The sequence below is a fragment of the Bos grunniens genome, chromosome 18, assembly GCF_055505025.1.
Source record: "Bos grunniens cultivar Pamir isolate PY7600 chromosome 18, Bosgru_T2T1.0, whole genome shotgun sequence".
Taxonomy (NCBI): Eukaryota; Metazoa; Chordata; class Mammalia; order Artiodactyla; family Bovidae; genus Bos; species Bos grunniens.
This window is the reverse complement of record NC_141182.1, coordinates 15,376,652-15,432,882: the sequence shown is the minus strand read 5'-3', so window position 1 is coordinate 15,432,882 and position 56,231 is coordinate 15,376,652. Positions and strand designations below refer to the sequence as shown.

Sequence of the window (56,231 nt, the reverse complement as noted above, 5' to 3'; positions counted from 1 at the left end):
AGAGTCTCTATCTACAAAATAAGTTGGATTAACTGACTTGTACAGTCCCTCAGGGGCTTGGAAGTTGTGTTGTAGGTGTTTTCAGGCAGATGAACAGTCCAGAACTCCCTCACCCCAACAAACACCCACTCACATTAGCTTTGTGAAGGGTCGGGGCAGGGGCACTTAAACCCAGCTGTACCGGGGAGAAGGTACTAGAAACTATGGGTTTGAATATAGGTACATGTAGCCACTTATCACTTGGCTGACTGAGCATGTTTCTTAGCCTTTGTAAGCCTAGTTTCCCCATCTGTGAAATGAGATAACACACCTATCTCATGGGACTGTGGGGAAAATTCAGTGAGTTAACTAAAAGTCAAGAGTTTGGAACCTGGTGCTGTGGATCACTCTTATTCCTCTTTGTCAAGAGAATGCCGTATACTTTGATTAAATAAATTGATTACCAGTGGAGGGGAAAGGAGGATGGGGAGAGCAATAGAAACCAAAGGTGGCACTGAGTATTCCTTTGTTAGCAAACTGAGTTGGCCGTGGAGGGCTTTTCATCACTGGTTCCACCCTCAGAACCTGTGTCTACACTAGCTCCTTCCCAGCCTCTGTCTCAACAGGTAGGTGTTCAGCCTCCAGGTAGAAGATTGTCCCCCAGGGAACTTTGCTTCTCTAAGGATGCCACTGCCTTCAATGTCATATTCTTACCTGCTCTGCTCAGCTGGGGAGATAGCACACCCATGCATTCCTCTCCATCTCCAAAACTCACTTAACCTTGACCTGCATAGACTGTAAACACAGTCCCTTCCTGCTGTCTTCACCCTGATCAGGAGGACAGTGGGCTGGGAGGCAGGGTGAGTTTAGGTGAGCATAAATCCATTTGTGCAACTGAGAAAAGCAAACTTCCAGGGCACAGTCCATCTACGTGGGCTCCCATGTCATCACTGCAGAAAACAAAATAGTGTTCCAAAAATGCCTTTTGCCAACCTGCCAAGATTACGTGAGAAGAAAGTTCCCTTGCATTCCTGTAAACAACGCTATAATTTGCAAAGCACTTTCTTGTCTATTACTGCATTTTAACCTGACTTCGATGAAAGAAAAAGGACAAGCATTATCCCCATTTTACAGTTGAGGTTCCGAGAGATTAAGTGACTTCTGGTGGCACAGGTAAGAGTGCAGCAGGAAGTGGGATTCCTAACACAGTGCTGCAGCCTATACATGCGGGAACTGGGCTTACGTAGGTCTCTGGGTTGGGAAATTTGAGCTATCCATTGCAATGCACTGAGCCCTTAAAAGCTTTTGGGTGATAGTTGTGATGATGGTGGTGGTAATAGTGTGAATTCTGCCTTTATTTTGCCTTCTAGACCAGGTCAGGGTGGAACAGGAGACAGGCTCCTAGATATTAAAAATAAAACCTGATTGAAATGGTCATAAATGCCCTCCCTGTGAGCTGAGAGCTACAAATACACAGCAAGCTCTTGATGACACACAGTTAAGAGAATCATACTGTGCAAGACATGGTACTAGTCTTTAATCCTTTCCTCGACAGGTTTCTACTGGGCACCTACAAGGTGCCAGGTACTGGCTGAAGTCTGGGTCTGTAGTCTCACAGACCATCCTTGCCTATACAGAACGTATAGTTTCTTAGGGGAAGCAGATGTTGATTAGATAATTGTACACACAACCATGATTACAAACTGTGATAATTGCTAAGATTTATGAGCACTTCTAAATCTCCGTGGTGACCTCAGAGCACCACGTCCGAGGTCAGGGGCAGCAGCCAAGAGAAGCTACCTCACGCCCGAGGTCAGGGGCCGCGGCCGGGAGGAGCAACCCCACCTCCAAGGAGCGGTGGCTGCGCGGGCGCAGGAGGGCCTAGAGGAGCTATTCCACGTTCAAGGTCAGAAGGGATGGCGGTGAGGAGATACCCCTCGTCCAAGGTAAGGAGCAGCGGCTACACTTTGCTGGAGCAGCCATGAAGAGATACCCCATGTCCAAGGTAAGAGAAACCCAAGTAAGACCGTAGGTGTTGCAAGAGGGCATCAGAGGGCAGACACACTGAAACCATACTCACAGAAAACTAGTCAATCTAATCACACTAGGACCACAGCCTTGTCTAACTCAATGAAACTAAGACATGCCCATGGGGCCACCCAAGACGGGCACGTCATGGTGGAGAGGTCTGACAGAATGTCGTCCACTGGAGAAGGGAATGGCAAACCACTTCAGTATTCTTGCCTTGAGAACCCCATGAACAGTATGAAAAAGCAAAATGATAGCATACTGAAAGAGGAACTCCCCAGGTCAGTACTGGTGCCCAATATGCTACTGGAGATCAGTGGAGAAATAACTCCAGAAAGAATGAAGGGATGGAGCCAAAGCAAAAACAATACCCAGTTGTGGATGTGACTGGTGATAGAAGCAAGGTTCGATGCTGTAAAGAGCAATATTGCATAGGAACCTGAAATGTCAGGTCCATGAATCAAGGCAAATTGGAAGTGGTCAAACAGGAGATGGCAAGAGTGAATGTTGACATTCTAGGAATCAGCGAACTCAAATGGACTGGAATGGGTGAATTTAACTCAGATGACCATTATATCTACTACTGTGGGCAGGAATCCCTCAGAAGAAATGGAGTAGCCATCATGGTCAACAAAAGAGTTTGAAATGCAGTACTTGGATGCAATCTCAAAAACAACAGAATGATCTCTGTTCGTTTCCAAGACAAACCATTCAATATCACAGTAATCCAAGTCTATGCCTCAACCAGTAATGCTGAAGAAGCTGAAGTTGAATGGTTCTATGAAGACCTACAAGACCTTTTAGAACTAACACCCCAAAAAAGATGTCCTTTTCATTATAGGGGACTGGAATGCAAAAGTAGGAAGTCAAGAAACACCTGGAGTAACAGGCAAATTTGGCCTTGGAATACGGAATGAAGCAGGGCAAAGACTAATAGAGTTTTGCCAAGAAAATGCACTGGTCATAGCAAACACCCTCTTCCAACAACACAAGAGAAGACTCTACACATGGACATCACCAGATGGTCAACACCGAAATCAGATTGATTATGTTCTTTGCAGCCAAAGATGGAGAAGCTCTATACAGTCAACAAAAACAAGACCAGGAGCTGACTGTGGCTCAGATCATGAACTCCTTATTGCCAAATTCAGACTTAAATTGAAGAAAGTAGGGAAAACCACTAGACCATTCAGGTATGACCTAAATCAAATCCCTTATGCTTATACAGTGGAAGTGAGAAATAGATTTAAGGGACTAGATCTGATACACAGAGTGCCTGATCAACTATGGAATGAGGTTCGTGACATTGTACAGGAGACAGGGATCAAGACCATCCCCATGGAAAAGAAATGCAAAAAAGCAAAATGGCTTTCTGGGGAGGCCTTACAAATAGCTGTGAAAAGAAGGAAAGTGAAAAGCAAAGGAGAAAAGGAAAGATATAAGCATCTGAATGCAGAGTTCCAAAGAACAGCAAGAAGAGATAAGAAAGCCTTCCTCAGCGATCAATGCAAAGAAATAAAGGAAAACAACAGAATGGGAAAGACTAGAGATCTCTTCAAGAAAATTAGAGATACCAAGGGAACATTTCATGCAAAAATGGGCTCAATAAAGGACAGAAATGGTATGGACCTAACAGAAGCAGAAGATATTAAGAAGAGGTGGCAAGAATACACAGAAGAGCTGTACAAAAAAGATCTTCACGACCCAGATAATCACGGTGGTGTGCTCACTCACCTAGAGCCAGACATCCTGGAATGTGAAGTCAAGTGGGCCTTAGAAAGCATCACTAGGAACAAAGCTAGTGGAGGTGATGGAATTCCAGTTGAGCTATTCCAAATCCTGAAAGATGACTCTGTGAAAGTGCTACACTCAATGTGCCAGCAAATTTGGAAAGCTCAGCAGTGGCCATAGGACTGGAAAAGGTCAGTTTTCATTCCAATCCCAAAGAAAGGCAATGCCAAAGAATGCTCAAACTACCGCACAATTGCACTCATCTCACACACTAGTAAAGTAATGCTCAAAATTCTCCAAGCCAGGCTTCAGCAATATGTGAACCATGAACTTCCAGATGTTCAAGCTTGTTTTAGAAAAGGAAGAGGAACCAGAGACCAAATTGCCAACATCTGCTGAATCATGGGAAAAGCAAGAGGGTTTCAGAAAAACATCTAGTTCTGCTTTATTGACTATGCCAAAGCCTTTGACTGTGTGGATCACAATAAACTGTGGAAAATTCTGAAAGAGATGGGAATACCAGACCACCTGATCTGCCTCTTGAGAAATTGTATGCAGGTCAGGAAGCAACAGTTAGCACTGGACATGGAACAACAGACTGGTTCCGAATAGGAAAAGGAGTATGTAAAGGCTGTATATTGTCACCCTGCTTATTTAACTTCTGTGCAGAGTACATCATGAGAAACACTGGGCTGGAAGAAGCACAAGCTGGAATCAAGATTGTCGGGATAAATACCAATAACCTCAGATATACAGATGACGCCACCCTTATGGCAGAAAGTGAAGAGGAACTAAAAAGCCCCTTGATGAAGGTGAAAGAAGAGAGTGAAAAAGTTGGCTTAAAACTCAACATTCAGAAAACGAAGGTCATGGCATCTGGTCCCATCACTTCATGGGAAATAGATGGGAAAACAGTGGAAACAGTGTCAGACTTTATTTTTCTGGGCTGCCAAATCACTGCAGATGGTGACTGAAGCCATGAAATTAAAAGATGCTTACTCCTTGGAAGAAAAGTTATGACCAACCTAGACAGCATATTGAAAAGCAGAGACATTACTTTGCCAACAAAGGTCTGTCTAGTTAAGGCTATGGTTTTTCCAGTGGTCATGTATGGATGTGAGAGTTGGACTGTGAAGAAAGCTGAGCACCAAAGAGTTGATGCTTTTGAACTGTGGTGTTGGAGAAGACTCTTGAGAGTCCCTTGGACTGCAAGGAGATCCAACCAGTCCATTCTGAAGGAGATCAGCCCTGGGATTTCTTTGGAAGGAATGATGCTAAAGCTGAAACTCCAGTACTTTGGCCACCTCATGTGAATAGTTGACTCATTGGAAAAGACTCTGATGCTGGGAGGGATTGGGGGCAGGAGGAGAAGGGGACGACAGAGGATGAGATGGCTGGATGGCATCACTGACTCGATGGACGTGAGTCTGAGTGAACGCTGGGAGTTGGTGATGGACAGGGAGGCCTGGAGTGCTGCGATTCATTGGGTCTCAATGAGTCGGACACAACTGAGCAACTGAACTGAACTGAACTTATAGCCCAAAGGTCTGAGCAAAGGTTTCCCAAAGGAAGTGGCCTGCCAGCTGGAGCTGCCTGGCAGATGATGAGGGATAGCAGTCCTGGCAGGTGAGGTAGACACAGCAATGTGCCCTGACCTGTCAAGAGAGAACTTGCCTTCAACCAAGGGGTGCAGTCAGCAGACAGCCTTGCATAGCATTTGCACAGAACTGCCTTGCCTGAGGTCACTGCCACACCCTAACTGCAGAAGCCCATGGGAGGTGCTGGAGCAGTATTTGTTCCAGGGCTTCCCCAGGATGTTGGCTGAAGCTTTGGCAGGCCTGCTTATGGGTTTTCTTTCTCTGCCTGATCATGCTTCCTCCTACTTCATCTTACAGCAGTGGATTCTTCATATTCATCTTGCACCTCACATTCCATCTTAGCATTGTTGGGACGTAGACAGCATCACAAGCCAGGGATCGCTGGAGGCTGAGATGTCTGAAGAGCATCAGGAAGTCTAGGGTGATTGCAGTTCAGACGTGAGGGAGGGGCAGGACTGGAAGACAAGGGTCAGAGATGAGCTGTGGTAGGCCAGGTAGGCCAGGTTCTAATTGTAATAATTTTGGTTTCATTTAAAGAACTATTAGAAGCCCCTGGAAGGCTTAAAATAATAAGAGAATTACATGATCATATTTATATTTAAAATTCTGGTGATTGGAAGATGAATTGGAGGAGGGCAACGGAGGGTGCAGGAGGATTACCTATGGCACAATAAGGTCCAGGGTTGGCCTGGACTAGAGTGTGGGTGATGGGAAATGGACGGGCATCCTGAGGACCTGGTATAATACCTGGCACATGGAGGTTTTCAATAAATTTTCATTAAATGAATGTGGAAGTTGATTCTACAAGGCTCTCAAAGTACTTGCAGTCCAGTAGGAGTTGGGCAGTTCATGGTAAGTGTGGTACAGCCAGCTCTTGGAGTAAATGAGGGCCATTCCACTCAGTGAGGATGATGAGAGACGTTCATAAGTAACCACAGAACAGAACAGAAGGTGAGAGGTTCTTCCCAGAAGAGCAGATGGGCACTGTAGTGTTGTAGGGAGAGGTAGATGACCTCTCGGAAGAATGTCAGATTTTGCTTGGGCTGAGTGCTTAGGTAACTCGAGGGTAGCTCTGAGTCCTTTGCTCCCAAGGACTCTTAGGAAGCTGGTAGAAGTTAGCACTCTCAGCAATCAAATACCTTGACTTGCCCCTTGGAAGGAAGGCTATGATAAACCTAGACAGTGTATTAAAATGCAGAGACGTCACTTTGCCAACAAAGTTCCAGATAGTCAAAGCTTTGGTTTCTCACTGTAGTCATATAGTTGTGAGAAGTGGACCATAAAGAAGGCTAAGCGTCAAAGAATTGATGCTTTTGAATTGTGGTGTTGGAGAAGACTCTTTTGAGTCCCTTGGACTGCAAGTTCAAACCAGTCATACCTAAAGGAAATAAACCCTGACTATTCACTGGCAGGACTGATGCTGAAGCTGAAGCTCCAACACTTTGGCCACCTGATGTGAACAGCTGACTCACTGGAAAAGACCCTGATTCTTGGAAAGACTGAAGACAAAAGGAGAAGGGGGAAGCAGAGGATGAGATGGTTAGATAGCATCACCAACTCAGTGAACATAAATCTGAGCAAACTCGGAGAGATAGTGAAAGACAGAGGAGCCTGGTATGTTGTAATCTATGGAGAGGTTGCAAACAGCCAGACATGACTTAGCAACCGAGCAACAAAGGTCTAAGCCAGTAATTCTAAAGTGGTTTCCAGAGTTTTGGCTTAAAATGTAAATTCCAGAGCCTTCGTACAGACTTGCTGGTTCTGAAACTCCAGGGATAGTTTTACCCAGAGATTTTTCTTTGATCAAGATTCTGATGTGCACTAAAATTTGAGAACCACAGGTGCAGGGCAAGGCAGGGTACTATCATGGTGGGAAAAGTCCAGATCAGGAAAGTCTGGATTCTGGTTCCAAATTTGTCACTAATCAGATGTATGACCTTGAACCAATACTATCTCTTCTTGAGCCTTAAACTCTTCATCTGCAGAACTACTTGCATTTGTATGTGATTTCTAAGTTACTGGCTCTTCTGAGAGCTTAAAGACAGTCAAGCTTCCCCCTGCATTGCAACTGACTCCCTCAATCACAGCTGCAGCCTCTGTTCACTATGGTTTCCTTACCTGTCGGCGAGGTGACAACATTATCTGCCTCAGAGAATTACTGAGAGGATTAAAATGACATTTTAAAAATTTATTTTCCTTGTGGATATTTGGGTAGATTAGAAAGTCCGAAAGGATATACACTCTATTGTTAAAGATGCTTATCTTTGAGTGGTGGGATTATTGGTGATTAAGCTTTCTTTTTGCTTAATGTATTATCAATATTTTAATAAATGATAAATTTAAAAAGGAATGTTAAAAATAAAAATTAATTAATTAAAATTAATTAAATTAAATTAAAAATTTTATTATAAACATGGAATTAGCATATAATCCAGCAATTCCTCTTCTGGGTATATACACAAAAGAGTTAAAGGCAAGCAGGGTCTTGAACAGATATTTGTGCACCAGTGTTCAAAACAGCATTATTCACAATAGGCAAAAGGTGGAAACAACCCAAAGCTCAGACGAATGGATATACAAAATGTGGATGATCAAAATAAAATGAAATATTACTCAACCCTTAAAAGGAAGGAAATTTTGACATACCCTATTACATAGATGAAATTTAAAGACATTATGTTAAGTGAAAAGAATATAGGCACATTATACAGACACAAAAGGACAATTATTGTATTACTTTGTGTTTAAAAGAGGCAACTATAATAAGAAAATTATAGAGACAAAAATTAGAATAGATTAGCAAGGGCTGGATGGAAAGTGGAATGGGGAGTTACTTTTTAAGAGGGGACAGTCTCCGCTTGGGAGGATGAGAAAGTTCTAGAGACGGATGGTGGTGATGGTTGCACAACAGTGGAAATGTACTTAAACTGGACACTTACAAATGTTCAGAATGGTAAATTTTACATTATGTATATTTTACCACAAAAACTAATGACCAAGGATTTCCTATGCCATGCAAGAACGTTTAAAGAAGGAAACAATATAAATGCTGATGGTTTCAGACAAGGCTATGGAGCTGCTTCTGGAGGCATTTGTGTACGTTTCTCCCTTTTCCTCCCCACCCCCTCTGTCTTTCTGCCACGTACCAGTCAGCTCCCATCCTTGGTCCTTGTACTTTCCTTTCTAAATAAGAACCTCATTTTTGAGAAGTCGGGCTTCAGTTTTTAGTGGAAATTTAGGGGGAGGGTTTCTTTGAGATCCCACTTGCTCTGAGTGTCTTTGGAACAACTAATTTCCTCTCTAACAAGTAAATATTAGTTGAGGTGAGCTGATAGCCAGGACACATGTACTAGTAAGCTTTCAAAATGACGTGCAAAGTAGGTTAAAGATAAACTTGTGATACACAGCCAAGCTGGACACAGGCAACTGGTGCATTTGACACAGTGGAATTCGTGGAGATTGGGACTGAATAGAGACATTTCACAAAAGCCATATTTGCAGTTCAGTATTGCACTGATAACATTTCAAAACGGAGGCAGACGTGTTGTGGTCTTAGCAGCTGACGCAACAAAACCAGGTATCAGAGAACAGGGGTAGGGCAGGGTAGAGGAGTGGAAGAGAGCAATTGTATAACATTCAGGAGCAAACATAACCCCCGTCAATCAGGGGGTATTTATTGTTCCACATCCTTTGATTTCCTGCTCCCTGGATTTTACTTTTTCCATAGAGGGCATTTGGGAAAAATTTCAGAAATAGCTCTAGGGACTAATATAAAGAGAATTCTTAGCAGGAAACTCAATGACTTCAGCTATTCAGTGCCCCCAAATAGGCACAATATTAAGTAAGCAATGGCTCAAATCAATACTTTGACTGGTTTACTCATTCAGTATCCCAGATATTTTCTTCATGAAGCCACAGAATCTTTCACCTAAAGAAGCTTGCAAAATAGGTTTGGGACCTCAGAAGTTAGGAGAAAAAATACTTATGCAAATACAAACAACATAAGCTGTTGTCATTTGTTGTTCTCATTTACTCCTTTAGTTTTGGGGGGTTTTGGATTCTAATTCTGCGTGCGTATGTTTGGTGAAGGAAAATGCAGCATTTATTGTAAAGGCACCAGTACAAGGAGGGTGGGTGACTAGTGTTCTAAAACCCTGCCCTAGGGAACCTGGACCTAGAGAGGTGGGCTGGGGGAAGTGGGAAGGAGGCTCAAGAGGGAGGGGATATATGTACACTTACAGCTGATTCATTTTGTTGTACAGCAGAAACTAACACCACATTGTAAAGCAATTATACACCAACAAAACAATACAAAAACAAGAAAGGGAATCTGTTTCCTATTTTATGCCTGGAGAAACAAGCATAAATTATCTGTGATTTGGGTTTAGCATCAGAGTGACCTGGGAAAAAGCTGTCTTCATTAGCAATAATATTATTATGATAGGGACAGAGTAAAGGGACAAAGTGGGTGATTAAATTCCACTAGGGGATTGTAAGTATAAAAAATACAGGCTATCCCTGTAAGTCAATGATTACTCAAAAAAGTAGGTTTGCTTAACCACAAAACAGGTTGTTTAGAAACAAAATCTTACAACAGAAGTGTGAGAAACGCTCCAAAACAATATAATAACGGTGGCATGAGACCCACATCCTGCCCAGTGAGCTCAGTAAGTTAATGATCCCTAGGGCATGCTCTTTGCACACATAAAAATAATAATTTGTAGACCTAGCTTGACCATGCCAGGACAAGAAAACTCCTCTGCCCAACCTGGAGGAGGAGCTGATGGTGGAAGCATGATGTCTACTCAAGAAAGACAGATTTTTCTGCCTCCACTTTTATTTTGATTATAAAACTGTGGCCCACAAGTTCTCGGGCATGGCATCCTCTCACCTGCTCACTTGTAAGCCTCACAAGTATCCTGTTCTAGTAAGTTATGTCTTATCTATCACTTTGCCTCTTGCTGAATTCTTTCTGTGCTGAGACATAAAGGACTATGACACCAGAGCTCTTCAGAGCCTCCAAAATGACACCAAATGGTTTCAATTATAGCTAACATTTTTATTAAGCATTTTTAATGTGTCAGATACTGTGCTAAGCACTTTACTGCATCATATCAAACAACCCTCAGAACAACCTTATGACATATTTACTATGATCCCTATTACACAGATAGGAAAATTGATATTCAGAGAGATTGGGCTACTTTTCAAGATCACATAGCTAATGAGTGGCAAGACCTTCGCTAAGACCTGAACTTCAGATCTCAAAGGTTAAAGGCTCAGTCCCACAAGACTGCCCCTACTTTAGATACCAGCTGCGACTCTTCACTCAGATTCAGTAATTCTCTCGGATGACTCACAGAACTCAGGAAGGTTCTATGCTTATTATAATTTTATTATAAAGGATATATCTCAGGAGCAACCAAATGGAAGAGATGCATAGGGTGGGTGTGGGGAGGGGAACAGCAGCACGAGACGCAGAGGAGGGCACACCATCCTGCTAGCAAATGGATATGTTTGCTAACTAACCAGCATCCACCTGCAGACACACAGCAAAGCCAACCTACGGATACCAGGTTGTGGTGGAGGAAAGTATAGCATTTATTATAGGGCACCAAAGCCAAGGAGTGGAGAGAAAAGCCACAGAACCATTCCAACTTGATCTTTGAAGTTTGGGTTTAAAAAAAAATTTTGTTTTAACTTATACGCAAATATTCTTTTCTGATTTTGTATTATTGTTATTTTATTTTTGTTTTTTGTCCATGCCATGCTGCATGTGGGAATCTTAGTTCTCTGACCAGGGATCAAATCAGTGGCCCCTGCATTGGAAGCACAGTCTTAACCTCTGGACTTCCAGGTAAGTCTCTGGGTTTTTTTCTTTTTTTTTTTAAAGGGAAGAATGAAGAGGCTGGGATTAATCATCTTCTGACATTTCTGTGACATTTCGTAATCAGAGTTTTGGGGGTAGGGATGTCTCTGGTTTACAATTCTCTGGCCAGGAGATCCAACAGATAGGAGGGCTCATCTTGCCCTGGAGAAACAATCTGAATTTGTACATTAATGATGATACCTGTAATAGCAATGTTACTACACTGACGATGTTATCTTAATGATGTAGTTGGCTCAGCAGTGAGGAATCTGCTTGAAATGCAAGAGATGCTGAACACTCAGTTTCGATCCCTGAGTTGAGAAGATCCCTTGGAGAAGGAAATGGCAACCCACTCCAGTAGCCTGGCAGGCTACAGTCCATGAGGTTGCAAAGAGTCAAACACAACTGAACACAGCACAGCTTAATGATATTATTGACAACAGCAATTTTAGTCATCTGGCTGTTTGATTAGTGTTCCGTTAGCACAGAATTGAGGTCAGAGGGGATAAGAAAAGAATAAAGTTTTGGATAGACAGATTAATCATAAACTCAGTAATGGGGGGACTTGGTTTCATGTTCACCAACTCATAAGTTCCCCAAGGCTCCTTGTTCAAAAGTTTTGAACTTTTGATTGTTGATTACATCAATCAATGTAAGGTAGGCACGATTGATTACATCATTGACCACTGGTGATTGAACTCAATCTCTAGACTCATTCATCTCTCTGAAGTTTGGGAGGTGGGGCTCAAATTTCTAATCAAGTGTGTGGCTGGCTAACTCCTCTCTTGAAACTATCTAATGGCTCATGTTGAGCCACCTTGTCACCAGAAAATGCTTTTAAGTGTCTCACTCTGCTTTTTAAGGGGCTCTAGTGAGTGTAAAGTTGGCTTAAAGCTCAACATTCAGAAAATGAAGATCATGGCATCCGGTCCCATCACTTCATGGGAAATAGATGGGGAAACAGTGGAAACAGTGTCAGACTTTATTTTTGGGGGCTCCAAAATCACTGCAGATGGTGACTGCAGCCATGAAATTAAAAGACGCTTACTCCTTGGAAGGAAAGTTATGGCCAACCTAGATAGCATATTCAAAAGCAGAGACATTACTTTGCCAACAAAGGTTCATCTAGTCAAGGCTATGGTTTTTCCTGTGGTCATGTATGGATGTGAGAGTTGGACTGTGAAGAAGGCTGAATGCCGAAGAATTGATGCTTTTGAACTGTGGTGCTGGAGAAGACTCTTGAGAGTCCCTTGGATTGCAAGGAGATCTAACCAGTCCATTCTGAAGGAGATCAGCCCTGGGATTTCTTTGGAAGGAATGATGCTAAAGCTGAAACTCCAGTACTTTGGCCACCTCATGCGAAGAGTTGACACACTGGAAAAGACTCTGATGCTGGGAGGGATTGGGGGCAGGAGGAGAAGGGGATGCCAGAGGATGAGATGGCTGGATGGCATCACTGACTCAATGGACGTGAGTCTGGGTGAACTCCGGGAGTTAGTGATGGACAGGGAAACGTGGCGTGCTACAATTCATGGGTCACAGAGTTGGACACGACTGAGTGACTGAACTGAACTGAACTGAACTGAGTGAATGTTAGTTACTCAGTTGTGTCCAGCCCTTTGCAACCCCATGGAGCATAGCCTGCCATGATCCTCTGTCCATGGAATTCTCCAGGCAAGAATACTGGAGTGGGTTGCCATTCCCTTTACCAGGGGATCTTTCTGACCTAGGAACTGAACCCTGGTTTCCTGCACTGCAGGCATATTCTTTAGACTCTGAGCCATGAGGGAAGCCCTAAGGGGATCTACGTGGTCTCTTGAATTTCTCAATCAGTAATCTTCTGCTCCAGGAGTATATGGGTCTGTAGTCCCCTTGTGGCTTTCATGAGCTACGTCCACTACTTTCCACAGCTTTTCCCAACCTGAGATCTGAGCTGTGCCATATTTGGCCATCTGAGCTCCAAGTTAGGCAACACAGGGACCAAGCAGACAGCTCCCACACTGGTTAAAATGTTGAAAATTAGGTCCACTCTTCCTTCTCTAGTTCACAGAAGAAAACTGGGAAATGGGTAGCTACTCCCCTAAACTACTATCTGCCATGATGAGGAAAGGGTGGGGCAGGGACAAGTAAAAGCACCATAAAACTTCTTCTACTTTGCATGTGGCTTTTTTGACTGATTTGTAGAGCTCTTATTAAGCTAGTTTACCCAATCTCTGATTGTTGATTTAATGTTTACATGGGGGAAATGAGGGCCTAGAGCCTACTAATCCACCGTCTTGCTGATGTCAGTCTGACAGAAACAGAGTAAATGGACAAAAACAGGTAATTAAATAGTTAATCCCACTAGAGGATTGTAAGTAAAAAAAATATGGGACACCCCTGTAAGTTAATGATTACTAAAGACAACAGGTTTGCTTAACCATGAAACCAAGCAGGCTTGCTTAGGTATAAAACCATGCAACAGAAGCATGAAACATGTTCCCACACAAAACAATGGTGGCATGAGACCCGCATCCTGCCCAGTGAGCTCAGTAAGTTAATGATCCCTAGGGCATGCTCTTTGCACACATAAAAAACTATAATTTGTGGATCTAGCTTGACCATGTAGGGACAAGAAAACTCCTCTGCCCAACCAGGAGGAGGAACTAATGGTGGAAGCATGATGTCTACTCAAGAGAGACAAAGATTTTTCTGCCCCCAACTTTTCCTTTGATCATAAAACTGTAGCACAGTGAGTTCCTGGGCACAGCATCCTCTTGCCCCTCTGCTTGTTAGCCTCACAAGCATCCTATTCTAATAAATCATTTCTTATCTATCACTTTGCCTCTTGCTGAATTATTTTCTGTGCTGAGACATAAAGGACTATGGTACTGGAGCTCTGTGGAGCCGTGAAATGACACCAAATGGTTTCAAATCAAAAGGTCTTTTAGTATTATGTGACCATAGCAAATTCCCTGTGGTCTCCACCAGGTAGATAACAGGTGAAGTGGGACAAACCAGGGCTCTGGTAAAAACACGGCGAAGCTGGTGTCTATATTTCCTCCATACTGAGAGAAGGCCAGAATGTCAGAATCAAAAGGGCCTGCGATTATCCAGTCCCCACCCCCATGAAGATAGGGGCCAATGAGGGTTATCACCGCACCCCATACCCTGAGCCAATTGAGATCTGAGATGAAGTGTGTGAATGAAAAATGTCATCTGCCAGATCAGTAAGCAAAGCATGCTTCATCCATCAAACTAGTAACCATTGCAGCCACCTCCCACTGTGTGCCCTGAGGGAATTCAGAACAGAGAAAGCAGGACACTGGCACTGGATAGCTAAGATGCACGTGAAAGGAAGGATTTCAATGAGCCCAGATTCTTGCATCCTCCTAAACATAGAAAACCGCTAAATTCACTAACTTGAGGTGTCTTGTTTTCTTTAGTTAGCAGTAAACTTCTAGTCAAGGCTATGGTTTTTCCAGTGGTCATGTATGGATTTGAGAGTTGGACTGTGAAGAAAGCTGAGCACCGAAGAATTGATGCTTTTGACTGTGGTGTTGGATAAGACTCTTGAGAGTCTCTTGGACTGCAAGGAGATCCAACCAGTCCATCCTAAAGGAGATCAGTCCTGGGTGTTCATCAGAAGGACTGATGCTAAAGCTGAAACTCTGGTACTTTGGCCACCTCATGCGAAGAGTTGACTCACTGGAAAAGACTCTGATGCTGGGAGGGATTGGGGGCAGGAGGAAAAGGGGACGACAGAAGATGAGATGGCTGGATGGCATCATCAACTTGATGGACATGAGTTTGGGTAAACTCTGGGAGTTGGTGATGGACAGGGAGGCCTGGCGTGCTGCAATTCATGGGGTCACAAAGAGTTGGACATGACTGAGCGACTGAACTGAACTGAATCTTTTAATGGGCTTCCCTGGTGGCGCAGACGGTAAAAAATCCTCCTTCAGTGCAGGGTACCTGGGTTCAATCCCTGTGTTCGGAAGATCCCCTGGAGAAGGAAATGGCTACCCACTCCAGTATTCTTGCCTGGAAAATCCCATGGACAGTTCCAACTACCTGCTTTTTATTGCGGAAACTCCTATATATCCTGGTTCCTCCCTGACCTCTTCAGAGCAGTCCCTCAGAGCTATCTGAGAGGCTGTTTTCCAGGCTTAAGTCCTCAGTCTTGTCTGCCAAATAAAACATAATTCTTAACTTCTAGATTGTGTTTTTATTTTTCAGTCAACAAGTGTTTTTCTCTCCCTTCTCAGGAAAAAGTTAACTGCTCACGTTGAAAGTAATTTTACAGTCTGCTAAACACTTTCCCTTTTGTTTTCTTACTCAATTTTCAACCACCCTGAGAGATGGGTGCTATTAACCCATTGTACAGATAAGGCAACTGGGTGTGGAAGAGCTGCAGATTTCTTCTCGGCCACATAGTTTATCTAATGACAGTCAGAACTTCCCTTTGAAAACCTATTTCTGTAGGTTTCCCCTTGCTGAATTCTTTTCTGTACTGAGACATAAAGGACTACGGTACTGGGGCTCTTCAGAGCCCTGAAATGACACCAAATGGTTTCAACTCTAAAGATATTTTAATAATATGTGACCATAGCTGTAATTCTGCCAGTGGCTAAAGTGATATATGCAGTGTGGAGTCCCCTTCTCTTCCTCCATGGACAAAGAGCCTGTGGGTTCTTCCTAAAGGTGACAGAACTGGGAAAGCCAGATTCCAGGACAATAAAGGAGTTCTGATATTCAGGGTCATTTCTGATGGATGATACAGCAGTGATGCAAGTCCCACATGATGAGGACAGGGTCTAATGGTCACAGGCTTTGTCCCAGTAAGTGCAAAGAAAAGTGTCAGCTCTCAAGCCAGAGGTACCACTCACAAGGAGCAACTGAAAGTGTTTTTTTACTTAGAAGACCAGCACCTAGGCCTTCCAGCTTCAAGGCTCTGATTCTGGGCTCCCAACTTTCTTCTCTTGCCACAGGCTCAGGCATTCCACTTGCCGGGTTAAATGCTTGATTAGACCCTCTGGTAACAAGTACAGAGCTTCACTTTCTCACTGCCTTAGGACACAGAGGACAGAAACTCTGGGCTTTTGAAAAGTTTGGGAAAATAGAGGGAAGAGAAATAATACATGTGAGAAAAAGGCAAATCTTACAAAGACCTGATAATCACCTGTTACTTTATCTTGAGTGTCCAGGTCCCTGCTATAATCAGGGCCTTGCAGAGGAGAAGGAAGACTCCAGCCCATTCCATTAGCTAAGGGTCACTTTACCTAAGGGGGAAAAAAGGTCAAAACAAGATATCACAATTGTGGTATCATTTGCTTATATATTCAGTAAACTTTTTTATATAAAAATTTTCAGACTCAAAGAAAAGGACACCCATATATACCACCAACAAGCTTCAACAACTGTTAATATTTTTGCCATATTTGCTTCAGTTCAGTTCAGTTCAGATCAGTTGCTCAGTCGTGTCCGACTCTTTGTGACCCCATGAATCGCAGCACACCAGGCCTCCCTGTCCATCACCATCTCCTGGAGTTCACTCAAACTCACGTCCATCGAGTCGGTGATGCCATCCAGCCATCTCATCCTCTGTCGTCCCCTTTTCCTCCTGTCCCCAATCCCTCCCAGCATCAGAGTCTTTTCCAGTGAGTCAACTCTTCACATGAGGTGGCCAAAGTACCGGAGTTTCAGCTTTAGCATCATTCCTTCCTAAGAACACCCAGGGTTGATCTCTTTCAGAATGGACTGGTTGGATCTCCTTGCAGTCCAAGGGACTCTCAAGAGTCTTCTTGAATACCACAGTTCAAAAGCATCAACTCTTTGGCGCTCAGCTTTCTTCACAGTCCAACTCTCACGTCCATACATGACCACTGGAAAAACCATAGCCTTGACTAGACGGACCTTTGTTGGCAAAGAAATGTCTCTGCTTTTGAATATGCTATCTAGGTTGGTCATAACTTTCCTTCCAAGGAGTAAGTGTCTTTTAATTTCATGGCTGCAGTCATCATCTGCAGTAATTTTGGAGCCCCCAAAAATAAAATCTGACACTGTTTCCCCATGTATTTTTCATGAAGTGATGGGACCGGATGCCATGATCTTCGTTTTCTGAATGTTGAGCTTTAAGCCAACTTTTTCACTCTCCACTTTCACTTTCATCAAGAGGCTTTTTAGTTCCTCTTCACTTTCTGCCATAAGGGTGGTGTCATCTGCATATCTGAGGTTATTGATATTTCTCCCGGCAATCTTGATTCCAGCTTGTGCTTCTTCCAGCCCAGCGTTTCTCATGATGTACTCTGCATAGAAGTTAAATAAACAGGGTGACAATGTACAGCCTTGACGTACTTCTCTGTATATAATACACTTCATCAAATTAAAGGTGACATTGACTATAAGACACTCCATTATTTTATTTAAAAAAAAAGAAGAAAACACTGCCATTTAATTGTTAAAACTACCAATTTCTAAGATACATTCCAATTTCAGGATATTAAAAATGTAAAAAAAAAGTGTGTCTAAAGAGTACGTATTGCATGATTCCATTATGTGATGGTCTAGATTAAGTAAAACTAATCTATGGTGAAAGAGATCATCAGAACAGTGGTTCCCTCAGTGGGGCAGGAGAGGGGATTCATTGTGAAGAGCCAGGAGAAAATTTCCTGGGGAAAATATTCTGTATTTTGATAGAGTAATGGCATTTGTCAAAAGTCATGTAACTGTAACACTTAAGGTCTTTATGTAATATATAATATATTTTATACCTCAATTAAAAATTAAAGTAACAAATTGCATATAATCAGTTTTGTTTTACTAGAACATTACAGTAAATTTTTTAGCATGCATCTCCAAAAAATAAGAACATTCTACTACATAACTACAGTACTATTGTAGCATACCTAAAATTTACCAATAGTTCCTTGCTGCTGCTGCTGCTGCTGCTAAGTCGCTTTAGTTGTGTCCAACTCTGTGCGACCCCACAGACGGCAGCCCACCAGGCTCCCCCATCCCTGGGATTCTCCAGGCAAGAACACTGGAGTGGGTTGCCATTGCCTTCTCCTTAGCCCATATTCAAATCTCTTGAACAGTAATTATTTTATTTTCTTTGCTTTTAAACTTAATATAAAATAAAACACATTTGAAAAGTGAAAAGTATGGGCTTTCCTGGTATCTTAGACAGTAAAGAATCTGCCTGCAATGCAGGAGACTCAAGTTGGACCCCTGGGCTGGGAAGATGCCCTGGAGAAGGGAATGTCAATCCACTCCATTATTCTTGCCTGGAGAATTCCATGAACTAAGGACCTGGTGAGCTATAGTCCGTAATGTTGCAAAGAGTAGGACAAAACTGAGCAACTAAAACACATTTACGGAAAGCTATACCAAACATACATATCAGTTCAGTTCAGTTCAGTCACTCAGTCATGTCCGACTCCTTGCGACCCCATGAATTGCAGCACGCCAGGCCTCCCTGTCCATCACCAACTCCCGGAGTTTACCCAAACTCATGTGCATTGAGTTGGTGATGCCATCCAGCCATCTCATCCTCTGTCGTCCCACTAACCTCCCTCCCCTAATCCCTCCCAGCATCAGGGTCTTTTCCAATGAGTCGACTCTTCTCATGAGGTGGCCAGAGTATTGGAGTTTCAGCCTCAGCATCAGTCCTTCATTAGTGATTATTGTAAAGTGAATACTCTTATAGCCACCACTCAGGAAAAGAGATGAAACTTTGCTGGCCTCCATCTGTATGACTCATCTCAATCACAAACACCACTTCTTCAAAGAGACCAAAAATCTAAGCAAGATTCCCTGAGTTTTTGCACGTTGATAACATGTTGTTCGTTTTTTTGCCCCTTTACCCGGTTGGATACTCAGTTCAGTCGGATACAAAGCCTTTGATTTATGTTTCTTTCCTTGATTATCTTATATATATGACTTATCATTTTCTTTTGGCATAAAGCACTATTGTTGAAAGTTTAATGAAAAATCTACTTTTCTTTCCATCAAAGTTCACTTGGCCCTCTTGCCTTGGTGCAAAAAAAAGGGGGGAGGTGCAATTTAATTCTTTTCCTTTAAGGTCTAGAATATTTCTTGGTGTTGGTCATTTTGGGTCAAAGGTGTGCCTCTTCAATATGTAGTTTCAAATCTTATTTCAAGACAATTTTCTTGAATTACAGTTTTTAGTACTTGTCATATTGTTCCCTTGTTTCATTTTCTTTCAGAGTTGTGCTTAGTCACAAGGTGGTGTCTGACTTTTTGCTACCCCATTGACTGTAGCCCTCCAGGCTCCTCTGTCCATGGGGATCCTCCAGGCAAGAATACTGGAGTGGGTTGCCATGCCCTCCTCCAGGGGATCTTCCCAATTCAGGGATCGAACCCAGGTCTCCCACATTGCAGGAGGATTCTTTACCAACTGAGCCACCAGGGAAGCCCTGTTATAATATGTTGGATCTCATTTACATGGCTTCACTATTTGTCAGTTTCTCTTGAATCCTTTTTCTTCCTTTCTTCTTTTAATTTAAAACTTTTTTCACTTTCTACTTCTCATAAGGCAATATCTATGATATGTATTCACTCTTTTTTCTTTTTTATTTAGTTTCATTCCTGAGATAACTTTTATTCTCAATGTTTCCTGAGATTTATTGCTTAACTGCTATAATTGTCTAGTTCTTATGTTAACTTTTGATATCTTGTATCTTTTGAATCGAGACCCTTTGTACTCATTCAATATTGGAGCTGGCAAAAGGCCTGTTTCTTCAACTGCTTTGCTCAAATCAGCCCATTCTGCCTTTCTATGAATACCCTTTTGCTGGCCCATCAGAAGCCCTGTTTCTTCCCTGTGCTTTCTTCTGCATAAATGTAAATATCCCACAGATCTTGTAGTGCTGGTGAAACAGGAGGGAAAGGGACAGGTCATAACTTTTAAAAGAATGACATAGACATAGGACATGACAAAACCTGATTAGAACCAACTGGGTCCAAGATGGTGGAAGATTGGACTTCCATGGGACCTTGTTGATCCTCACTGTAATCTCTCTGTAAAACATTAGCCTGTGCTAAACAACACACCCACCAGTGTCATGACAGTTCCAAGGCTAACCATAAAAGACCAAAAAGTGTGTGGTGGCCCAATTCCTGGAAATCTCTCTGTCTCCTTCCCCAAAACTTGGTATAATACCCCCACTCGTTAGCCTATAAGACTACCCAGCCCGTGCAAAACTAATCGTGCCATATTTTGGCACTCTCTCACCTTGGGAGATGGCCCGCACTCTGTGGAATGCGTTTCTCTCTAAATAAGTCCACCTCTTACCTATCAGTTTGTCTCTCACTTTCTGAAATGAGACGTCAAGCATCTGAGCTTCTTTAAGTCCTGAGGCCAGGTGTGTGATCTCAGTTAAAAAGCCATGGAAATAATAAGCGACCACCTACCGGAAAAATTCAGGGAAGGTCAAAAGGAGAGGCTGCATGTCCTACCACCTCCCAGAATCCTTGCCGGTGTTCATCTTGGCTGAGCAATACGTGCACCACCAGGAAGAACCGAGTCAGAATGATTGGCCAAAGACGACCTGGAAACTAATCCCACCACCATAAAACCCAAGACTGTGAACCATATGGCAAAATAGTTCTTCTGGGTTCCCTCATCCTACTGCTCTCAGCACGGGCGTGCCTTCCCAATAAAATCTGTTGCTTTGTCGGCAGATGTGTCTCCTCAGACACCTCATTTCCAGTGTTAGGCAAGAGCCCATTTTTGAGCCCTGGAAGGGATCCCCCTTCCTGCAACACTGCTGCTTTGTATTTCCAGTATTGTTAGGGAGGGAAAAAGCCAGGAGAGTTCAGGAAGAAAATATTATATTTGCTTCCATGGCCAGACCAGGACCAAGTACCAAGTACCTGACTCACATTTAGGTGTGAAGAGGAGAAGGTGTTTCCCAGAAGACAAGCTACCACGTTTTTAAAATTCTATACCAAAGAAACAGAAACCCAACAGATGCTCACTACAGTGTTCCATGTAATATTTCATTTGACGAGTTCCATTATTAAAAAAAAAAAACGAATCTAAACACTCAGTTCAGTTCAGTCACTCAGTCGTGTCTGACTCTTTGTGACCCCATGAATCGCAGCACGCCAGGCCTCCCTGTCCATCACCAACTCCCGGAGTTCACTCAGACTCACGTCCATCGAGTCAGTGATGCCATCCAGCCATCTCATCCTCTGTTGTCCCCTTCTCCTCCTGCCCCCAATCCCTCCCAGCATCAGAGTCTTTTCCAATGAGTCAGCTCTTCACATGAGGTGGCCAAAGTACTGGAGTTTCAGCTTTAGCATCATTCCTTCCAAAGAAATCCCAGGGCTGATCTCCTTCAGAATGGACTCATCTGAGATCATGCAATTACATGACTTGTCCTTTAAACCTATTTATTGTTTTTTTTTTAATTTTTAATGAAAAAAAATTTTTTGGCCACACAGCACACAGCATGCAGGATCTTCTTTCCCCAACCAGAGAACAAACCTGTGCCCGTTGCAGTGGAAGTGTGGAGTCTTAACTACTGAACTGTCAGGGAAGTCCCTAACCCTATCTGTTTTAAAGTTAATTTTTATTTATGAACAAATAATTTACAAATGCATTCCTTTACAAGAGATCCACACATACATAAGGTTTAAGTCCTGTTTGGACACTCCTCACCAACACAAGTCTCCTGGCTTTTTCTTCTTGATGCTTGGTTGACTTTGCCCCTTCTTCAACAGACTTCTGATCCATGACTCTCTGCCTTGCTGAAGTCATTTTAACATTAACCAGAGTTCAATGTAGTTAGAAAAGTGAATCCATTAACAACTATTTTGGAGAATTATTTGAGCTGCTCTTGTCCTCCATTTGTACAAAAATGTAAAACTTGAGAACGGTTGGGAATGTTAGGAATTTAGCCTTTTCTCTGTTGTCTAGCGGGGTGGGCACCTTGAGGCATGATTCATCTCTGATCAGCAAGACTACTGTTTCATCATAGCATTGGTAACTAATGGACGTTTTGACCTAGCCATCACAAGGTTTATTGAGATTGTTTTAATTAGGGTGCATTCTGACTCAAGTTGCAGAAAATCATCCTCACATTGACTTTTTATTTATTTAAAAAATGTATATTTATTTATGGCTATGCTGGACCTGTGTTGCTGTGTGCAGGCTTTCTTTAGGTGTAGGGGGGGGCTACTCTAGTTGCAGTGCTCAGGTTTTTCATTGTGGTGGCTTCTCTTGCTATGGTGCATAGGCTCAGTAGTTGTGGCCGATGGGCTTAGATGCCCCGTGGCATATGGAATCTTCCCCGGCCAGGAATTGAACCCATGTCCCAAGCATTGGCAGGCAGACTCTTAACCACTGGATCACCAGGGAAGTCCCACATTGACTTTTATTTTTTTAATTAAAAAAAATTTGTGTGTCTGTTATTTATTTATTATTTTTTGTTTCCCTGGGTCTTTGTTGCCACAAGCAGGCTTTCTCTAGTTGTGGCGAGTGGGGCGGGGCTGCTCTTCATTGAAGTGCAGGGGCTTCTCATTGGTGGAAAGCGTCAGCTCTAGGGTGCACAGACTTCAGGAGCTGTGGCTCTCAGGCTCTAAAGTGCAGTCTCGTGTACCTGTGGTGGATTCATTTCGATATTTGGCAAAACCAATACAATATTGTAAAGTTTAAAAAGAAAATAAAATTTTTAAAAAAATTAAAAAAAAAATAAAGTGCAGTCTCAGTAGTAGTGGCACATGGGCTTAGTAGCCCAGTGACTTGTGCTATGTTCCCAGACCAGGGATCAAACCCATGTCCTTTGCATTGGAAAGCAGATTCTTAACCACTGGACCACCAGGAAGGGCTTCCCTGATAACTCAGTTGGTAAAGAGTCTGCCTGCAACGCAGGAGACCCTAGTTCGATTCCTGGGTTGGGAAGATCCTCTGGAGAAGGGATAGGCTACCCACTCCAGTATTCATGGGCTTCCCTTGTGGCTCAGCTGGTAAAGAATCTGCCCACAATGAGGGAGACCTGGGTTTGTTCCCTGGAGAAGGGAAAGGCTACCCACTCCAGTCTTCTGGCCTGGAGGATTCCATGGACTGTGTAGTGCATGGTGTCGCAAAGAGTTGGACAAGACTGAGCGACTTTCACTTTCCACCAGGAAAGTCCGTTACATTGGCTTTTTTAAAAAGGGATATATTGACTCATGGAACTAGAAATTGTAGAGGTACTTGGCACTTCAGGAGTCACTAGATTCAGGGCTCAAATCAGGTCTTGGCAATATGCTTTGCCAACTCCGGAGGGCCTCATTATATTGTGTGGCATGAGTCCAACACTGTGTACTTTTGGCAGTGCCCCTGGAGTCCTGTGCTTTGGGTCCCTCTCTTTGTTCTGTTTTCTCTGTTTGTCGACTCCCCCTTAAAGACCTCCCTTCCAGGCCTCAGGAAAGTCTGGTCAAGACTCACTGACTGATCCGGTCACAGGACCAGCCCTGAGCCAGTCACTGAGGCAGGAAGGTGGGTGATCGGCTGGTGCCTGGTCAAGGTCAGCATCTTCTGCAGAACCCCTTGAATGAAGAGGGAAGGAGGAGGGAATCAGGTGTGGTTAACAGAGTGGGTTATGACAAGGCTAGCTCAGCTCTGCTTATTTTGCACCCCTTCTTATGAGGCATCATAGTGGTTGAGAATGTGGGCTATGGAGCCAGATGACTTTGGTTCTAATATTGGCTTTGCCATTTAAGGGCTGTATGACCTTGGGCGAGTTAACAAACCTCTGGCCTCAGCTTTCTTATCTGAAAAGTAGGGGATGATAGCATATCCCCCACAAGATTGTTGTGACATCAAATTAATTAACTATGCATACAGCACTTAGAGGCTTCCCTGATAGCTCAGATGGTAAAGAATCTACCTTCAATGCAGGATACCTGGGTTTGATCCCTGCAAAGAGTTGGGCACAACTGAGCAACTAACTTACAACAAAACAACAGCAACACTTAGAAGAGTGACTGGCTTGGGACAAGATCCAGAGAAGCCTTTGCTCTTACTGAGAGAGATTTAATTATCTGGAGGGAGAGTAAGAAAAATTCTCTGTATAGCAAGTACTGAACAAAGAGGGTAGGGTTCCTTGGCCTAAGGCTGTGATGCAGTAATTGGAAGAGGTCCCTTTCAAAAGCTTAGTTTAGAATGAGGAGCTTCCAGGTTCAGTGCATTTGGATACTTGGGGCTGGTTCACAGAGATCTGGAGGTAAGGGCCTCACTGCTGAATGCCAGGGGGAACGATTCATTGTGAGATTCACAACAAGTAGACTCTGATTCATGATTTTGCTGCCAGCCTGGGGAGCAGCAACTGCTTCAATTTGTGACAAAACAAACTGATTTTATTTATAATTCTCCTCTCCTCTTAACACAGCCATTCCACAAATGATTCAGGTTGCAACTATAAGCTGATGGGGGGTTCCCTGGAGAAAGAGAACCAGGCATGGCTTTTTTGACACAAGGGAAACCATTTTTGGCCTAAGTCATTTTGTTATGTGCGTCCCATGTGGCGCAGTGGTAAAGAATCCGACCACCAATGCCGGAGATGTAAGAGACACGGGTTCGATCCCTAGGTCAGAAAGATGCCCTGGAGTAGGCAACAGCAATCCATTCTACCCACTGCAGTATTCTTGCCTGGAAAACCCCATGGACAGAGGATCCTGGTGGGCTACAGTCCACAGGCTTGCAAAGAGTAGGACGTGATTGAACACACACACACACACATTTTGTGATCGAATCCTGGCCACAATGCTTGTCCTTGAACAGATCTCTAATTAATGATCTTAAAGGAACAAAAGAATGCAGAAACAAACAACTGTTGTCTGGCAAGAGAATCTTGGCACTAGCAAAGATATTAGTTGCAAAGAATCCCAATTCTGTTTCAATAGTAAAGATTAGCCTGAAGTGCTCAATCACCAGGCAAACTGGAACTTGAGGGATGATGATGTTGACCTTTTCTAACCCTTGTGACTTCATTCAACAGAAACTTGGACTCTGCTTATTTCCCAAGCCCCTTCATGAATATGCATGTATGCTTAGCTTAAAACTTCTCCAATTTTGCTGTTAAGGGAGACACTGCTTTGGGAAAGAGCCCTAGAGTTCTCCCTACTTGCTGCAAGCAATAATAAATCCTTCCTTCTCCCAGTCTTTGGCTTTGTTGTGTCTTTTGGCTGGACACCCACTGGTTTTAGGCTAACACAACTTATGGGGAGTCTGGGGACTGTGACTGAACTTTCTTTATAATGAGTGAAAAGTGTCATTTTGAATAGCTCTTCCATCATAAATCCCAGATCTCAAACATGGCAATTAAGAGAAGCCTGAGGAACAAAAGAGGCTTGTGTTCCAAGCCTTCTCTTCAAACCCCTAAACGTTGAATTCTCTGTCCCTGTTTCTTGGCTTGGCATGTGATTTCCCCCCCACAGCCTCCTCCCACCCCTTTCTCAGCAACAATCTCCAATCCTGGCAGCAAACGAATAGCATGTGAAACTGGGCACATTTTTATTCCACAGATAGGGTTATATAAATCTTGTTTTACAGTATTTATTTTTGCCTTTTATTTCATTTGTTTCATTCAGCAGTTTGCTTGGATTCTTAACAGGCCATATCCTAGGTTGGTTTTGTTTTCTGTTTCAAGTGAAATATATCAATTCCAAGGACTTTCATTCCGGTAGTCACGTATTTATCGAGGGCCTACTACTGGCAGTTGCCCTGCCAGGTGCTATTATAATCAGAGGGCTTCTCCATAGTCTTTTAAGCTAGTTTTTTGTCCAAAAAATTCTGCTTTTGATGCCATCCTCTTTTATTTTCTTTCTTTTAAAAAAGGGGTTGGTTTAGCTAAAAGAGATAATTCTGATCCGGTTACCCCCTGTCCTGAAGGGTCAGTGCTCTGAGACTGAGACTACATCAGACTGTGTCACACTTTCTTGTCTTCCAATGTGCTTCTGAGGGCATCTTCATCTTGCTGCATATGTCTTCTTTTTTTTCCAAAGTTAACGCAACACAATGACTCTTCAGGGAAATTTCCTGGACTACTCTGATTGAGACGTTTCTCTCCCAGGCTCCCTTGAGTCCACCACTCTTGCAGAAATCATCGCAGTTGACCTGTGAATACTGCTTTACTTGTCTGACTCCATCATTAGGATAAAAGCCAGGTGGGGGCCATGTCTGGTTGGACTTGCTATCCCCTAATAGGAAAGGCAATGGCACCCCACTCCAGTACTCTTGCCTGGAAAATCCCATGGATGGAGGAGCCTGGTAGGCTGCAGTCCATGGGGTCGAGAAGAGTCGGACACGACTGAGCGACTTCATTTTCACTTTTCATTTTCATGCATTGGAGAAGGAAATGGCAACCCACTCCAGTGTTCTTGCCTGGAGAATCCCAGGGATGGGGGAGCCTGGTGGGCTGCCGTCTATGGGGTTGCACAGAGTCAGACACGACTGAAGCGACTTAGCAGCAGCAGCAATAGGAAATATAAAATCAATGAATGAGCACATGTTTACTGAGTACCTACTATGTGTCAGTCACTGTGCAAGGATCTAGGGGTACCAAAATCTAAAGGAAAGATACATACTAGATTAATAATCATACATGTCACTACACAATCTTGAACTGATCAGTGCTTTGAAGGAAAAGAACAGGATGTTAGAAGACTGTGTGGTAGGAGTCCTTGAATACTCAGGACTTTCAGCTTGGCAAGAAAGGAGAGGGAAAGCTAGCAGGTGTACTGGATGAGTCAATAGATAAATGAGGGAGTGAAGGGGAACGTCATAGCTGCCTGGTCATCATGCGCTTCTGCTGACTTGGCTTGTCCTATGTACCTTGCTCAGGTGAGAGTACTTCAACTTTTTTCTTGGAAATCCAAGCCTCTTTCATTTTCATCCTGACCTATGCCTCTTTCTAGCAATGGGTGCTTGACCTAAACAAATTGGCTATGTCATCTCTCAGGCCCTGTCCCATGTGATTAGTCTAGGGATCTTGGCAGAACTATGGAGAAATACATTTCTTTCCTTGAGCACTTGGGAGTTTGTGCTCAAGAGAGAAGAGAAAAGATGGATTGAGACAAACAGATTACTAATAATTCTTTTCCTTAGCACCTGAATCCAGACACGCCTGAAACTCATCATGTAGATACAGCTGTGAGTAAATTCACATATGTATGGCTCTTAAGTCTATTGACTAAACAATTCTCTTTATTTGGCTTAAGCTCATTTTCATAGGGCTTCAGTTAGTTGGCAATTTAAAGTGTCTCTCTCTCTCTCTTTTTTTTTTTTTGGCTATACCATGTACCTTGTGGAGATCTTAGTTCCCTGACCAGGTATTGAACCCCAGGCCCTCAGCAGTGAAAGTGCAGAGTCCTAACTACTGAACTGTCAAGGAATTCCCTAAAGTGTCTCTTTTAATACAATGATTTTAACTAATGTCACTTGTCTGCTATATCCAAAGGTAGTAGGGGAGGCCTGCTAAAGCAACTGAGGAGGTCACTGAGCCAGGAAGAGCATAACCCAAACACACCAATATTTCCTGCACCAGGAGGGATTCCTCCTCAGGTTCTACATTCTAGAGTCTCTTTCCCATAGACCCAGACCCTTGGGTCTGCATCAGTGTTTGAGTGTTATAGATGTGAAAGTCGATCATCGTGTCTGACTCTTTGCGACCCCATGAATCGCAGCACGCCAGGCCTCCCTGTCCATCACCAACTCCCAGGGTCCACCCAAACCCATGTCCTTTGAGTCAGTCGGTGATGCCATCCAACCATCTCATCCTCTGTCGTCCCCTTCTCCTCCTGCCCTCAATCTTTCCCAGCATCAGGGTCTTTTCCAATGAGTCAGATCTTCATATCAGATGGCCAAAAATTGGAGTTTCAGCTTCAACATCAGTCCTTCCAATGAACACGCAGGACTGATCTCCTTTAGGATGGACTGGTTGGATCTCCTTGCAGTCCAAGGGACTCTCAAGAGTCTTCGCCAACACCACAGTTCAAAAGCATCAATTCTTCGATGCTCAGCTTTCTTTATAGGCCAACTCTCACATCCATACATTACTACTGGAAAAAGCATAGCCTTGACTAGACGGACCTGTGTGGACAAAGTAATGTCTCTGCTTTTTAATATGCTGTCTAGGTTGGTCATAACTTTCCTTCCAAGGAGTAAAAAAGTGAAAGTCGCTCAGTTGTGTCCGACTCTTTGCGACCCGTGGACTAGTCCATGGAATTCTCCAGGCCAGAATACTGGAGTGGGTAGCTTTTCCCTTCTCCAGGGGATCTTCCCAACTCAGGGATCGAAACCAGGTCTCCCACATTGAAGGCAGATTCTTTACCAGCTGACCCACAAGGAACCATCTTTTAATTTCATGGCTGCAATCACCATCTGCAGTGATTTTGGAGCCCAAAAAAATAAAGTCAGCCACTGTTTGCACTGTTTCCCCATCTATTTGCCATGAAGTGATGGGACCAGATGCCACGATCTTCGTTTTCTGAATGTTGAGTTTTAAGCCAACTTTTTCACTCTCCTCTTTCTCTTTCATCAAGTGGCTCTTTAATTCTTCACTTTCTGCTATAATGTTGGTGTCATCTGTATATCTGAGGTTATTGATATTTATCCCGGCAATCTTGATTCCAGCTTGTGCTTCCTCCAGCCCAGCATTTTTCATGATGTACTCTGCACAGAAGTTAAATAAGCAGGTGACAATATACAGCCTTGACATACTCCTTTTCCTATTTGGAACCAGTCTGTTGTTCCATGTCCAGTTCTAACTGTTGCTTCCTGACCTGCATACAGGTTTCTCAAAAGGCAGGTCAGGTGGTCTGGTATTCCCATCTCTTTCAGAATTTTCCACAGTTTATTGTGATCCACACAAAGGCTTTGGCATAGTCAATAAAGCAGAAATAGGTGTTTTTCTGGAACTCTCTTGCTTTTTCGATGATCCAGTGGATGTTGGCAATTTGATCTCTGGTTCCTCTGCCTTTTTAAAAACCACTTGAACATCTGGAAGTTCGTGGTTCACGTATTGCTGAAGCCTGGCTTGGAGACTTTTGAGCATTATTTTACTAGCATGTGAGATGAGTGCAATTGTGTGGTAGTTTGAGTATTCTTTGGCATTGCCTTTCTTGGGACTGGAATGAAAACTGACCTATTCCAGTCCTGTGGCCACTGCTGAGTTTTCCAAATTTGCTGACATATTGAGTGTAGCACTTTCACAGCATCATCTTTCAGGATTTGGAATAGCTCAACTGGAATTCCATCACCTCCACTAGCTTTGTTCATAGTGATGCTTCCTAAGGCCCACTTGACTTCACATTCCAGGATATCTGGCTCTAGGTGAGTGAGCACACCACCGTGATTATCTGGGTCATGAAGATTTTTTTTGTACAACTCTTCTGTGTATTCTTGCCACCTCTTCTTAATATCTTCTGCTTCTGTTAGGTTCATTTCTGTCCTTTATTGAACCCATCTTTGCATGAAATGTTCCCTTCGTATCTCTAATTTTCTTGAAGAGATCTCTAGTCTTTCCCATTCTATTGTTTTCCTCTATTTCCTTGCATTGATCACTGAGGAAGGCTTTCTTATCTCTCCTTGCTATTCTTTGGAACTCTGCATTCAGATGCTTATATCTTTCCTTTTCTCCTTTGCTTTTCACTTCTCTTCTTTTCACAGCTATTTGTAAGGCCTCCTCAGACAGCCATTTTGCTTTTTTGCATTTCTTTTTCTTGGTGATGATCTTGATCCCTCTCTCCTGTACAATTTCATGAACCTCAGTCCATAGTTCACCAGGCACTCTGTCTATCAGATCTAGCCCCTAAAATCTATTTCTCACTTCCACTGTATAATCATAAGGGATTTGATTTAGGTCATATCTGAATGGTCTAGTGGTTTTCCCCACTTTCTTCAATTTAAGTCTGAATTTGGCATTAAGGAGTTCATAATCTGAGCCACAGTCAGCTCCTGGTCTTGTTTTTTGTGACTGTATAGAGCTTCTCCATCTTTAGCTGCAAAGAATATAATCAATCTGATTTCAGTGTTGACCATCTGGTGATGTCCACATGTAGACTCTTCTCTTGTGTTGTTGGAAGAGGGTGTTTTCTATGACCAGTGTATTCTCTTGGCAAAACTCTATTAGCCTTTGCCCTGCTTCATTCTGTACTCCAAGGCCAAATTTGCCTGTTACTCCAGGTGTTTCTTGACTTTCTACTTTTGCATTCCAGTCCCCTATAATGAAAAGGGCATCTTTTTTGGGTGTTAGTTCTAAAAGGTCTTGTAGGTCTTCATAGAACTCTTCAACTTCAGCTTCTTCAGCATTATTGGTCAGGGCATAGACTTGGATTACCATGCTATTGAGTGGTTTGCCTTGGAAATGAGCAGAGATCATTTTGCCATTTTTGGGATTGCATCCAAGTACTGCATTTTGGACTCTTTCATTGACTATGATGGATATTCCATTTCTTCTAAGGGATTCCTGTCCACAGTAGTAGATATAATGTTCATCTGAGTTAAATTCCCCCATTCCAGTCCATCTTAGTTCACTGATTCCTAGAATGTTGACGTTCACTCTTGCCATCTTCTCAGATACCCCACATCCAAGGTAAGGCAAACCCAAGTAAGATGGTAGGCACTGAGAGAGGGCATCAGAGGGCAGACAGACTGAAACCACAATCACAGACAACTGGCCAATCTGATCACGTGGATCACAGCCTTGTCTAACTCAATGAAACTAAGCCATGCCGTGTGGGGCCACCCAAGATGGACAGGTCTTGGTGGAGAGGTCTGACAGAATGTGGTCCACTGGAGAAGGGAATGGCAAACCACTTCAGTATTCTTGCTTTGAGAACCCCATGAACAGTATGATAAGGCAAAATGATAGGATACTGAAAGATGAACTCCCTGGGTCGGTAGGTGCCCAATATGCTACTGGAGATCAGTGGAGAAATAACTCCAGAAAGAATGAAGGGATGGAGCCAAAGCAAAAACACACCCAGTTGTGGATGTGACTGGTGATAGAAGCAGGGTCCAATGCTGTAAAGAGCAATATTGCATAGGAACCTGGAATGTCAGGTCCATGAATCAAGGCAAATTGGAAGTGGTCAAACAGGAGATGGCAAGAGTGAACATCGACATGGACTATACAGTCCATGGAATTCTCCAGGCCAGAATACTGGAGTGGGTAGCCTTTCCCTGCTCCAGGGGATCTTCCCAACCCAAGGATCAAACCCAGGTCTCCTGCACTGCAGGTGGATTCTTTACCAGCTGAGCCACCAGGGAAGCCCTTGAGTGTTGTAAGCAAACAGCAAATTAGCCAAGATAGCGGTGGTGGTCAGGCTTTCTCACCCCACAGCCTCTCGCCCCACGTTTTGTAAATACATGGTTATGTAACAGTTGAGATCACTTATAGCACTGCATATGCGCGTCACAATGTACTCACTTGGCCACAGGCCGCTTTTGTTCTGTTTGCCTATATAAGCTCCACCTGAAAAGCCCTTGTGACTGCATTATGGCTGCGTCTGCTGGGTCAACTGTGAGAGAACACGGCATGTCTGCTGCTACAGCTGCTGTGCTAGTCAGGAGAAAATAAACACGTTTGCCGTTCCTACAGCTCCTTGAGTTTTCTTCCAGCTTCTCCGCTCTCGCCTTGACTACCGTGGGTTCAGCAAACAGTGAGATACAGCAAGACAAGCGTCCAGCAATAGATGTATTGAGGGACGGCCGATAGAAGGAGATACAAATAGGAACCTTCCCAGGCCCTGGTCCAAGGTTCTGAAAAACCTCAAGCTGCTTCTATGTTGGAAGAATGTGGAATAACCTTGATTTAAGAGTGGAGAGCTGGCCGGTGAACTGGCTTTTGCTGGACTGTGTGACTCGAACCTGCAGGCTTCTGTGAGCAGCAGTGCTGGTGGGTGTGGCTGCCATCTAGTGCCAGATGTCACCTTCTGCAAGTTGTTTACTTGCTGTTTCTAGCTGAAAGGCATTTGGGGAGCCAAATGGAAGTAGGAGGTCATTACCTCTATCATCAGGAAGATGATAAAATCAGACTTTTGATATTGTCTCTAATTTATCTTATAGATACAGTCCAGAATCAAACTGATTGGATGGGATAAAAGGGCAATCATTTCACAATATAAAATTTGTGTCTCATTTCAAACCTCTAGGTTACTATGAATTTCGTAGATGCTAGATAATCTTTTTTATAAAGAAATCCTGGAATGGTCACATTTATGATTCAGGAGTCTTGTAAGAAACAGGTAGCATGCTTCAAAGGGGTGGCTGGGGAGAGTTTAATGAAAGGGCTACTCAGAAAGGATGGGAAGGGACCCAGGGAAACAATCAAGACCAGGAAAGCACTGTGGAGTTAGTGACAGTCGGAAGTAGCTAGCACTCACAGGCCAGATGGAGCAAAAAGCAGAAGAGGACCCAGAAGGACCGTTCCACAGGAGAGAGCCACTTGGCAGATGCTGTGGCCTCAGCTGTGGTTCTTGGTCGGGAAGCACACCCTTAGAGGAGGATTCACGTGAAAGCAGTGTAATAAGGAATCCTTGGACAGATGGGAAGGGGTGGGGGCGCAGAAGCAGGGGAGAGAAGGAGAGATCAGCAAGATGTTATCTCAGGCAGAGTTCTGTGGAAGGCAGTGTTAGCCTGACCCCTTAGAGGAACTTTGAGAGGTAGGTTGTTTCTCAGAAGGTCTACCTGGAGGCAAAGAGGCTTGGCATTGAGACTCTTAACTTGCCAGTCATTGGTCAGGTGGATGGGGATGAGAGGAAACAGGGGATTACCCAGGACCTGGACCTTCTAAATATTCAGTTAGGGTGAAGCTCTAACTCTGGGGCTCTGTGAGCACTACCTGGGCACAGCTGAAGGTTCTGGGTGTTAGAAGAACACGCTGAAAATCACTACAAAGGCATCCAAAGGGATCTGTGTGAAGCAAGAGCATCTGTTTCTACCGGGGATTAAGCCAGTGAGACATGATGGTTCAGTTAACTCCTGAAGGAGGAAGACACTGAGATGGATTTGGAGTACCAGAGGTTTATTTAGGGGAGAGGGTAATGTCTGATACAGGGGGGCCTCAACACAATCTGAGCTGACATTCTCAGCCAGTCCCACAGAAACTCTAAAAAAAAGATTGTCCATTAGAGGAGTTATGCAGTGGGCAGAAGTGACCAGGCCCTCGTACCCCTTGTATGCCCAGGAATTGATCAGACCAGGAAGGGCACGGATCCTGAAGATGGTACCGCTGGAGGCTCTTGGCTAAAGGTGCTCCTTGTGGCTGAATGGCAAGTTCTTTTACAAGGGAGGTCCAAATGGAGCACTCCCTCAGCTGCCACACTTAATCAAATGCAGTGTTGCTGTTGTCTCAGCCACCTCCCCAACACCAGGAAAGAAGAGCTTCCTGCACGGAGTAGAGAAATGAGAGGCGGAGGGACCTCCCTGGTGGTCCACTGGTTAAGAATCTGCCTTCCAATGCAAAGGATGTGGGTTCGACCCCTGGTTAGGGAATTAAGACTGAGTCTACATGCTGCAACCAAAGTCCAAACATCACAAAAAAGATCCCATGCCCTGCAACTAAGACCCAGTGCAGCCACATAGATGAAATAAATAAATATTAAAAGAAAAGAAACAATAGGCCCAGAGAGAAGTGTTGTCTTGGTGGCTCACTTGAGTACATAGATTCAGCTACAGCTGAAGCCCAGTCGCATGCTTGGCTTTTTTGGTTATGTGAACCAGTGAACAGTCTTTCTGCGTAAGCTAATTCGAGTTTGAGTTTTCTTTTTCAGCGAAAGAAACCTTCCTGATTAATATGCTCTCTGAGCTTTACTTTCCTTAACTGTAAAATGTGACTTGGGGTTTGAGAAGGAAGAAGGACAACTAATATAAAGCACAGGCGCAGAGTAGATGTCCCCAGATAGTATTTAATACTATCAGAGAAAAAGGAAAAGGAGGCAAAGCAAGGCAAGGGACACCTCTGGAGGGCCCTCTGTGTCCAGGGCCGGCCAGTGGGCTAAGTTCGGTGCTCAGCAAAGGCTGGTACCTGTCTTGAACTTTTCAGAGGTACTCAGCTATCAAACAGGGCTTGCCTCTTAAGTTGCTTTGAGCCTGGGACTTTCCTGCGGTGAATGCTCCCTGATCCAGTGTGTTACCGGCCTTATAGGAAGATAAGAAAAGCTCTCTTTCAGGACAAGATGAGAGAGTCTTCTCACTCTCTTTTTCTTTATATGGACACTTCTCTGTATTTATTTTTGTTACTATTATTGTTTGTAGACTATTCCTTTGTGGAAATATGTGAAGTTTATAGCAAAATAAAAAGAATAAATATGAAATGACACCTTTGCAGTGTTGTGATGATGCCAACGCTTTAGGGGGAAAAACCAAGAAAGCACAAAGACCTATAATTTATAACTCAGGAGTTATTTTTAGTTTTCCAAGAGGAATAAGAAACTATATTTTAAAGATCTGCTGAGCTTCCCACTGTTCTTCTTCTCCTCTCCCGCCAAAATTATAACAACTTTGACTCCCCAGTAGAGATTTTGTGTTCTGAATATTAAAACAATGACAGGAGTTGGGGAGAGAAGGCGCTGTTACATCTAAATTCTCCCAATCTCCCTGAGGAAGCGCGTGTTCTAATTACAGGAGTGAACAAAAAGTGGCTTTGCGTAGCCATTTTGGTTCACCAAGTACTTAATACCTATTATTAAAGAAGCTTCTGACTGTCTAATTGCATATTGTGAGACTAGAGCAACTACAGGTACTTTAGCAGCACACGTGAAAGATCTTGAACAAAGTTAGAAATAGCATCAAAAGCCAGTGGAAAGTGGACTTCTCTGCCATCTGTCCTGGTTCTTTCTTACTTTCTGTCTTTAAGTCAGGGATAAACCAGATAACCTTTACCGATCCTTCTCATTTTTCTCAGTATCTGTGAGACCCCAGAAGCCCACCTCTATATCATTTCTTTACGAAACCCACCCCAGAATGCCCTGGCAGAATTAGTTATTACTTCCTGCATACCTGTGGTTGCCAGCACCCAGGATGGCTCTCAGTCATGTTCCTGGGATACACGCCCTCATTTACTTTCTTGCCTCCTTGGATAAAGCTGACCTGTATAACCAATAGGAAACTGCAGACATGACAGAGTGTAGCTCCTGAAGTTAGGCCATAAAAGGTACTGTGGATTCCTTGTTGTTCTCCCACCTTCGTCCACACTGAGAGGCCAGCTGCCATGTCATAAGGACACTCAAGCACCCGACGGAGAAGTCCACACGGCTTTTCAAGAACTGAGGCTTCTTGCCAGTAGCCAGTGTGGTGGCTTTAAAACACGTCCACCATTTCTTTTATGCATCTCTCTTAAGAGTAGAGCTTAATTCCCTTCTTGAGTATGGACTGGACTTGTTAACTCACTTCTTTTTAAAACAATTATTTACATTGTCATACTGTTTTTGCTCATTTTGAGCTTTTTTTTTTTTTTGGTATCCTGAACTAATGGGAATGGAATTTTTATTCACCACAGTAGTTTAATGAAGGTAAGAATTACAACTCTTATTTTGGCCATGCCTGCGGCATGAGGGATCTTAGTTTCCCGACCAGGGATTGAAACTTTGCTCCCGTTAGTGGAAGCACAGAGTCTTAACCGCTGACCACCAAGGAAGTCCCAACCCACTTCTAATAAATAGGATATAGAAGACAGGATGGTTTGTGACTTCTGAGACTTGGTCATGAGCGAGATGGCAACTTTACCCCAGCTCTCTTTCAGATCACTTGATCTGGAGGGAATCTGCTGACATGTCATGAGGATACTCAAATATCCCTGTGGATAAGACCACGAGGTGAGGAACCGGGGCCTCCTGCCAACAGCCACATGTGAGTCACCTTGGAAGCATATCCTCTAGCTCTAGTCAAGTCAGATGGCTGTAGCCTTGTTGACAGCTTGATTGCCACCTCCTTATGAGAGATTCTGTGCCAGAACCACGTGGTTAAGCTGCTCCCAATTTTATAGTCATTTAAGTTTTTAATTAAGTCTTAAAACTATATATCTAATTTAATATTGATACCATTGGCTAAATTAGAGAAGGAAAATTTATTTATTTTCACTCCTAATGTGTCAAAACAAACTTTATTATTTCTGGGTTATTTTTGTCAATATACATGCCAAACTTAACAGTTAAGAGCTAAGACTGCAGTGTATTATTTGTGGAAGTATACTGACCAATGAAACAATGAAACTGTCAAAACTTAAATAGCATATACAAACAAAACACAAATAAATTAATTAAAAATAAATATAATCTTTTCTCAATTGAAGTACAATTAACAAATTGTTTCAGGTATACCACACAATGATTTGATATTTTGTAAATACTACTAAATATCAAATCATTAAATTATTAGATATTAGGTGAGGCTCTAGATAGCTTATGATCACCACAATAAGTCTAGTTAACATCCAATACCATACATAGTTACAAAATCTTCCTTTCTTGTCAAAATAACCTTTCAAAAGAAAGATTACTGAATTAAGGAGGCAACAGAAAAATAGCTGAACTGCTTTGAAAAACAGGTTGGCAGTTCCTTTAAAAAGTTAAATTTAAAGTTACCGTGTGTGCTTGGTCCCTCAGTCTTGTCTGACTCTTTGTGACCCCATGGACTGGGCCTGCCAGGCTCCTCTGTCCATGGGGATTCGCCAGGCAAAAACGCTGGAGTGGGTTGCCATGCCCTCCTCCAGATAAAGTTACTGCATTATCTTGCAATTCCAAACCTAGGTATATACTTATGAGAAAAGAAAACATGTCTACATAAGAGCTTTTGAATGTTTATAGAAACATTGTTTATAATAACTAAAAAGTGGAAACAACCCTTTCATCACAAAAGATGTCCATCAACTGTGAATGGATAAACAAAATGTGGAATACCCATACAAGGGAATATAATACAGCTATAAAAAGAAACAAAACAGGGGTACTTTCTACAACAGAGAAAAACTTTGAAAACATTATGTTACATAAAAGAAGCTAGTCATAAAAGACAACACACTCTATGTGATACAATAAGATCTTCTCCCAAGTTCCTGTTACAGAGTTTCAAAAACCCTTGGAATTTCCTGAGTGATAAGGGGGACAGGAGCAGCTTTTGTTATTCACAAGCCCCTTTTGACTATACCAAGCTTTATGCTAGTCAGATATCTCTTGGTGAGGCTCTAGATAGCTTCAGAATGGAGGCTGGTTGCTAATGCAACCTAGCATATGAATCAGAGGGTTGGAACTTTCAGTTCATCTCTGGACCTCTTGGGAAGGAAGAGGGTTGAACACTGAGTTTAATCACCAATGGCCAATGAATTAATCAGTCTGCTTATGTAATGGAACCACTATAAAACCCCTAAGTGATAAGGTTTGGAAAGCTTTCCCGTTGAGGTGCCAGGAGGATGGTGTGCCCAGAGAGGGAGTGGAAGCCCTGTGACCATAGCCCCATACCTTGTCCTATGCATCTCTTACATTTAACTGTTACTGAGGTGTACCCTCTTCTAACAAACTGGTAATAGTAAGTGGTATGTTTTTCTGAGTCCTGTGAGCTTTTCTAGAAAATAAAACTCTGGAGGGGATCATGGGGACTCTGGATTTATAGTGGATTGGTCAGAAGTACAGGAACTTGCAACTGGTATCTAAAGCTGGGGTAGTCTTATGGGACTAAATTCTTAAAATGTGGGTTCTGGGCTAACTCCAGTTAGCATCAGTAATGTTAGTGTCAGAAATGTATTGTCCTATCCACTTCCCTGGTAGTCCAGTGGTTAGGAATCTGCACTTTAGTTGCTGAGGGCCTGGGTTCAATCCCTGGTTGGGGAACTAAGACCCCGCAAGCTGTGCAGAGTGGCCAAAAAGAATAAATGTATAACTGTAGGACACCCAGTTAGTGTCTAGTGAGCAAGGGAATTGGTTAATGTGGGGAAAAAACTCCCCTCATACTCGGTGCCAGAAGGGGTGTTGGAAAACACTACAGGCTATATGATTTCATTTATACAAAGTCATCAGAAAAGGTCTAAGTTCACAGAGACTAAAAGAAGATTAGTGATGGCCTTTATTAGTCCGGTAGTCCTCAAGAAGAGTGTTGAAGTGCTGTCTGGTGTTTGAGTGCTGGAGCTCAAGAAGTCTGCAGTTGTCTTACGGAGGAAATAAGTGTATTAGAAAAGCTTTGTTCTGGTATGAGTTAGAGTGCCATTGGCTGTTAGATTAATGCAGAAGGATCAACAATATATAGTAAATAAGGTGTCTTTAAAAAGGAAACAAGCATAAAAATAAGTTATGGATTAATCAGTTGGCAAAAGTGTTGTGACCAGAGGCTTGCAGGAACCCAACTTTATATTTCCTCTGGAAGCAATGGTTCAGTATTCACTAATTCAGTGTTCATGGTGACTTTGTTGAATTCATCTATTTATTTAAATTTATTTTTAGTTAATTAAGTTAATTTAGAAAACTTGGAGAATTTAAATACTACAAATAATGACAACTGATGATATGTCCTTGTATAGTTCCCTTTCATAGTGAATATGGCCCAGCCCTGTGTTACCAACAGAATACTGTGGAATTAATTTCCCCATTACTTTCTGAGCCCATAAAAGCTTTGCATGCCCAATCTGCTCAAGGACAATACCAAGTGACCCATCTAGAACCCCAAGCTAAGCTGACTGGTGAAGAACTGACTCTGCCAAAATGAATCTGTGAAGTCTGAAAGAGGAGACAGTTTACACAAACGGGCTTATACCAACTAAAAGGAATCAAGGACCTTGAAGAATCAGGTAAACATGAAAAAAAAAGAAGAAAGCCTATGGGACTTATGGGACACTATCAAGACAGACCACATTCGCATTATGGGAACCTTAGGAGAGGCGAAAGAGACCAAAAATATATTTAAATCAGTAATGGCTCAGAGCTTCTTTAACATGGGAAGAGAAATTGACATCCAAAAGAGGCCCAAAGAATACCCCAAAACTGAATGGAAAAGGACCACACAGAGACTCACTAGATTTAAATTATTTGAAATCAGAGAATTTGGGGCTGTACCCGCCCTCAGCAATGGCCTGCACTCTTTTCTGTGGAGTGTGTTCTCTCTAAATAAATCTACTTCTTACCTAAAAAAAAAAGAGAGAGAGAATTTTGAAAGCAACAAGGGAAAAGCGACAAGTTACAAACATATAAGGGAATCCCATGGAACTGTTGGAAGATTTCTCTACAAAAGCATTTTAAGCCAAGAAAGAATGGGATGGTGTATTCAAAATATTGAAAGAAAAAAAACAAACAAACAACAACATCAGCCAAGAATACTACACCTGGAAAAACTGCCTGTGAGAAATGAAGTAGTGATAAAAGACTTTCTAAAGTAAGCAAGAAGAAAAAAAAAAAGAAGAAGAAGAAAAAATAAATAAATAAAGTAAGCAAGAGCTGAGGGAGCTCCTCGCCACTACTCCTTCCTTACAAGAAATGCTCAAGAAAGTTTTTCAAGTGGAAATAAAAGGACACTAACATCATAAAAATATATGAAGGTAGTTGTGTAAAACTCACTGTGAACAGTAAATATGAGGTCAAAGTCAGATTTTCTAATATTGTGACGGTGGTGTGTAATTCACTTCCAACTCTAGTTTAAAAGTTAAAAAACAGCAACTTCCCTGGTAGTCCAGTGATTAAGACTCCACACTCCCAATGCAGGGGGCAAAGTTTCAAGCCCTGGTCAAGGAACCAAGATCCCACATGCTGCACAGCATGGTGTGAAAAAAAGTTAAAAACAAACATATTAAAAATAACCATAACTAAAATAATTTGCTTTTGAATACACACTATAAAAATGTAAACTGTAAAATCAAAAACCTAAAATTTTAGATGAAAGTGAAAGTCGCTCAGTCATGTCTGACTCTTTGAGACCCCATGAACTATACAGTCTATGGAAATCTCCAGGCCAGAATACTGGAGTGGGTAACTGATCCCTTCGCCAGGGGATGTTCCCAACCCAGGGATCAAACCCAGGGGCCCTGGATTCTTTACCAGCTGAACAACCAGGGAAGCCCAAAAATACTGGAGTGGGTAGCCTAGCCCTTCTCTAGGGGCTCTTTCTGACCCAGGAATTGAACCAGAGTCTCCTGCATTGCAGGCAGATTCTTTACCAGCTGAGCTCCCAGGGAAGCCCATGTGTAAAGTAAAAATGTCAAGTTTGGGAATGCTATCAAAGTTAGGCTGTCTTCAGTTTAAAATAGAATGTTATAAATGTAAGATATTTTATATAAACCTCATGGTAACCACCGGAGAAGGCAATGGCACCCTACTCCAGTACTCTTGCCTGGAAAATCCCGTGGACGGAGGAGCCTGGTAGGCTGCAGTCCATGGGGTCGCTAAGAGTCAGACACGACTAAGCGACTTAGCAGCAGCATGGTAACCACAAAGGAAACTCTGTCATAATAACAAGAAGATGATGGTAACAGAGTCAAAGTATACTGCTACATAAAAATATCAGATCATAAAAGACAGCAAGATAAGAATCAAGGAATAATGGATCCACAAAGCAGTAAACAATTAACAAAATGGCAATATTATGGGAACACCAGACCACCTTATCTGCCTCCTGAGAAATCTGTATGCAGGTCAAGAAGCAACATTTAGAACTGGATATGGAACTACAGAATGATTCCAAATTATGAAAGGAGTACGTCAAGGCTGTATATTGTCACCCTACTTATTAAACTTATATGCAGACTACATCATGTGAAATGCCAGGCTGGATGAAGCCCTAGCTGGAATCAAGATTTCCAGGAAAAATATCAATAACCTCAGATATGCAGAGGACACCACTCTTATGGCAGAAAGTGAAGAACTAAAGAGCCTCTTGATGAAAGTGAAAGAGGAGAGTGAAAAAGTTGACTTAAAGCTCAACATTCAGAAAATGAAGATCGTGGCATCTGGTGCCATCACTTCCTGGCAAATAGATGGGGAAACCATGGAGACAGTGGCAGACTTTATTTTTTGGGGCTCCAAAATCATGACAGATGGTGACTGCAGCCATGAAATTAAAAGATGCTTGCTCCTTGGAAGAAAATCTTTGACAAACCTAGACAGCATATTAAAAAACAGAGACATTACTTTGCTGACAAAGGTCTGTCTAGTCAAAGCTATCGTTTTTCCAGTGGTTGTGTATGGATGTGCTAGTTGGACTATAAGGAAAGCTGAGTGCCGAAGAATTGATGCTTTTGAAATGTGGTGTTGGAGGACTCTTGAGAATCCCTTGGACTGCAAGGAGATCCAATCAGTCAATCCTAAAGGAAGTCATTTCTGAGTATTCATTGGAAGGACTGATGCTGAAATTCCAATACTTTGGTCACCTGATGCAAAGAACGGACTCACTGGAAAAGACCTTGATGCTGGGCAAGATTGAAAGCAGGAGAATGGGACAACAGAGGATAAGATGGTTGGATGGCATTACCAACTTGATGGACATGAGTTTGAGCAAGCTCCAGGAGTTGGAGATGGACAGGGAAGCCTGGCATGCTGCAGTCCATGGGGTCGCGAAGAGTCAGACAGGACTGAGTGCGACTGAACTGAATTGAAATCCTTACCTACCAATCATTGTTTGAAACATAAATGGATTAAATTATCCAATCCAAAGATGATCCAATGAAATATTGTCTATAAGACATCTAGTTTAGTTTTTAAAGATACATGTAGATAGACTGAGAATGAAGAGATAGAAAAAAATATTTCAAGCAAACAGTAACCAAAAGAAATCAGGGGTAACTGTTCTGTTTTATTTTTGTTTATTTACTTATTTTTTACAGCGGACTATATTACAGCTCCCTGGTGGCTCAGAGGTTAAAGCGTCTGCCTGCAATGCGGGAGACCCAGGTTCAATCCCTGGGTTGGGAAGATCCCCTGGAGAGGGAAATGGCAACCCACTCCAGTATTCTTGCCTGGAGAATCCCATGGACAGAGGAGCCTGGTAGGCTACAGTCCACAGGGTCACAAAGAGTGGGACATGACTGAGTGACTTCACTACCTATGTTACAGCTTGGTTACAGCTCAGCGTTTTCTTTGGCAAACAAAGGATAGTATACCCTCGAGGTGTGAGGACCCCAAAGGAGAGGCCTCTTTTTTATTTTTATCTTTTAATTGGAGTATAGTTGCTTTACAATGTTGTGTTAGTTTCTGGTATACAATGAAGTGAATCAGCTATATGTGTAGGTATATCCTTTCCTTTTGGACTTCCTTCTCATCCCCCTCCATCTCACGCATATAGGGCACCACAGAACACCAAGCTGAGTTTCCTGTGCTATACTGCAGGTTCCCAGTAGCCTTCCATTTGATAGCTGTTCTTATGAGACAAAACAGACTTTAAGCTAAAAATGATCTAAAGATACAAAAGGTCATTTTTGGTTGCTATGTCATGTCCAATTCCTTGCAATCCCAAGGATTGCAGCATGCCAGTCTTCCCTGTCTTTCACTAGCTCCCGGAGTTTGCTCAAATTCATGTCCATTGAGTCAACGATGCTATCTAAACATGTCATCCTCTGGTGGTCTCTTCTTTTGCCCTCAGTCTTTTCCAACATCCAGGTGTTTTCCAATGAGTCGGCTCATCATGGAGCTTCAGCTTCACCATCAGTCCTTGCAATGAATATTCAGGGTTGATTTCCTTTAGGATTGATTGGTTTGTTCTCCTTGCTGTTCTAGGGAATGTCAGCAGTCTTCTCCAGCACTACACTTTGAAAGCATCAATTCTTTGGTGCTTAGAATTCTTCATGGTCCCACTCTGATATCCGTACATGACCACTGGAAAAACCATAGCTTTGACTCTCTACAGACCTTTGTCAGCAAAGTGATGTCTCTACTTTTTAGGACACTCTCTATGTTTGCCATACCTTTCCTTCCAAGGAGAAAGTATCTTCTAATTTCATGGCTGCAGTCACCATCCACAGTGATTTTGGAATGCAAGAAAATACAATCTGTCACTGCTTCTACTTTTCACCCTTCTACTTGCCATGAAGTGAAGGAACTAGATGCTACGATCTTAGTTTTTTGAATGTTGAGTTTTAAGCCAACTTTTTCACTCTCCTCTTTTATCCTCATCAAGAGGCTCTTTAGTTCTTCTTTGTTTTCTGCCATTAGCATGGTATCATCTGCATATCTGAGGTTATTGATATTTCTCCCAGGAATCTTGATTCTAGCTTGTGATTCATCCAGCCCAGCGTTTCACATGATGTACTCTGCCTGTAAGTTAAATAAGCAGGGTGACAATATACAGCCTGTCGTACTCCTTTCCCAATTTTGAACCAGTCAGTTAGTCCATGTAAAGTTCTAACTGCTGCTTCCTGACCTGCATACAGATTTTTCAGGAGGCAGATAATATGGTCTGGTATTCCCATCTCTTTAAGAATTTTTGACAATTTGTTGTGATCCACACAAACGCTTTCACATAGTCAATGAAGCATAAGTAGATGTTTTTCTGAAATTCCTTTGCTTTCTCTACAATCCAAAGAATGTTGGCAATTTGATCCCTAGTTACTCTGTCATTTCTAAGCCCAGCTTGTACATCTTGAAGTTCATACTGCTGGAGCCTAACTTGAAGGATTTTGAGCATAACCTTACTAGCATGTGAAATGAGTGCAATTGTACAGTAGTTTGAACATTCTTTGACACTGCCCTTCTTTGGAATTAGAATGAAAAGTGACCTTTTCCAGTCCTGTGGCCACTGCTGAGTTTTCCAAATTTGCTGCCATGCTGAGTGAAGAACTTTAACAGCATCATCTTGGGATTTTAATTAGCTCAGATGGAATTCCACCACCTCCACTGGTTTTGCTTGTAGTGATGCTTCCTAAGGCCCCCTTGACTTCACACTTCAGGGTGTCTGGCTCTAGGTGAGTGACCACACACACCTTCATGTTTATTCTGGTCATTAAGACCTTTTTTGTATTTTTGTATTTTTGCCATCTCTTCTTAATCTCTCCTGCCTCTGTTAGGTCTTTTACTGCACCCATCCTTGCATGAAATGTTCCCTTGATTTCTCCAATTTTCTTGAAGAGATCTCTAGTCTTTTCTATTCTATTGTTTCCCTCTACTTCTTTGCACTGTTCATTGAGAAGGCCTTCTTGTTCCTCCTTGCTATTCTCTGAAACTCTGCATTCAGTTGAGTATATCTTTCCCTTTCTCCCTTGCTTTTAGCTTCTCTTCTTTCCTCAGCTATTTGTAAAGCTTCCTCAGACAACCACTTTTCCTTCTTGCATTTCTTTTTCTTGGAGATGGCTTTGGTCACTACTTACTATTATTCACCTCTGTCCATAGTTCTTTAGGCACTCTATCTACTAGATCTAATCCCTTGAATCTTTTCATCACCTCCACTGTATAATCTTAAGGGACTTGATTTAGGTCATACCTAAATGGCCTAGTAGTTTCCCCTATTTTTTTTCAATTTAAGACTGAATTTTTCAATAATGACAAAGGAATCAATCCATCAATAAGATATCAAAATTTTAATTTTTTATGTACCCAATATTAGAGAACCTAAATATGTAAAGCAAATACTAACAGAACTAAAAGAAGAAATATACAGTGATATAATAATAATTGAGGGGAATCAGATGCCATGGGACCAGATGCCTTAAATAATAATAGGGGACTTTAGTACTCCATGATTGGAAAATTCTTAAAGAGATGGGAATACCAGACCACTTTACCTGCCTCCTGAGAAATGTGTATGCAAGTCAAGAAGCAACAGCTAGAACTGGGCATGGAACAACATCCTGGTTCCAAATTGGGAAAGGAGTACAACAAGGCTGTATATTGTCATCCTACTTATTAAACTTATATGCAGAGTACACCACGTGAAATGCCAGGCTGAATGAAGCTCAAGCTGGAATCAAGATTCCTGGGAGAAATATCAATAACCTCAGATATGCAGATGACACCACCCTTATGGCAGAAAGTGAAGAGGAACTAAAGAGCCTCTTGATGAGGATGAAAGAGGAGAGTGAAAAAGTTGGCTTAAAACTCAACATTCAAAAAACTAATATCATGGCATCTGGTCCCATCACTTCATGGCAAATAGATGGGTGAGCAATGGAAACAGTGGCAGACTTTATTTTTTGGACTCCAAAATCACTGCAGATGGTGACTGCAGCCACAAAATTAAAAGACGCTTGCTCATTGAAGAAAAGTTATGACCAACCTAAACAGCATATTAAAAAGCAGAGACATTACTTTGCCAACAAAGGTCCGTCTAGTCAAAGCTATTGTTTCTCTATACAGAAGCCTCAGTTCAGTTCAGTTCAGTTCAGTCACTCAGTCGTGTCCGACTCTTTGTGACCCCATGAATCGCAGCACACCAGGCCTCCCCGTCCATCACCAACTCTCGGAGTTCACTCAGACTCACGTCCATCGAGTCAGTGATGCCATCCAGCCATCTCATCCTCTGTCGTCCCCTTCTCCTCCTGCCCCCAATCCCTCCCAGCATCAGAGTCTTTTCCAATGAGTCAACTCTTCGCATGAGGTGGCCAAAGTATTGGAGTTTCAGCTTTAGCATCATTCCTTCCAAAGAAATCCCAGGGCTGATCTCCTTCAGGATGGACTGATTGGATCTCCTTGCAGTGCAAGGGACTCTCAAGAGTCTTCTCCAACACCACAGTTCAAAAGCATCAATTCTTTGGCTCTCAGCCTTCTTCATAGTCCAACTCTCACATCCATACATGACCACAGAAAAAACCATAGCCTTGACTAGATGAACCTTTGTTGGCAAAGTAATGTCTTTGCTTTTGAATATGTTATAGGAATATGTATATTTTCTCTAAATTTTTTTATTGGAGTGTAGTTGATTTAAAATGTTGTGTTAGTTTCTGCTGTATAGCAAAGTGAATTAGGTATGCATATACAAACATCCACTCTTTTTTAGATTCTGTTCCCATATAGGGCAATACAGAGTATTGAGAAGAGTTCCTTGTGCCATATAGTAGGTCCTTAGTTATCTATTTTACATACAGTAGTGTGTCCATATCACTCCCAATATACCAATTTATCCTTCCCCCTTCCACTCTGGTAACTATAAAGTTTATTTTCCACATCTGTGTCTTTGCTCATTTTTAAACTGGATTATTATTTTTTATTGCTCTTGAGTTGCATAAATTCTTTAAATATTTTGGATATTAAGCCCTTAACAGATATACCAACAAATGTCCATCTAGTCAAAGCTATGGTTTTTCCAGTAGTCATGTATGGATGTGAGAGTTGGACTATAAAGAAAGCTGAGCACTGAAGAATTGATGCTTTTGAACTGTGGTGTTGGAGAAGACTCTTGAGAGTCCCTTGGACTGCAAGGAGATTCAACCAGTCCATCCTAAAGGAAATCAGTCCTGCGTGTTCATTGGAAGGACTGATGCTGAAGCTGAAACTCCAATACTTTGGTCACCTGATGTGAAGAACTGACTTATTTGAAAAGACACTGATGCTGGGAAAGATTGAAGGGAAGAGGAGAAGGGGAGGACAGAGGATGAGATGGTGGGATGGCATCACCAACTCAATGGACATGAGTTTGAGTAAACTCTAGGAGTTGGCAATGGACAGGGAGGCCTGGCATGCTGCAGCCCATGCTGTCACAAAGAGTTGGACACGACTGAGTGACTGAACTGAACTGAATTCACAACTGCCCAAATTTGGAAGTAACCAAGAAGACCTTTAATAGGTGAAATGGATAAATAAACTGTGGTACATCCACACAAAAGAATATAACTCAGTGCTAAAAAGAAATAAGCTATCAAGCCCTAAGAAAAAGACATGGAGGAAGCTTAAATGTATATTACTAAGTGAAAGAAGCCAATCTAAAAAGGCTGCATACTGTATGATTCAAATTAAAAGAAATTCTGAAAAAGACTAAACGATGGAGATAGTGGTTGTGAGGTGTTAAGGGAGAGGGAGGAATGAACGGAAGATTCCTAGTGCAGTAAAACTATTTTGTATGAGACTATAATGGTGGACGTGAGTGTGTGCATGCTCAGTCACTTCAGTTGTGTCCAACTCTTTGTGACCCTATGGACTGCATCCTGCCAGGCTCCTCTGTCTGTGGGATTCTGCAGGCAAGAAAATGAGTTAATTGCCATACCCTCCTCCGAGGGATCTTCCCAACCGTGGATTGAAGCCATGTCTCCTACATTGCGGGTGGATTCTTTACCACTGAGCCCCCAGGGAAGCCTCATAATGGTGGATACATATCATTATACATTTGTAAAAACTCATAGAATATACTTCCCTGTGGCTTCCATGGTGGCTTAGATGGTAAGGAATCTGCCTGCAATGCAGGAGACCCGGGTTCAATCCCCAGGTTGGGAAGATTTCCTGGAGAAGGAAATGGCAACCCACTCCAGTATTCTTGCCTGAAAAATTCCATGGACAGAGGAGCCTGGTGAGGTACAGTCCCTGGGGTCTCAAAGAGTTGGACACAAAGTGAGTGACTAACATTTTCACTTTCACATAATATACACCAAGAATGAACCCTAATCTAAACTATGGGCTTTGGGAAATAATGATATGTCCATGAAGGTTCATTGATTATGACTAACTATTCTGTTGCCCTCTTTTGATAGTTGGAGAGGCTGTGCATTTGTGGGGACTGTGTATATATGAGAAATCTGTGTACTTCTGTTTAATTTTTTGTGAACCTTAAACTGATCTAAAAATAATCTACTAACAAAAATTGTATTCTCTATATGCTGTAAATGAAAAATCAGTGTTAGTCATGAACAGAAGGTAACCCTTCCTCCCTCCTTTCCATCCTTCTCTCTTTCTTTCCTTCCTCTCTCTCTCTCCCTTCCTTCCTGCAGGGTTAATTCCAAAAGCCATAAGGTGGTTCTAAGCAAGGTAAGTCTGTCTGGGCGTGAAGCAGCTCAGCTGTCAGTCAGTTCAGTCGCTCAGTTGTGTCCGACTTTTGCAACCCCATGAATCGCAGCACACCAGGCCTCCCTGTCCACCACCAACTCCCGGAGTTCACTCAGACTCATGTCCATTGAGTCGGTGACGCCATCCAGCCATCTCATCCTCCGTCATCCCCTTCTCCTTCTGCCCCTAATCCCTCCCACCATCAGAATATTTTCCAACGAGTCAACTCTTTGCATGAGGTGGCCAAAATATTGGAGTTTCAGCTTTAGCATCATTCCTTCCAATGAACACTCAGGAATGATCTCCTTTAGGATGGACTGGTTGGATCTCCTTGAAGTCCAAGGGACTCTCAAGAGTCTTCTCAAACACCACAGTTCAAAAGCATCAATTCTTCGGCACTCAGCTTTCTTCACAGTCCAACTCTCACATCCATACAAGACCACTGGAAAAACCATAGCCTGGACTAGACGGACCTTTGTTGGCAAAGTAATATCTCTGCTTTTTAATATGCTATCTAGGTTGGTCATAACTTTCCTTCCAAGGAGTAAGCATCTTTTAATTTCATGGCTGCAATCACCATCTACATTGATTTTGGAGCCCCCCAAAATAAAGTCTGACATTGTTTCCGCTGTTTCCCCATCTATTTCCCATGAAGTGATGGGACCAGATGCCATGATCTTTGTTTTCTGAATGTTGAGCTTTAAGCCAACTTTTTCACTCTCCTCTTTCACTTTCATCAAGAGGCTTTTTAGTTCCTCTTCACTTTCTGCCATAAGGGTGGTGTCATCTGCATATCTGAGGTTATTGATATTTCTCCCAGCAATCGTGATTCCAGCTTGTGCTTCTTCCAGCCCAGCGTTTCTCATGATGTACTCTGCATATAAGTTAAATAAGCAGGATGACAATATACAGCCTTGATGTACTCCTTTTCCTATTTGGAACCAGTCTGTTGTTCCATGTCCAGTTCTAACTGTTGTTTCCTGACCTGCATATAGGTTTCTCAAGAGGCAGGTCAGGTGATCTGGTATTTCCATCTCTTGAAGAATTTTCCACAGTTTATTGTGATCCACACAGTCAAAGGCTTTGGCATAGTCAATAAAGCAGAAATAGATGTTTTTCTGGAACTCTCTTCCTTTTCCCGTGATCCAGCAGATGTTGGCAATTTGATCTCTGGTTCCTCTGCCTTTTCTAAAACCAGCTTGAACATCTGGAAGTTCACGGTTCACATATTGCTGAAGCCTGGCTTGGAGAATTTTGAGCATTACTTTACTAGCGTGTGAGATGAGTGCAATTGTGCGATAGTTTGAGCATTCTTTGGCATTGCCTTTCTTTGGGATTGGAATGAAAACTGACCTTTTCCAGTCCTATGGCCACTGCTGAGCTTTCCAAATTTGCTGGCACATTGAGTGCAGCACTTTCACAGATTCATCTTTCAGGATTTGAAATAGCTCAACTGGAATTCCATCACCTCCACTAGCTTTGTTCGTAGTGATGCTTCCTAAGGCCCACTTGACTTCACATTCCAGGATGTCTGGCTCTAGGTGAGTGATCACACCATTGTGATTATCTTGGTCATGAAGATCTTTTTTGTACAATTCTTCTGTGTATTCTTGCCACCTCTTCTTAATATCTTCTGCTTCTGTTAGGTCCATACCATTTCTGTCCTTTATCGAGCCCATCTTTGCATGAAATATTCCCTTGATATCTCTAATTTTCTTGAAGAGATCTCTAGTCTTTCCCATTCTGTTGTTTTCCTCTATTTCTTTGTACTGATTGCTGAGGAAGGCTTTCCTATCTCTCCTTGCTATTCTTTGGAACTCTGGATTCAGATGCTTATATCTTTCCTTTTCTCCTTTGCTTTTCGCTTCTCTTCTTTTCACAGCTATTTGTAAGGCCTCCCCAGACAGCCATTTTGCTTTTTTGCATTTCTTTTCCATGGGGATGGTCTTGATCCCTGTCTCCTGTACAATGTCATGAATCTCCGTCCATAGTTCATCAGGCATGCTATCTATCAGATCTAGTTCCTTAAATCTATTTCTCACTTCCACTGTGTAATCATAAGGGATTTGATTAAGGTCATACCTGAATGGTCTAGTGGTTTTCTCTACTTTCTTCAATTTAAGGCTGAATTTGGCAATAAGGAGCTCATGATCTAAGCCACAGTCAGCTCCTGGTCTTGTTTTTGCTGACTGTATAGAGCTTCTCCATCTTTGGCTGCAAAGAATATAATCAATCTGATTTCAGTGTTGACCATCTGGTGATGTCCACGTGTAGAGTCTTCTCTTGTGTTGTTGGAAGAGGGTGTTGCTATGACCAGTGCATTCTCTTGGCAAAGCACTATTAGCTTTTGCCCTGCTTCATTCTGTACTCCAAGGCCAAATTTGCCTGTTACTCCAGGTGTTTCTTGATTTCCTACTTTTGTAATTCCAGTCCCCTATAATGAAAAGGACATCTTTTTTGGGTGTTAGTTCTGAAAAGTCTTGTAGGTCTTCATAAAACCATTCAACTTCAGCTCTTCAGCATTGCCGGTTGGGGCATAGGCTTGGATTACTGTGATATTGAATAATTTGCCTTGGAAATGAATAGACATCATTCTGTCATTTTTGAGATTGCATCCAAGTACGGCATTTCAGACTCTTTTGTTGACCATAATGGCTACTCCATTTCTTCTAAGGGATTCCTGCCCACAGTAGTAGATATAATTATCATCTAAGTTAAATTCACCCATTCCAGTCCATTTTAGTTCGCTGATTCCTAGAATGTCGACGTTCACTCTTGCCATCTCCTGTTTGACCACTTCCAGTTTGTCTTGATTCATGGACCTAACATTCCAGGTTCCTATGCAGTATTGCTCTTTACAGTATCGGACCTTACTTCTATCACCAGTCACATCCACAACTGGGTATTGTTTTTGCTTTGGCTCTATCCCTTCATTCTATCTGGATCTCCAGTAGCATATGGGACACCTTTCGACCTGGGGAGTTCCTCTTTCAGACATTATAGGGAAATTCTCCTCTAATTTGTGAAACCTCAGCTGAGCTGTTCATGGGGTTCTCACACCATGAACAGTTTGAGAACCCCATGAACATCTCAGCTGAGGTTTCACAAATTAGAGGAGAATTTCCCTATAGTGTCTGAGCCTGTGTGGGGGATTGGGGGAAAGGAGGTAATGGCCCAAAGCAAGCTGTTGAAACCTGACAAGAATGAAGAATATATCCACCTGTTGGAGAGGGGGCAATAAAAGGAGGGATGGTGGAGTGTTGGGCTCAAGTGGGTTAAAGAAAGCAAATATGGAGAGTTGGAATTCCAGGTGGGTAAGGAGAGCATGCATAGGGAAGGGTGATAGCAACTAGGCCAAGGTGTCAGGTCCAAGAAGGGGGAGTAGGGTAGTAGTGTGTATTGTAGTGTGTGTGTTTGTGGGGGGGTGTTATGGAGTGGCAGTTGACATGAAATGGTGGAGCCATTGCAGAAATACGACAGGGATGGAGAAGGTATGATCTCACTTACATGTGGCATCTAAAAAAAGCTGAACTCATTGAAACAGAACAGATTGGTAGTTACCAGTGGTAGGGATAGGAGATGAGAGAAATGTGTGAAGGCAGTCAAAAGTAAAACTTCTAGTTAAAAGATAAATAAGTTCAGGGGATATAATGTACATTATGGTGACTATACTTAGCAGTACTGTATTGTATATTTTAAAGGTGCTAAAAGAGTAGATCTTAAAAGGTCTCATCACAAGAAAAAAATGTAGGGACTTCCTTGGCAGTCCGGTGGTTATGACTCCAAGCTCCCAATGCAGGGAGCACGGGTTGGACCTCTGGTCAGGGAACTAAGATCCTGCATGATGCATGGCATGGCCCAAAAGAAGAAAAAAACTGAAAATATGTGGGGTGATGAGATTAATTAAACATGTAATCATTTTGCAATATATACATATATCAAATCAGTATGTTGTACACTTTGAATTTATACAATGTTGTATGTTGATTATATTTCTATAAAACTTGACAAAATAAATCTATTAAAAAATTCTCCCCCTTCTCTCCCAGAAGCACCTGGTAACTAACCACTGCTCTGCTTTCTGTGTCTATGAATTTGACTACATTAAGTATTTCATACAAGTGGAACTATATAATATTTGCCTTTTTGTGTCTGCTTTATTTCACTAAGCACAATGTTTTCAAGTTCTATCCATGTTGCAGCAGATATCAAAAGTACATTCCTTTTAATGCCTGAATAGTATTCTATAGTATGTATAGACCACATTTTGTTTATCTGTTCATCTGTGGAGGGGCATTTGGGTTGTTTCTACCTTTCAGCTATTGGCGATCCATGGTGCTATGAAAACTGCTATACAAATATCTGTTTGAATCCCTTCTTCAAAATATTTAGTATATATCCACATGTGGAATTGCTGGATCAAATGGTAGTTCTTTATTAAATGTTTTTAGGAATCTCAATGCTGCTTTCCACAGCAGCTGTCCCATTTTACATTTCCACTACATTTCCCCAGAGGTTCTGATACCTCCATGTCCATAACACACCAACACTTGCTGTTTTCTGTTATTGAGTGTTCTTACCATGAAAGGGTCTTGACCATACACAAAAATAACCTCAAAATGGTTTGAGGACTTAAATATAAGACACGGCACCATAAAACTCCTAGAACAGACCATAGGCAAAACAAAACATTCTCTGACATAAATCATAGCAGTGTTTTCTGAAGTCACTCTCCCAAGGCAATAGAAATAAAAGCAAAAATAAATAAGCAAGACCTAATCAGATTTATAAGCTTTTGAGCAGCAAAGGAAATCATAAACAAAATGAAAAGACAACCTACAACTGGGAGAAAGCATTTGCAAAGAATGCAACTGACAAAGGCTTAGTTTCCAAAATATACAAACAGCTCACACAACTCAATAACCAAAAAACCCCAAACAACCCAAACAAAAAATGGGCAGAAGACCTAAATAGACATTTCTCCAAAGAAGTCGAACAGATGGCCAACAGGCACATAAAAAGATTCTCATCCTTGTTTATTACTAGAGAAATGCAAATCAAAACTACAATGAAGTATCACCCCATACATCAAAAAGTCTGCAAATAATAAATGCTGGAGAGGGTGTGGAGAACATGGAACCCTCCTACACTGTTGATGGGAATGTAAATTGGTGCATCCACTATGGAGAACAGTATGGAGATTCCTTAAGAAACTAAAAAATAAAGTTACCATATTTGGAGAAAACTCTAATTCAAAAAGATACATGTACCCCAACGTTCATAGCAGTACTATTACAACAGTGAAAACATGGAAGCAACCTGAATGTCCACTGACAGATGAATGGTAAAGACGTTGTGTTATACAGTTAAGTCTCCTGCAGGCTGCATGTCCAATCATGCAAGTTAATGCAGGGGTCTGGTGTACATTGTCACATGCATGCATCCTATAATACAAGTGGTTGTACTTTTGTGTACTTTACTGTGGAGTACTGTATAGAGTACAGCAGTACAGTATCTTTATTTCAAGGCCAGGATATCCAGAAGCAAGAGTAAAAGCAGGAGTGATGTAGCTGGTATTGCTAAGAAGTGCCAAGGGATAATGATGAAATGGCAAAAGCCAACACAATATTGTAAAGCAATTATCCTCCAATTAAAAATAAATTTTAAAAAACGAGGAAAAAACTGAAAATAATTGAGAGACCAAAGAGAGGTGAAAAGATGGCAAACATTGCTCATTCTTATAACACTGAACTTGCTGTGCAACAAGAAAGTGAAAGTGTTGGTTGCTTCAGTCGTGTCTGACTCTTTGCAACCCCATGTGCAACACGAGGCTCTCACCAATGAAGACCTGATGGAACTGGAGGCCCAGAGAAAGGATGAAGAGAGACAAGAGGAAGAAGTAACTGAAGAACCAAAGATTCACGATGCAGGAAACGGCATGGGGATGTTCTTTATCTGAGGAGGCACTGTTGGTTTTTGAGACACAGGATCCGAACGTAGTACAGTGCATGAAGTTTACAGCAGCCGTTCAGAATGCAATCCAGTGCTACAGTATCACCTATGATGAGGAAAAGAGAGCTAATCACAGTCAGCACTAAATGGTTTTTTAGACAGAATTTAATCCAACAAGGAACTAGAACCTGTGCCTCAACATCAGGCATGAGTGAAATTGCAGCTTGCTCTCCATCTCCTGTTGCTGATGATCCTTCAGCTCTACTATCTCCACATCGTCTCCCTTCTCCAGTCAATAACTCTTCTTGTCTGTCCACTTGATGCCAGCCCCTATGTGCCAGCTGTTGTACTGTACTATTTTACTTTTCAAGGTATTGTACTGTAAGATTACAAATGTCTATTTTTTTGGTTTGTTTTTATGTATTATTTGTGTGAAAAGTACTATCAATGTATTACAGTTCAATATTACATAGCCAATTGTGTTATTTAGGTACCTAGGCTTACTTTCTTGGATTTACAGACAAATTGAATATGAACAGGCTCTTTTAATAGAACCATTTGTTGTAGGGAACTTATTGTATATATACAATGGAATATTACTCAGCCACAAAAAAGAATGAAATAATGCCATTTGCAGCAACATGGATAGACCTAGAGATTATCATACTAAATGGAGTAAGTCAGAAACAGAAGGACAAATATCACATGGTATCACTTATATGTGGCATCTAAAACATGACACCAGTGATCTTGTTTACAAAACAGAAACAGACTCACAGACATAGGAAATAAACTTTGGTTACCAAAGGGGAAAGTGTATGTGTGGGGGAGAAGAATGAACTAGGATTTGGAATTGGCAAATGGAAGTTACTAAGTTTGAAATAGATAATTAGCAAAGTCCTACTGTATAGCACAGGGAACTATATTCAATATCTTAAACTATAATAGAAAAAAAATTTTAATGGTGTTGAGTTTTGTTAAATGCCGTTTCCACCTCAGTCAAAATGGTCATGTGATTTTTTTTTCCCCTTCGTTCTATTAATCTGGTGTATTACTTTTTTCTTCCAACTTTATTGAGGTATAATTGGCAAATAAAATTATATATATTTAAAGGGTAAACCTGATTATTTCCTATATGTATACTGTATGAAATGATTATCACGAACAGATTAATTAACATATCCATCATGTTACATAGTTGTCTTTTTTGTGGCAAGAATGCTTATGATTTACTCTCTTGGCAAATTTCAAGTATACAATAAAGTGTCATTAACTAAAGTCACTATGCTGTACATATATTAGATCCACAGAACTTATCCATCTTATGATTGAAGGCTTATATCCTTTGAACAGCATCTCGCTACTTTCCCTATTCCCTGGTAACCACCATTCTACTCTCTGTTTCTATGAATCATACCTTTTGGGGTTTTCTGTTTGTTTGTTTGTTTTTTAAATTACACATAAATATTTATCTTTAGGTAAGATGATAAATATTCATCTTTATGTATCTGACTTATTTTACTTAGCATTATGTGTTTTAGGTTCATTCATGTTTTAACAAATGGCAGGATATCCTTCTTTTTCATGATTGAATAATATTCTAGTGTGTTTATGTGTATGTATGGAATTTGTCAAGCCAAGTAGGCCTTAGGAAGCATTACTACGAACAAAGCTAGTGGAGGTGATGGAATTCCAGCTGAGCTATTTCAAATCCTAAAAGATGATGCTGTTAAAGAGTTGCACTCATTATGCCAGCAAATTTGGAAAACTCAGCAGTGCCCACAGGACTTTTCATTCCAATCCCAAAGAAAGGCAGTGCTAAAGAATGTTCAAATTAGGGAGAAGGCAATGGCACCCCACTCCAGTACTCTTGCCTGGGAAATCCCATGGATGGAGGAGCCTGGTAGGCTACAGTCCATGGGGTCACTAAGAGTCGGACACGACTGAGTGACTTCACTTTCATTTTTCACTTTCATGCATTGGGGAAGGAAATGGCAACCGACTCCAGTGTTCTTGCCTGGAGAATCCCAGGAACAGAGGAGCCTGGTGGGCTTCCGTCTATGGGGTCGCACAGAGTCAGATGCGACTTAGTAGCAGTAGCAGCAGCAAGCTATTTAGACAAAGAATGGAATGAGCTGAAAGCAATTGCTTAAGTAATTAGGAAAGTACATCTTTATAATATTGTTTATCACATGGAATTGAATATATAT

The 56,231-nt window shown here is 42.1% G+C and overlaps 1 long non-coding RNA gene across 2 annotated transcripts; it reads left to right on the top strand.

The window, feature by feature from the left end:
• The first annotated feature begins 1,040 nt into the window (after positions 1-1,040).
• LOC147353145 (uncharacterized) lies at positions 1,041-31,919 on the top strand. 2 transcript variants are annotated; one of them, XR_015145430.1, is made up of 3 exons: positions 1,041-1,152; positions 11,126-11,193; positions 31,817-31,919. It is a non-coding gene; the product is annotated as an uncharacterized LOC147353145 (long non-coding RNA). The 2 variants fall into 2 exon arrangements; XR_015145429.1 differs by lacking the exon at positions 31,817-31,919 and adding an exon at positions 14,631-15,402.
• Positions 31,920-56,231: the final 24,312 nt, after the last annotated feature.